This window comes from Spea bombifrons, chromosome 9 (assembly GCF_027358695.1).
Source record: "Spea bombifrons isolate aSpeBom1 chromosome 9, aSpeBom1.2.pri, whole genome shotgun sequence".
Classification (NCBI taxonomy): Eukaryota; Metazoa; Chordata; class Amphibia; order Anura; family Pelobatidae; genus Spea; species Spea bombifrons.
The window spans coordinates 10,234,901-10,305,966 of NC_071095.1; the positions used below are offsets into that span (position 1 = coordinate 10,234,901).

The 71,066-nt window shown below is 41.8% G+C and overlaps 3 protein-coding genes across 6 annotated transcripts; all 3 read left to right on the top strand.

The window, feature by feature from the left end:
* The first annotated feature begins 449 nt into the window (after positions 1-449).
* Positions 450-16,010, top strand: HIF1A (hypoxia inducible factor 1 subunit alpha). Its single transcript, XM_053474831.1, has 15 exons — positions 450-835; positions 9,610-9,800; positions 10,350-10,495; positions 10,585-10,669; positions 10,924-11,036; positions 11,261-11,463; positions 11,665-11,771; positions 12,203-12,350; positions 12,609-12,832; positions 12,937-13,205; positions 13,323-13,445; positions 13,732-14,120; positions 14,232-14,340; positions 14,854-14,986; positions 15,280-16,010. The coding sequence occupies exons 1-15, from the start codon at positions 804-806 to the stop codon at positions 15,423-15,425; spliced, it is 2,418 nt and encodes an 805-aa protein (XP_053330806.1). The 5' UTR covers positions 450-803; the 3' UTR covers positions 15,426-16,010.
* A 2,003-nt stretch (positions 16,011-18,013) lies between these two features.
* SNAPC1 (small nuclear RNA activating complex polypeptide 1) lies at positions 18,014-23,365 on the top strand. The gene is made up of 11 exons (XM_053474819.1): positions 18,014-18,134; positions 18,564-18,716; positions 19,427-19,586; positions 19,799-19,939; positions 20,177-20,281; positions 20,605-20,763; positions 21,758-21,811; positions 21,950-22,012; positions 22,393-22,534; positions 22,627-22,719; positions 23,186-23,365. Exons 2-11 carry the CDS (start codon positions 18,592-18,594, stop codon positions 23,218-23,220), a joined length of 1,077 nt encoding a protein of 358 aa, XP_053330794.1. The 5' UTR covers positions 18,014-18,134; positions 18,564-18,591; the 3' UTR covers positions 23,221-23,365.
* A 2,181-nt stretch (positions 23,366-25,546) lies between these two features.
* SYT16 (synaptotagmin 16) lies at positions 25,547-50,978 on the top strand. Of its 4 annotated transcripts, none has more exons than XM_053475325.1 (7): positions 25,547-25,838; positions 36,461-36,640; positions 43,115-43,327; positions 44,118-44,350; positions 46,032-46,469; positions 48,395-48,584; positions 49,486-50,978. In XM_053475325.1, the coding sequence occupies exons 1-7, from the start codon at positions 25,826-25,828 to the stop codon at positions 49,797-49,799; spliced, it is 1,581 nt and encodes a 526-aa protein (XP_053331300.1). In that variant the 5' UTR covers positions 25,547-25,825; the 3' UTR covers positions 49,800-50,978. The 4 variants fall into 4 exon arrangements, with proteins under 4 accessions (XP_053331300.1, XP_053331297.1, XP_053331299.1 ...); XM_053475322.1 differs by lacking the exon at positions 25,547-25,838 and adding an exon at positions 38,728-39,305 and having other exon boundaries at positions 36,501-36,640; XM_053475323.1 differs by lacking the exon at positions 25,547-25,838 and adding an exon at positions 38,786-39,305 and having other exon boundaries at positions 36,536-36,640.
* The last annotated feature ends 20,088 nt before the right edge of the window (positions 50,979-71,066 follow it).

Sequence of the window (71,066 nt, forward strand, 5' to 3'; positions counted from 1 at the left end):
ACCACTTTAATATTACTATTATTATTATACTTTATTTATAAAGCACCAACAGATTCCACAGCGCTGTACAAGGTAAAAATTTTACAAATAAGGACAAGTACAAAATGACAAGCAATTGAGGAATGGAGGGCCCTGTTCTCACAGGAATTTACATTCTAGGTGGATATGAGGTGAGAAACATGAGGTGAGGACTGTTTGTTGAGAAGCTGTTCGGCTTATCTACCACCCTCTCAGTAAAGTATTGGCTGCATGCAACAAAAAAAACCCACCAAAAATCTGTTTTAAAAACCCGAAATCCCCTTAAATCACACAGCCCTTTCCAGCACAGGACCCGCCACACATGTGCAGCGGCCTCTTTGGCAAATTGGCAGCGGTAGGGTTAACCGCTCCCCGCCCCTTCACCAGCTCCCACCCTGCCCCTCGGCAGGATCAGCTGACTTGCTGGTAGGGGCGGGGTTATTCCAGTGTGGGCTCGGCCAGCGCGCCTTGTGATTGGCCGCTAGTGTTGTCGTCAGCTCCGACTCGCGCACCCGGTGACGCACGCTCGCTCCCGACGTTTTGTTTGCAGAGATAGAGGAATAATTAAAAAAAAAAAAACCACCACAGCTCGGCTCGTGCGCCCGGGACCGGATAGCTTCGCCACACCCCCTGTCACCGGTATCTGAGAGAATTACAACAATCCGTATTACCGGCACCAGGCCGCTCGCCTCACACCGTGTGGATTATACCCGGCTAGGCCTCAGTGTCCGCTTCTTCCCGAACTCGCTTGACAGGGCCCCGGAGCAGTCCCTCCCCCGGCGGGTATGGAGGGATTACAAGTTAACGACAAGAAGAGGTAAGTGCATGCCCCGAGTGCCTTTAATGCCAGCGTGTTACCCTGCGAGGGTATCGGAGCCGTGATTATCGTGCCATAGACTTTGCCCCCACATGACCCTGCACCCCCAAAAGGGGAGCTGACAGCGGGGCAGTTATTATCCATGTAGGACAAGATCAGCGCCCCTTTGCCCAGACTAGTCAGAGTAGGGCATGTAGTAGCTGCCCTCCTGTACCCCCTACCGGAGCGCCAATAGAACTGGCTTTGGGGTGAAGGCCTCACCCCTGCCCTCAATGCCCCACATTAGGGGTTATTATTGCATCTTGGATGCTTCACAATTAACTTTTACCCGAGTTACTGAAAGGGGTGAACCCCAAAAATCAGCACACCCCAAAAATCAGCCCCTTGCCCAGTCCTTTGGTATACCCCCCCTTGGTATATGAACATATATGTCAGCATCTGGGGAGGCTTTAAATTGCCCCAGTGTTACCCCAGCTTATTATGTTTTGCCTCTTTAACCTTCCTGGCCTTACCACGTCGCCATTGTGTGGGGGTTGGGACGGTGGGGAGATGTCTGATTCGGCTCTCCTGTACTTAAGGAGGGGGGGGGGGTGTTAAATGCCAGGGGCAAAGTGGCAGTTTTTGTGGGCAAAGACTCCAGAACATGATGGGCTATTATAATGGTACTAAACTCACATGAACCTGTCAAATATATGCTTGATCCAGATGCTTGCCCCAAGAGCTTGCAGTCTAGTGGTGCGGAAACCAGCATTCAATTGTAAATAAATATTTGCACTTCATATAAATGATAGTGTGTGTGTATATATATATATATATATATATTTATATATATACTGTAATGTATATATGTGTGTTTATATATAATATATATTTTTATGATTGTTTTTTTCTTGGCATGGCACTGGTGCCCAGGTAGAGCTGGTATTGTTTTTCCCCCCGTATTGTGTAATATGTGGTAATCTGCAGTTTCCGTTGTTTCCTGGATTTTGAGAAATAGTAGTTCTGATCATTTTTATTATGCAATCTATAAGCAACAGTCAGCGGGGAGTTTTCTGCCGTTCTCCGGATCAAGGTCAACGATGAGTGTGTTTTTGTCCTTCTGGGTCAGTGTTGTGATACAGCTGTGCGTCTGCGAGCGCGTATTGTGCAAAGTCTATGGCGTGTCAGGAATCGCACCTTAAACGTCTAGGTGCCCTTAACTGTACGTCAACCCAGCCTTTGTTTAGAATAGAATGCGTAATATGAAAAGGTCACCAGAGTTCTTTGGAGGATCGGAAGTTATTTTGTTGTTAAACTGGGTACTTTTGAAAAGTTCTAAACATTTGATGTATATTATATGCATATTTATGCCCACGTAGTGTAGCAGCGCACCCACCACCAATATGCTAACCGGGCTTACTTTAGAATTGGTGTGACTGCATGAACACAGGCATTGGATTTTTTTATTTTTTTTTTTAAAGCTGCTGAATTTTTGGGGCTCACCATAGTCAGACTTTGTTGTTGGCGGATTGGGATCCCTGTACCCTAGTTTATGGCCAGTTGTTGTCCGATGATACATTGTCACACACACACACACACACACACACACTCACTTTCCTATAGTTTATTGCTTTCCCTTTTTCGTTATGATTCACATTTTGCTTTTTTTTTATCCATCTCTTGTTTCTGCAGCAAAAAGTTGCGTCTGATGAATTAGTTTCTGTGAAAGTGATACTTTGTAATGTTTGCGTCTTCATATGCACTTGAATGGCTGCTTGTGACCGGTACATTTATTTTGTGTGTAAGTGCCCAGAGGGGTTCCGTTTGATCCCTTTTGTATATTTGCCCCACTCCCAAGCTATTTGCATTTCGCGGATGTCCTGCTCAGCAGCCCACGTGTTCCAGGGGGTCCTTACGAGCACCTATGCACATAAAGTGCTCCTACATACTTATACATCTGAACAAGAGACCTCTGAGTCCCCAAAGCTTATGTAGCTTTACATGTTTGAGGCTCCCCTGTTGTTTCTGTAATTGATATTGTTTTATACTACTTATTTTGTCCTGTCTACCTATTGTACAGCGCTACGGAATTTCATGGTTAATGTATGGAATCTCTTCATGGGCCTACAGAGGCCCTTTATCATTCCCATCACTCCTGTGTTCCAATGGCCCTTTATCACTCCCATCACTCCTGTGTTCCAATGGCCCTTTATCACTCCCATTACTCCTGTGTCCCAATGGCCCTTTATCACTCCCATCACTCCTGTGTTCCAATGGCCCTTTATCACTCCCATCACTCCTGTGTTCCAATGGCCCTTTATCACTCCCATCACTCCTGTGTTCCAATGGCCCTTTATCACTCCCATCACTCCTGGGTTCCAATGGCCCTTTATCACTCCCATCACTCCTGTGCTCCAATGGCCCTTTATCACTCCCATCACTCCTGTGTTCAAATGGCCCTTTATCACTCCCATCACTCCTGTGTTCCAATGGTTAGAAACCCATTTTGCAATTATGTTAGTCAGAAATGCCCTTGGTTTCCATGGAAACAGCTCAATGACCCCAAACTTTTGAACAGTAGTGTGTGTGTGTGTGTGTATATTAAAAAAAACAAAAAAACATTCCTTTGCATGTGCTGCTGGCTGTGACATTTTCTTCTATGGTTTTTATTTAAGTATAATTATTGTAATTGTTGACCAATTTACTCTCTAACCCCTCGCTAATTTGGGATAATGTGCTGACTATGGCTAAAGTCAACTTTTTTTGTGTTTTTTGTGTTTTTTCTCGACGCCCTATATTTTCCCAAGTTTAGGGAAAGACAAAAGTTACAGTGTTTGAAAGCAGACAAGACGAAGCAGCTGCTTGGCTCTCTGCAGGGGGGGGGGATCGGGACGCTCTTTCTATGTCAAGAAAATAACTTGTTTGTAAAATAACAAAAAAGTGACTTCATATTGTATGTAAAATAATTAAAAAAAATGTTCCAGAAAGAGAATTTATTAAGGTGAAACACAGTTGAATCTGGTGAACGGTTTGCTTGTTTAAAGAATTCCATGGCAACCGTCTTCCAGTATTGTGGCAAAATGTTACCGTGATCCTACAAACGCCTTGGTCTTAGAAGCCAAGTATGTGGCGAACGGGGGTCGCTTTTGGGAAGGGTACGGGGGTCGCTTTTGGGAAGGGAACGGGGGTCGCTTTTGGGAAGGGGGCGGCACTTCTGGTCATTAGGCAATTAGCGGTGGTCTGTGAGAATGAGGTGACAGGTGTCACTGTGTCTTCTGCCGCAGCTCCAGGTGAATGAATGAATAATTAACCCTCATTATTCCGTATATAATACTCAGTTCTCTAACCAGTTATATGTAGAATCTAGAATGTATCTAGAATACAAGCTTCATTTTGGAATCAAATACAGATTTTCGGTAGCGGACATCGTGTCATCAATGAGCTTTCCCACAATAGTGGGGCTGGTGCTCTAGGGGCTCTCGCTGCCCCCCGGAATATACGATTCGGTTGCGGGGCCGCGGGTGGTATTTTATTATGGTTATGAGAATTTTTTTCGTGGTTGGTTTTATGGCTTCTCTTCAGGGTTCGATTTAATATTTGAAAAAGTTTCACTCTTGGTCCACAATCTGAGATCCGCAGGGGCCGAATCTAGAAACGTTCTAATAAATGTTGCAATACAGGCCAGCGTTTCCCAGCCGCTCACAAAACATCTGGCGCCGGGTAGCTGGGATTTCCGCCCCGCGTTCAGCGGCGCCGCTGTGTGCTACCGAGCTCGGTATCGTAGAGTTTGAGCTAATAGCTCGGCACGCTCAATGAGCCGCTTCAATACCGAGTGCTATTTGCTTGAGTTTAGGATTGAGTAGTCATTGAAAGACTATCACGTGGCTGTCATGTAGTTGCCACCGGAGTCTGCTCTCCATCTGACCGACGCTCCCCACCGAGTAAGGTGGCTTTTACGTGGAAGAAAGCTCTACCTAAACATGCGCCGGTTAGCGTGTGTGAGTGCGTTTTGTGCAGCTGCTCCTGCTTTTAGACAGAATGCCTTTTCGTTTACTTGTTTGTGTCGCGGAGGTCACAGTGCGCTTGTCCGGGGACATAAATATTTCTGGGAAATCTTGGAAACCAGTCCACACCAGTCCTTATTTTCTTTTTTTTTTTTTCTTCTCCCATCATGCATTCCTCATATTGCTTCGAGTGTCCCTTGCAGTGATGTTATGACAGCGCTGTCAGCCTTATCTCCTTCCCTACAGCGATCACACCTTCGTATACTTCATGTTTTTTTACTTTTAACCTAGATTTGCACATCCAGCTTTCTCAGCTTTAATGAGCGAGCGACGCCGGGTGCCGTGAACTCCGATGCGTGTTGGAGAGCGGCCAGCGGGGTATAGAAGATACCAAAGGGAGAGAAAAAAAACTTAGAACGCTTACAGAAAAAAAACAAATAAATATAATTTGCCGTTTGCGTGCAGTTCCTCCGACACGTGAAACATTTATGTAAGCTCTGCTCTGATTGGATACTTTGTATAACCTCTCGCTGGACGCATTACAGGAAGACGGCTTCAGCACGGCAAACATTTACTGTACTTTTTTATTTTTGTTGGAATAAATGTGTTATAAACGACCTTTCGGCGCTTGACGCATCTACATTAAAAACATAAAAACTTTATTTTTAGAATTTCTATTTGTTTTTTGTTCATACTATTCAAAGAGTAGAGTTCACAGAAATGTAGAATTTGATGGCAGGCTGTAAAAATTCTCTTCCAAGCCTTAACATGTTTTGCTGTCAACATATAACTCCTACCTCCCATGTGTCCCTTTTTAAGGAGGGTAGGTCCCTGATGCCCCTCTCTCCTCCCCTGATGCCCCTCTCTCCTCCCCCGATGCCCCTTTTTTCTAGGAGTCCAGAATGGTTTTTTCTGGGTATGAGGGTATCGCAGGGTTCTACGGCTCTTCCTTGAGAGTTTCACATTCTGCCCCCCTAGTGGCGGGAAAAACAATTCTGATTTAAACAGAGAGACCTTAAACCGTAATATTCAAATACCCACAATGCTCCTCTTTTCAAACCCCGACATGGTGCTGATATGTGATAATTTAAGCATATAACATGGCAGGTTCTGTCGGATATAGCTTGCTTGTTCCCGTACACTTTTGTTCTTGACTTTTTCTTTTTAAACTCCGAGCTGGCATTTAATAAAAACAACAAATTATTTTAGTTAAGTATCGTTATGCTGCGTAGTCTGAAGTAGCGGAAGGATTTTGGCCAAACGCCCATACCTCGGAGGAAATAAACATCCGTTAATTATTTTCCACCAGTCTGCCTACCGTTTCCCGCGTGGCTTTTATGTTGTCATGTCGAGGGGCACCCAGGGGAGAAACCACAACAGGTACGCTACGCCTTGAAGGAGCAGCCTAGTCCTACTTTAATCTTAAGGGAGCGTATTGGAGTCCGTTTTGCCTGAATCCTAATAAATGCAAGCATTCTTTATTGGTTATTGGAGTTCTTCCATCTCATTTAACTCCTCCCCCGTCTGCTGCCGCTGAAAGCTGGCGGTGTACTTTAGTACGCTTCTCGCACATGCTCAGTAGAAAGCGTATGCTGCTCACTGAACGCTGAGCTCCGATTATTACTATATATATATATATATATACACGCACGCAATTTATAGCAGATTAAAACTACAGGGAGAGGCCACCTTCTGTGACAGCTTCTTGCCTATCGACGAGTAATAGAAACGCATTCAAAGCGTCCAGACTTTCAGGGGCCGTGGCTCTTTAATCCGAGTTCCTTCCGTCATCGGTATACAGGTCGTAAACACTTTTTTTTTTTGCGCGGAAATATACGCCAAACCCTTAATATAACGTTATCGAGTTTTCATTAAGCCAAAACACTTCATTGTCAAGTGTATTTACCAGCCGTTTAGGACGGTGCTGTACAGAGGCTGTAAAGCCGTGCGCTAGTAGTAGCATCGTTCCTTCTAGTACAAAATGAGCTGAAATTATCCCTAAAAGAAAAATGTACCGTTCAAAAAAAATATCTAAACACGTATTAGAAGGCATGATGCGCATGTCACGTTAATCGCTCGTAATTATGTTTCCAGGCTCCGTTTTGAGAACTTGTTTCTAAATCGCTTGTCTTTGTTTGTTTGTTTGTTTGTTTGTTTCTTTTCTGAGCCCGTCGTATTCCCTGTTTAATTCATCGACATTCTGGAGCGATGTCTCTTGGGCTCTTTGCTGTGAGAACATCAACCGGTCTGCGACAGATTTCCTACTCGGTGTCACGCAATCCTGACTGTTATTTCTAAACGACAACAACAGTCGTTTTAAACTTTGGACAAAGGGACAGACTTCCCAGCCCAGTAATGAAGAAAGTTAGGAAAGGGAACTATTATTTTATCTAATGTCTTGGGGGCACTTAGTGCTTTCATGGAGAATAAGGAAAGTTGTGGCTGTAACGTCATTACAAAAGGGTTTCTAACCATCAGTTAGCCTTTTAAACTTAAACTTGGATCAGCGAACACAACGTGCCATTGGAACACAGGAGTGATGGGAGTGATAAAGGGCCATTGGAACACAGGAGTGATGGGAGTGATAAAGGGCCATTGGAACACAGGAGTGATGGGAGTGATAAAGGGCCATTGGAACACAGGAGTGATGGGAGTGATAAAGGGCCATTGGAACGCAGGAGTGATGGGAGTGATAAAGGGCCATTGGAACACAGGAGTGATGGGAGTGATAAAGGGCCATTGGAACCCAGGAGTGATGGGAGTGATAAAGGGCCATTGGAACACAGGAGTGATGGGAGTGATAAAGGGCCATTGGAACACAGGAGTGATGGGAGTGATAAAGGGCCGTTGGAACACAGGAGTGATGGGAGTGATAAAGGGCCATTGGAACACAGGAGTGATGGGAGTGATAAAGGGCCATTGGAACACAGGAGTGATGGGAGTGATAAAGGGCCATTGGAACCCAGGAGTGATGGGAGTGATAAAGGGCCATTGGAACACAGGAGTGATGGGAGTGATAAAGGGCCATTGGAACACAGGAGTGATGGGAGTGATAAAGGGCCGTTGGAACACAGGAGTGATGGGAGTGATAAAGGGCCATTGGAACACAGGAGTGATGGGAGTGATAAAGGGCCATTGGAACACAGGAGTGATGGGAGTGATAAAGGGCCATTGGGACACAGGAGTGATGGGAGTGATAAAGGGCCATTGGAACACAGGAGTGATGGGGAACACAATTAAGGGGAGTAATGAGTTAAAACAAAAAGGTTGCCACATTATTTTTTCCATGTGAAGAAAATGCCAGGAAATGCTATTCATGTCTGAACAATGTGATTTTATTTTTTTTGCCTGCCCTTTCCTTTCTTTCAGGGATGTTACATCAGCCGGCGCTGTTTGTAAAAGCGGTGAACATGTTGGGGTTCACAATCTAGACCTGTTTTATTTTAATAAACGTCAGTTTGAAGTCATGTTTAAATGTGTTATTATTATTATTATTATTATTAGTATTATCTATTTTTATTTATGTTTATGAGACGTAAAAGAATATAAATATCAAAATGTTTCCTTTGGTTCAAAACATAATCCTATAAATGATGGAAAATGATTCTTACGTTTATGTGAATTAGTTTCAGACTTTTAATGACGATGCAAATAATGGGGTTAACAATCCAGTTTTATCTTTATTTGTAATCAAGGAACTCATTAAATGGGACCGGCTCCCTAAGAGGATCCGAGGCTTAGAAGGAGGGGGATTTTATTTTGCTGAGAGGGTGGTGGATAAGTGGAGCAGCCACCCAGCAGAAGTGGTAGAGGCTAGACAGGGCCGGATGGGCCGATCTTCTTATGCGCGATTGGGATGCCTGTGCTTTCCTGGCGTGCGTGCCGCTGAATGTGGGGCGTTTGAAGCGGAGAAAGCGTATATATAGAGCCCCACTCCCAAAATGTTTCCGGATGCGGAGGCTTATCTTTAGCGCGGCTTTACGTGTTTCCGCGGCGTGTTTATTACGACGTGCCGGAAAAATACCAAACCAGATGATTCAGAATCAAAACCGTATATTTTTAATTTGGGTTCTAGTGCCATTTTTGGATAGAATGGTTCTGTTGCCTTGACGACTTCTGTTTGCATCATCAGGCGAGCGCTTTTAGTCCGCAGCACAGAAAGCGAGTGACGCGGCCGGTAATAGAAAGTAATGAAGTTACGGTGTTTACTGTATTCGGGTTTTCGTTCGGGAAATCCCCGAGAGGAAAGAGTTAAAGAGTTTCTCTGCTTTCAGAGTCTTTTAAAAGAAAATCCCAAGCTCGGCATTAACAGGGAAGAAGAAGAAGAGCTATTTAGGGAAAGGGGCGAAGGTCGGTTAATGGTGCGCTTTTCCTGTTGAAGGACAGCGAGTTGTTTCTATAGGTGCTGCGGCAGTATAGGATCCCATACAAATGACCCCCCCCCCCCCCGCGCAGGCGGCATTACCTAAAACGTGGAACTGCTTTCTCTCGTAATCTGTCGCGCTCGCTCGGTTCGCCTCCAACACTCCGGGACACGTAATCAGTGAGAGGTCGTTTAATGGCATTACGCAGATGGCCGCTGCTGAAACGAAAGGGTTAACGTGACTTTAACGCACTCCCGAGGCTTTTCAGAGCGGCGTGATACCAAAACACCCTATAACGTTACGTTTTATAGGAAACGGGTGAATCCATTATAATGCCCCCCCCCCCCGGTGTAGGGTAAATGGCCTTTGGCCCCCGCTGTGTTTGATACGAAGCCCTGTATGCTTATAGTGTCCGATTTTATTTCAGGATCAGCTCGGAGCGGCGGAAGGAGAAATCCCGAGATGCCGCGAGATGTCGGAGGGGTAAAGAGTCCGAGGTTTTTTACGAGCTTTCTCACCAGCTGCCTCTGCCGCACAATGTCAGCTCCCACCTGGACAAGGCGTCCATCATGAGGCTCACCATCAGCTACCTGCGCGTCCGGAGGCTGCTCGAAGCGGGTAAGTCATGCCCGGGGTTGGCGTCGATTGGCAAGACTTCCGATCTGGGGACAAAAACTATAACCGGAGCGAACCCGCGCCTCGTACCAATCGTACGAAGCCAGCAACAGGTCCGTGCTCCGGTGCCAACCATTCCGGGGTTCTGTTTAATGCTTCGCTTAATGACATAATGAACAAAAAAATAGGTTCTAAATAAATGAAAATGACATTTGTATGGTTGATAAATTGCATCGATGATTACTAGAGGCCAAAAAGTGCAAAAGGACATATTAAGCTATTATCAGGATGGGCTGTTTTGGGGGCTTCGGACATCTCCGCGCATGCTCAGACGTGCCTCGCTCTGCAGGTCTGGGGGGACCCACCTGGTTCTTCTCCATCTGAAACTACAAGCCCCATCGTGTGTGATGAAGCATGCAGTTCGAGCGCTGCCCGTCGGCGCCCCCTGCTGTACAGAAATCATTCTTACAGATCCTTGTTCAGTCCTGAGCCATCCCTGTACGGCGTGATTTATTGCCCGTCCTATAAACCTGCGATGGTTCTTTCTCCTAGGAGACCCGGACGGCGAGTCTGACATGGAGAAACAGCTCAATTGTTTCTATCTGAAGGCGTTGGAAGGGTTCGTCTTGGTGCTCACGGAGGAAGGGGATATGATTTACCTGTCCGAAAACGTCAACAAGTGCATGGGGCTGACACAGGTGAGGCAACTCGCCCCCAACTGATCGTAGCCACCGGCGTTACGTGACGGCCGCGCGTGTGTGACGTCTCCGCTTCTCTTTCATTACAGTTTGAGCTGACCGGACACAGCGTGTTTGACTTCACTCACCCCTGCGATCACGAAGAGCTGCGGGAGATGCTCACCCACAGGAACGGTGAGTGGCGTCTGTATTTTTGGGGCTTTTAACTCTGTGATTCCTGTTGAATTGTGCGACACGGGGAAACCAAACCCCGGCACCATCAGATGTGACCTTGGGTGCATTTTTTTTATTTTTTTTTAAATAATTTGCGCCACCTCCAATGTTATTCATCTCCTAATGAGTGTAGCTCGCCTCTCACCACGCACGGTTTTCTTTTTTCGTAGGGGTAAAAAGATTAATATTGATACTTATGTTTCCCTCCTTTAAAGGAGCTACAAAGAAAGGCAAAGAACAAATCACAGAGCGGAGCTTCTTCCTTCGTATGAAGTGCACGCTCACCAGCCGAGGAAGGACAGTGAATATAAAGTCTGCAACTTGGAAGGTAATGTAAGACCCCTGCAGCGGCTCTGCCATTGACTGCGTTCCAAATGGTCCGAGGCTTTGAACAGCGGTTACTAACGATCGTGTCGGTTACTAGAGGATTGTGCTGGGTTTTATTGTGTTTTAATCTTGTTGTTCATGGAAATACCCGCGCATGCATGCATTGGGCTGCTTGGTCCGGTTGAATCACGAAACCATTAAGCAGTCTGAATGTTTCTCGTGTAGGTTCTCCATTGCAGTGGGCACATGCGCGTATACGAGGCTCGCCACAGCCAGACCCATTGCGGCTACAAAAAACCCCCAATGACTTGCATGGTGCTTATCTGCGAACCGATCCCTCACCCGGCCAACATCGAGTTTCCGCTGGACAGCAAGACCTTCCTGAGTCGGCACAGCCTTGATATGAAGTTTTCTTACTGCGATGAAAGGTAGGTTTGGGGGAAATGGTGCAGAAATACTCCTTTTTATAACTTTTTTTTTTTTATTCTTTTAATTTTAGTTAATTCTATGTCCTCTGCTTATTTCGGTCTTGATTTATTCATCAAAAATGAATCAGTCCGGGTAGAGCCTCTTCTGTTGTTTAACTGCAGCTTTCCCCGCGCCCCACTTATTCCTGCTTTCCGTTCCAGGATAACGGAGTTGATGGGATACGAACCGGATGAGCTGATGGGCCGTTCAGTCTACGAGTATTATCACGCCCTGGACTCCGATCACCTGACCAAAGCTCACCATGACAGTAAGTGACGAGGACGCGGAGCGCGTGCAGCGTGCGGATGAAAACACGTTACAGCCAGAAATGTGTGTGTTATATGATCAATGCGTAGCTTGTTATCCTTCAGCCCGTACGATCCATTTCCTCAGGTGTGAAACGCGATTGTGTATTTTAATCAATAAATTACATTCATAAAGCTAGGATAACATTAATATGATGCATTTACGGTGTAAACTAACTCTAAGGAGCCCCTGTTAGGGCATACGGTTCTTTATACGTTTCTCAGTGTGTGTATGTATGTATGTATGTGTGTATGTATGTGTGTGTATCTATCTATCTATATATATAGATATATATATAGATATATATATAGATAGATAGATAGATACATATATAGATAGATACACACATATATATAATTAGTAATGAATGCCTTTCTTCCCCTCCATCACCAGTGTTCGCAAAGGGCCAAGTGACGACCGGCCAGTACAGAATGCTGGCGAAGAAAGGAGGTTACGTCTGGGTCGAGACGCAAGCGACGGTCATCTACAACACAAAGAACTCCCAGCCGCAGTGCGTTGTCTGCGTTAACTACGTCCTCAGGTAAGATCTGATCCGTGATCGGTTTGTATGTTAAAGGTTATATCCGCAGTTTAAAAAAATAAATAAAAAAAAGTAATAAATCCTGATAGATTTCCCCTGACTGCTCAGATGAGCCGACTTTGGGATGATCCATGATATTTAAAGGGATTTTTCATGTAAAAATAAATTAAAATGTTTTACCAAGTAAAGGACACTGTTTTGGTAAATAATTGCAAGAAATATAACTTCTTTTTTTTTTTTTTTTTTTTTTTTTTTTAGTGGCATTGTAGAGAAGGACTTGATCTTGTCCCTGGGCCAGACAGAGAAGACCCCGGCACCACCGGAGTCTGCGGAGATCAAGATGCCTGCGATCTTCACAGAACTAGTCGACGAGACCGATGCCGGCAGCTTATACGAGCAGCTGAAGAAGGAGCCGGAATCCCTGACGTTCCTCGCGCCGGACGCCGGGGATGAAATCATCTCCCTGGATTTTAATTCCTGCGGTACGTGTCTGAAGTGCAGATCGTATCCCGCGGTCGCTCCTTGTCGCTTGCGATGTGCCGCGGCGTGTCCTCGAGTCTCATTATTTTTCTTTCTTCCTTTCTAGATTCTGAGCAGCCCTTTGATGACATTCCCTTGTATAAAGACGTCATGCTGCACTCGCCTAGCAAGCAGCTGGAGAGCATGCCGGTGTCTCCTCTTACAGAGCCCGAAAAACCAAAGCCCCTGCGCACCAACGTGGACCCTGCGTTAAACAGGGAGGTCGTCATAAAAATGGAGCCCACTCCCGAGCGACTGGACCTGTCCTTCGCCATTCCTCAGCTGTCCAAGCCGGCCAGCCCCTCGGACCTGAGCAGCAGTCAGAGCTCCACAGAGGTAGGTGCTGGTCGGGGCCGCCGACCGTTAGGGACTTATTCGCTAAACTCGTTGTCGTCTGGATATGTCGTAGCATTAACCTAACGGTCTCTTTTATCTTCTTCTCTTTCCCTTTAGCCGGGAACCCCCGCGGAGTATTGCTTTGACGTCAACAGCGAGATTGACAAAGAGTTCAAGATGGATTTGGTTGAGAAGCTTTTTGCTATAGATACAGAAGCCAAGACAACGTTTTCCACCCAGGTTTGCGCGTCCCTATTACATTATTTACACGGCTTTCGTTTACAACTCTTGGGTAGAAATGTCCGCCGACTTATCCAGGTTTTTTTTTTGACATAGGGGCATTTATTTGCGTCGGTATCTTTAACAAGGCAGCGGCGATGATGCTTTCTCCTCGAGGGGTTGTGATTTGTGTAAATAGTACATATTTGCCCAAGCTGCTTTGGTTCTGGGTGATCCTGTAAAGCTACCTTCTTGCTTCTGAGAGACCACCGTTAAAGCCCGTGCCATCTCTCCGTTTGTCTTCTAGGAGACAGACTATGACCTCGAAATGTTAGCGCCTTACATCCCGATGGATGACGACTTCCAGCTGCGGACCTTTGATCAGCTCCCTTCTCTGGAAAGCGACATGATCCACGTGCAGCCCATGGGAAGCTTGACCAACCTGTTCCAGCATTCTCAGACGCCACACGTCGGCGATTTCAAGCCACTGACCGCGGAATCGATGAATGATATGAGGTCTATCCTCGTCCAGTCGCCTTCCCCGCTAATGAAGGACTCCGCCAGTGCCCCTGGATCCCCGTATAACGCAAACCGGAGCCGCACCAGCTCTCCGGTGAGAGCAGACAAGTCAAACGCAGACAAGGCAGAGCGGTCTCGTCCGGGGACCCCCACCCTACCGACTCTCTTACACAAAAGGTACGCACCCTCCGATAAACTATACGATGAGAGTCCCTAAGTCGCTGGCTAAATGGCTGCAAAATGTGACGCTCGTTGGACGACCTCAAAAAGTAATGTTTTTGTTTGTAGGCATGGGCTTTTAGATGAAGAATTGAGCCCAAAAATGATCGCTTTACACAACGTCCAGAGAAAACGTAAAATGGAGAACGACGGCTCTCTGTTTCAGGCGGTGGGAATTGTAAGTTAAAGAAACGAACCGTTTCCTTCAGCAACGCACAAATAATTAGAGGGATGGAGCCCAGAGGCATCGCTCTGGGATCTGGGTACCCCTTATCCAAAATGCTTTGGACCTCAAGTATGTCGGATAAGGGATCGGTCTCCTCGCCTCTGTCCGCTCCGTTGTTTAGGCCTCTCCTCGCTGTCCCGGAATCGCTTCTGGGACAGCGAGGAAGAGGGGGCATTAGAGACAATCCTAATCTAGATAACACACCTCTGTCAAAGCTTACTGAGAAAAGCACATGATTTAAATATTAACTGCTCTTTATTTATGTATTTTTACAAGATCTGTTTAAAAGGAATGAAGCTAATTACGAAAAAAGTTTAAAAAAAGTTTTATAATCTGTTTCTAGGGTAAAAAGCAAAAAAAAATCTTTGTTTCACCCGTAATCCCGTTTTTCAGTCGGAAGATATTTCTCGGCACGTTTTCCAGCAGAAGTGAAGGTTTATTTATTTATTTTTTATCTGTATTTAGGGATCGTTATTCCAGAGCAGCGTGGATCCTGCGCAGAGTTCTCCACTCCTGTGGAAGCGAGTAAAAGGTTCTGATTCCGGCTCGGAGAGACCAAGTGGAGCAGAGCAGAGAACCCTCCTTTTATTGTCAACAGGTAAGCGACGCCGACACTGTATCAAACAAGCTCTTCTGGGATATCCTCGGAACCTCAGAAGCTGAAGCCCTGCTGCAGCAGCTGCCCTCCTCTTGCATGAGATTTAGCTGAGGGGGGGGGTAGGGAGTTTCTGCAGAATCCTCCCCATGCATAAAATGTAAACGGGCCACGCGTCTATCGTATGCATCAAAGTGCGCTGATTAGAATGTCCCTTTTTAAATACGTTTTTTTAGTAATTTCAAAGAAAACTTTGTAGCGTTTCTGATTTTCCTTCTCTCCTCTGGACTCCGCAGATATGGGGTTACTCGGCCGATCCGTAGGGGGCACCCGGCTTCCGCAGCTCACCGGCTACGACTGCGAAGTGAACGCCCCTATCCAAGGAAACCGGAACCTTCTACAGGGCGAGGAGTTACTAAAAGCCCTGGATCAAGCCAACTGATCCCCTGCGTTTGATCTCCTCCGTTTGGACTCTGCTGAATCTCCATCACCCAAAGCAGCATATTTATATATTTTTTTTTCACCCCAATATTCAAAGCCAGTCTGCAATCCCGCGATCCTTCAGTTGGCGCCATCGCAAACTCGTCCTTCCTTTCCTGCATCTCTTTGTCCTGTTTTTTTTTGTTACAAATCAAAAAAAAAAAAAAAGAAAATGTTGCGACTTCATATATTCAAATACTTAATATCAATAAGTTAACAAACACAGATTGAAAACGTGCACCTTCTGGGTTTTTTATTATTATTATTATTTTATTTTTCTTTTTAAACTCTTCTTTCTTCACCAAAAACTCCCTTTTTCCCGCCATAAAAAATGTAGCCAATAGAAACGCTCGTAGCTCATGATTACGTTGTACTTTTTATGCACAATAAAACCGCGATGCTTTCCCGGCGGGGCGGCGTTGTAGTCACAATCATACGATATATATTTTCTTAATAAAACAAACAAAAAAAAATACCAGCAGTTATCCATGCAATATATTATGCATTTTTAAAACTAGTTTCTAATAATTTTTTGTTTTGCAGGGAGGGGGGATTTAGGGGGGGGTCTTTTTAATTGTATTTCAAATCGTGTAAGGCCTGGATTGTGTTGTCGGCCGTATTGCGACATTAACCTGTTAGTGGCTGCAGCAGAGATTTTTTATTATTATTATTAACACCTTAGCATTATGATATATATATAAAAATATATATTTTTTGTTTTTAAGGTGGATATGGACTGGAATGATAGCAGACTCGTTTAGCGAGACAATCCCTCTTAGGAAGGGAGACCGTTTAACGTTCGTGGACCGCGTAACAGCTGATAAAATCCCTGCTCGTAGTCGTAAGCGACGGCGCTAATGGTGTAAGCGTGTAAATGCGTACGTTCCGCTGAGCGGCGTGTTAGAAAGCCGCCAATCGCATAGCACATCAACTTTGCTTGGTGTTTGATCTCATGCACTTTTTTTCCCCGCTGTTAAACTTTTTATTATTTCCCCCCCCCATATAAACTTCAATTCCTATGATGTATTTTTTATTTTTAGAAGTAGCTGTAATTCCAGCGTCTGCTCAGCGTGATCGTACATTACCGATTCGTGCAAAATGTTTTTCCGTCTCTTCTTCTTTTTTTATTTTTTTTTTCCTGCTGTTTGTGGTTGGATCTAACACTAACTGTATTGTTTTTATTACATCAATAAACATTATACGTGGACCAGGCCACATATTCAAATAACCCCTCTCATTATCTTGTGTACTTTTATAATAAAAATGATTCAAAATAAATAAAAACAAGGGGACGGTGTACGATCAGAATAAGACCCCCCCCGACTCGTTGCATGCCACGCTAGAAATGTAGAATGGTGTTTTAAGAACTGTTTATATATGGAAATAAAAAAATATCATTTTCTAGAATGCTGCGAAGAGATGTTTTTTGCCATTGGGAACATTTTCAGAATTTTCACGGCTTCTTCTGGATTTAGTGTGAAGCATCAGACCTCGATCTGGCGTTCTGGAGCAGGTTAAGTTGTTCTATCTGCAGCCGAAAGGTTTCCTGAATGCACCCAATACAACGGTATTGGGGTGTCTTCACTGGCGCTGATTCGTGTTTTTGTGATTTATAAATAAAGTTTTCAATCGTTATGGGTTTTAAATCAGAAATATAAGTAACCTCGACGCTCCCTCCTGCGGTCCCGGATTAAGAAATACATTAGTGATCCATCTTTAAAGACACACGGCGGGCTCCGCGCTGTCGGCTGAGGTTCCCCGATGGTCGGCGACTATTTTTGTGGCCCTTGTAACACAACTCGTCTCCGGTCCCCGTTTCCCACGGCTACGACCCTAATCGTCCAGGTAGATCCTCGCTAGTGATGGACGGCGGCTCCTAGAAGGGACATAGGATTCAGTTGGATGCCTTAAAGAGGGATGGCGAGCCTCCCATCATGATGGCACATGCCAAGCGGAAGGGGGACCCTATCCGGTGCTGCCATAAAAGTTAATGCCCCGTCACGGGATGGAGACACCAAGGCGCGAGCGGAACACCTTTAATACATCTAACAGCCGCTTTCACAAAATCATAATGAATTCGTCATAATGGCCACGCAGGGCCACCCCGGACACCCCACCAAAGAGCCGTAAAAGTGTAAAAATTGGAAAAAAGGTGACGTCATTTCAGAATTACAGTTTGAAAACGCAATTCTATGAAAGTTTTGATAACTGGGGTTCTACAGAACAGGCAACGCTTCAGCTCCTGTGACTGGCAACTCCCACCGTGGCTGGCTGAGAATGATGAGAGTCTTAGAGGCAACAATGAGCTGAATTCAACTTGTGGTCATCCTTGACCTTTTATTCTGCAACTTTACCTAAAAAAATGTAATTCAGGGAGGTATTAACCCTTTAAACACGGAGTACATGCACGCAATCTAGACACAACATCCATTACGCTGCTGTGCCGCGTTGCGCCTGCGCAGAGGCGCCTACGCTCTAAGTTGTAAACGCTAGAGTGCCGGCGCGCCCTCACTTCCGCCGGAGGGATTGTACACTTCCTTTATTTCATCCGAGAAAATGTCTGCCGCCTCGGACTGCTCGCTGCTGAAGACTCTTCTGTGCCCCGTGACTACTCGCTAAACGCGTCTCCTGGGTGACGTTACCACGCCGGTTGTTGGCTCTTGTAATGGTGGTGAGTATAACTCTTTTCTTGGGGAGGAATAATATTTACTAATGGACTGGGTGGGATACTCACAGTGAATATGTTTTAAGGCAACGAGTGGGATGCACTGGGTAATAATTATGTGTGGATCATTTGCATGACTGGGATACTATGGGTAATAAAGATGGGATAATCAGGTTTACAATTATGCATATTAAGAGGGGGAGGGTGCTAGTGGGTTATAATAATGTACATTGAAGTGTGTGGGATCGCATGGGTTAATAGCAATAATAACAATAATAACACTTTACTGAGAGGGTGGTAGATGGAATAGTCTCCCAGCAGAAGTGGTAGAGGCTAACACAGTGAGAAGTGTGAGCTATTAATCAGTGTATATTATATATATATATATATATATATATATATATATATATTATATGTCTGTTAATGCCCCCCCAGGGATTACTCCAGTAAATCGTCAGCCGTCATGAACTTCCCCGGCCTGAAGGAAGACTGCGAGACCCTCCTTAGCCGCTTCCAGGCGACCGACAGCGTGCGCTACGAGGAGTTTCTGGCCATATGGAAGGATATGCAATTCTCCAAGATATTTGTGTGAGTTACAGACTGTGATGACCCCGCTGCAGATCGTTACAATCATTCAAGGGTTAACTGGTGGCAGCGATGGGATTTGGTTAAATTGTGCAACAAAATGTCCGGCTTCCAAACAACCGAGACCTAAACCCCTGACGCCCCTCTGTCCCATTGGAACACAGGAGTAATGGGAGTGATAAAGGGCCATTGGAACACAGGAGTGATGGGAGTGATAAAGGGCCATTGGAACACAGGAGTGATGGGAGTGATAAAGGGCCATTGGAACACAGGAGTGATGGGAGTGATAAAGGGCCATTGGAACCCAGGAGTGATGGGAGAGATAAAGGGTCATTGGAACACAGGAGTGATGGGAGTGATAAAGGGCCATTGGAACCCAGGAGTGATGGGAGTGATAAAGGGTCATTGGGACACAGGAGTGATGGGAGTGATAAAGGGCCATTGGAACACAGGAGTGATGGGAGTGATAAAGGCCTCTGTACGTCTATGAAGAGATTCCATTAAAAATCAGCCGTTTCCAGCTACAATAGTCATTTATAGCATTAACCCCGTCAGCGCTGGTTTTCTGATCCATTTCATGTTATTTTAATGGACAAAATGTACTTTTCTTTCAAAAATAAGAACGTTTCTAAGCGACCCCAAACTTTTAAACCGTAGTGGATATTTTTTTTGTACTGTTGTAAATACATTTACCTTTTCTAAATCTGTCCTAGAGGTGGAATGAGGACTCTAGAACGGAATGCGTTTACCGGGGAAGCGTTCTCTATCGCCTGCTTGTATTTCCTGCCGCCTTACACCTTCCAGATCCGCGTCGGCGCTCTCTACCTGCTCTATGGCCTCTACAGCACGCAGCTTTGTGAACCAAAACGGCAGGTATAGACTTAGTCAGAGAGTCCGGCTGGGTGATTAAGACTGAGCCATTCTATTGTTTCCCATAGGCAGTATGATAAGGAGTCGGGGTGTTTGTCTAGTAGATCGGGGCTCAGATAACAGTGTTATTCTGTATCGTTATGCCTGGAAACCTGTCTGTCTGTGTGTTACGGCTGAGGCTATACATCCAGCCGCTGTCCGCATTTGTCTTATAGATTCGGATATCGCTAAAAGACTGGAGTGAAGTTCAAAGTTTCCACCAGGATCTGATCAGCGCGAACCATTTGGATGCGGCTTACGTCTTCCTGCAGATGCGTTTAAAGCGCGCCTTCCACTTCACGGCGATGCCAAAATTTGTACGTGAGGGGGGTAAATATATTGAGCGTGTTTGTCTTGAAATGTGTGCTTGAGGGCAGCCCCCCCCCCTTATACAAAAGCGTTCTGCATTTCAAATGTTGGGAAGATTAAGAATTCCTTTAGGCCACAAAGAATAATGGGCGCGTTTTTAGTAAATATCTCGGTTTTCAGTAAACTCTTAAAATATGTTCTGTGCTCCTGCTGAATTCTTACAATTCAATCTCTTCTGTGTGCAGCTTACGTTCCAGATCCACAAAAATACCCCGAATAGCAGCGGCAGAGAGGAGTTTAAAGATGTTCAAGACAGAGTGTCAAATCTGGTGACATCGGACACCTTGGAGGTAATCCTATTATTTATTTCTTTTTTTTTTTTTTTTACTAATCTCCTGCAGAAATAAACCATTCGCGCAATTGACGGCGTTCTGATCAGATCTTTGAGCTGCGCACGTTTTTTTTGTTATATTTAAAACGTCTTAAAATAAATAAAAAAAAAATAAATGCAGGTGGAGAATGCCTGCCCATGTTATGTATAAAAAGGTATATGTGTTAGCGTTGCCATAGCAACCAGTGGAATGGTCCCACGTTACACCACTATCAAAAAATGCTTTTTAAGTTTTTAAGCCAGATTTTCTCGTCTTATCGTCACTTTTTTATTCTTTTGTAGGAAATACAGAATATTCACGAGCATTACCGGAAAACAAAATGCTTGATTTCTGCCGACAAATCCCAGCCGGACAAGTCTCTGAGTTTGGCGAAGGACGACTTCGTGGACGGCCTCAAAAACTTTGTGACGGAACATCAGCTGTGGAAACTGGAGAAGAGAGTACGTGGTTTTAGAACCTGATAGAAGTGATTATTCTATAATATATAATAGAATAATACTATGGAATAATATTATATAATATATTTTAGAATAATCACTTCTATAATATATTAATAGAATATATTATTCTATAATATGTAATAGAATATATTACAGAATAATATATAATAGAATAATCACTTCTATAATATATTAATAGAATATATTATTCTATAATATGTAATAGAATATATTACAGAACAATATATAATAGAATAATCACTTCTATAATATATTAATAGAATATATTATTCTATAATATGTAATAGAATATATTATAGAATAATATATAATAGAATAATCACTTCTATAATATATTAATAGAATATATTATTCTATAATATGTAATAGAATATATTACAGAACAATATATAATAGAATAATCACTTCTATAATATATTAATAGAATATATTATTCTATAATATGTAATAGAATATATTATAGAATAATATATAATAGAATAATCACTTCTATAATATAGAATAATATATTAAATGAATATAATATAGAATAATATTAATATATTTAGGATTTTCTGTCTTTTTTATTTTTTTAATACAGTTAAGAGACCTCCGTGCTATATAATAAATCTATATAGGTCACATGTTACCCCTGTGCAGACACAGATCCAAATATTATGTTCCCGGATTTACATTTAATTCTCAAGAAATTAAATACAAAAATTCTGGGATATAATTTGTATTTTTGACAAAGATTTGTGGTTTGCGGTGAGTTGGCCTAAAAGAAATCAAGAATTCGAGGAATGGGGGGGGGTGAATTTTAAACAGAATGCCCGTTATAACCAGCGGTTAAGATTAAGGCTTTCACAGCTTTTGCTAAATGAGGAACGACACACATGCAGAACACAGAATATTTTGTGCCGTGCGTTAACTTTTATCGTCTTGCGTATATCACAGTAATCACCGCTTTTATTATTTTTTTTTTTTTTTGTAGACGCCAAAGACTAAAAGCGATGAAGAAAAGGAAGCCACTTCTCAAGAGTCAGAAGTAAGATTCCTGTAATCATTCCCCGGAATAGATACAAATCCAGACTAGATGCAGCCGGAGTCGCTTGTCTTCTTCGCTCATCAGCCGGATGGTTATTCTGGGGTCGAGGAATAATTGCGATTTCGTTCTTTTCTTTAGGGTTCTGAGAGAGCACGAGCGCTGGCTAGAATTAAGGCCAAATCTTATAATTCCGTCACAGTGGTAAGAAAAAAAAGTCTGTAAAATGCTAATGTTTTTTTTTTCTTTATTTAGTTTTTAGATAAATTCTATTTTTTTTTTATAAATGATCCAGGAGGTGGCAGTAGAGAGGCAGGTTCAGGTGCGAGGGGCACCTTTTGTCTTGTTTTAAGGATCCTGACCCAATGGAGTTATTTAAAAGGATGCAATTCTCTTTTTGATCATCGAATAACCAAAGTCAGAGCTGATGAAGGATATTGAGAGTTATAGTCCCGTAGGATATGGCAGATCAGCCACCCTCTCTATAGAGGAGGAGTAGGACAGAATAACATGGCTGGGATATCTGGCAATAAGAACTTCTTGTTAATCTTTTTTTCCTTCTGATTGTAACTTATTGACTTCAGGCCCCGAAGTCCAGGCGGCATCGTCAGGTCCAGCTGGTTTCTGCAAACACCGACCCAACCGATTCACAAAAAAGAAAGCGGCCGAGGAGTAGAAAATCCAGACGGAAAACCTCAAAAGAGATGGAGGACTCCGATTCCGACGGTGAGTGTCGTTGGATTTATGATTGAGGGAATGCAGTCGGAGGCCTGGGTTTCTCACGCGCCATTAATGTACTTGTCGTGATTCTCCGGCAGACGATTACGAGGTAAGCAGCAAGAAATCTCAACATCCCAAAAGCTCAAGAATGCCTGTAATTTCCGAGGAGGAAATGTCATCCAGCGGAGAGGGTACGTTTGTGTTACCTTTATCTATACCAGGGGGGACACAGGGGGTCCGGGAGGTGGCCCTGATGATTCTCACAGTGTATGTAGTTTAAAAATAACTGATAACACTAATTATTAGCACATAAAGCTAATAGTTATTACGGCCTGTCTAGATTGAATTTATTTTCAAATGCTGGAACGCAGGGCAGCTGATGTGTTGGAATTTAAACTTAAATGTAAAGTCGGTTCATATCAAGGGGATCTGGACACATTTTTACTGCTAGTTTAGCTTCATTGAACCTCACTGTCCGGTTACTGCCCAGAGGTTTAGCTTTAATCTGTTGATTGTGATCAGTTGTATTCACAAAATGTGTACACAAGGTTAGTGATAAGCTGACTATTGAGTAACAATTCAATGTTCTTTTTTTTTCCATCAAATTAAATTCTTTACATTTATAGTAATTTTAGTAATTTTTTTTCTCTTTTTCAGAATTTTTAATCACAAAGCGGAAGAGGACCAAATAGCAGAAGAGTTCACTAAACGTCACCCCCCCCATCTCAGTGTTTCTGTAAATAAATGTAAATTTACGTTGCTTTCTTTACCGCCTCGCTTCGGTCTTTTGCTTTTGTGGAGCCGCCTAGATTCTCAGAGCATATAATAAATTCTTGTTTCATCCTTGTGTTTATGTACGCCGGAACCCCTTTCCATCGTATGGAGAGAGTTTACCCCTCAAAAGATTTAATTTTCTCTTGAAACATACTTTTCTATGAAAATCCAGTTTTTTATGTATTTAAGTAACGGTGATGTTCAGGTCTCCGGAGCAAAATATTTTTTCCTGTACTCTTCGTTAACAGGTATCATGAACGTGTTTAGACCGATGATAAGTCACGCTAAATGTTTTGAGCCGTTGCTGTATTTTGATTGGGGGCTTCATTAGTCCTGCCCCAGCTGCCCCCTCTTTTATTACGCCTTCCTAGAACAAAATATGCAACCTTACATAAGCTTTCCAGAGCTCAGACACCTCTCTTCCATTTGAAAGAGAGACCTCTGAGTTGTGAGAGCTAATGTAATGTTGGATCTATTTCTATTAAGCACATTTATAGGGATCCTGTGCACGGTCTGCCATGTTTAACTGTACGGTTCAGCGACCGGTACATACCGTAGCTGGGTGAACGTTGTATGCCTAATGGCATGTGAGTGTAGGTTACAGTTACATCATATGAACCGGGTTATGCTACGGAGGTAACCGTAGCATAACCCGGTTCATATGATGTAACTGTAACCTACACTCACAACTTTTACTGGAACCCAACATGATGTAAGTATAAGGACAGCCTCTAATTCATGGTGTAAGGGCTTTAATCCTTTATTCTAACCTGCATGCGTATTCATGATATAATGAAATACGGTTTGGTACGGCATGTACGTTCAGAGTGTACCCCCCCCCCGTATTTTCCCGTCAGGGATGTCCTGCTGATAATACATTGAAACGGATACTTTTCTAGAAAAGAACTATTGATTTCGCACAGTGGGTTTCTCGTGTTAATTGAGTCTGTTTGATCCTCCTCTGGATAAATAATATCATTAAATCTGACTCATGGTGAGGAAACCCTTCCTTTGCTGGGCTAAGCCACTGAATATAGCCATACCTCTGGTATGCAGATCCCTTGATGCCCCTCTCTCTTTCCCCTGATGCCCCTCTTTTCTAGGAGGTCAGAATGTTTGCTGGGTATGAGGGGATCGCAGGGTTCTACAGCCCTAAAAGCCTCGATAATGTGTATAGAAACAGCAGGAAACGCTTTATAAATTAAACGGGTTAAATAAACCCCATTATTCTTCTTCTTAATGTCCCACTGAGTTACACAAATACCCCTCAATAGGGCACAAAGTCACATAAAAAGCATAGGTAAAGCCTATCCTGAGCCACACCTCTAACCACGCCCCTAAAACAAAAATGGCCTTATTTGGGAATGTTGAGTGGTGGGTGTAGCTGGATGAGCTGCTTTGGAGTCAGGGCTGGGCCCCGATACATGGTTCGGCCTGCTTGTTGGGCGGTGAGGGTACGAACTGGAGCCAAACTGGTTAAATCGCCACCTTGTGTTCTGTGTTTGTGTCTTTTTACCCATCCAGTATGCGGCAGGTGAGTCTGGCCCAGCTCATGCGCAGCTCACATGAGACCTAAATCACCCACTAGGTGAACCCACAATGGGCAATCGTCTCTAGGACTGCAGTATGACGGACCGACAAAAAAACATGAACCGGGGGTGTAAAATCTGGAAACACGAGAAATAGATGTTTTTTTTAATTTTTTTAACTTAAGCTCCGTAAATAAAATAACTTAGATACATTTTTTAAAAATAAAATTGAAACACCAGAGCGGGTAACTTTCCATAAAATCCTACAGGGAGCCCAGCGTCATGTTTTGGCCACTGAGGGCCGGTCCTGGCCTGAGCCGGTGTCAGATGCGCCGTATGTGCAGAGTGTTAACAAAGGCGATTTTTTACTATTTTCGTGGCGCTGCGTGGCTTACGGAAGGACGCTTGATGCCATCTGTAGCAAAAATATTTACGTGAACACGTTGTCTATGACCCGGTGGGTTCCGTGTTCCGCGCTCCAACGGGCTTCCAGGTCACAAGAACCAGCACCATGAATAGCAGAGCATCATGGGTAGACTGAAATAAAAGAGAAATATACTATTAATGAGGCCTTTGTGATAAATATGACATATCCTCCTTACACAGCATAGGACAATAGCTGTAGTAAGGGGTGGGGGGGTCTCTGTTAGCAGCTCTCTCTTCAGTGCGGGAGATGAGGGGTTAATTCATCCTTCTACTGCCTGTGCTGCTCGGAGCGGGGCTGGTCGCCCGTGCTGTGCGTCTCGGCTGAGGTTAGTTGATGCTCCTGCACCGGTGCTGGGAGCTGGGGAGGTGGCAGGGGACGGCTCAGCGTCTGCCTCTCGCCTCTCGCAGCCCAGCTGCAGCAGTCGCATTGCCGGGACTCCCCCTGCACACACAGCCTGAAGCTGCAGCCCCTGCCCGCTCTGCTGCAGTATGAAGAAGCCACCCCGGACCCTGCGCCCTGCCAGCTGCGTCCTGCGAGGCTAGAGGAGCATCCCCTCTCGTCACCGACATGGCCACAGACAGTAAGTGCCGCCGGCAGGGAATACAACGTTGCGGTCGTTGTCTTTACAATGTATCAAAACCCCCTTCCCCGGCGGATCTGGGATGCGCTGCTGTGTCGGAAAGGGGGATGGGATTCCTTTTTTTTTTCTACCAAAAACAAAAAAAATCCCTATACATTTTTCCTACATTGCGTGCTTCGTTGGCCGGTATAATATTTCAGGTTAAATTATCACATCGTGCACGATATATAAGCAGGTAGGATTGATACCAGCAATTATTGGGGTTCATATATATATATAATATATAAATCTGCCTCTAACCAGGCGGTGAGCTCTGTACGACCCCCGGGAACCGGCAAGCAGGGGCTATTAAAATGTTATTGCTGGCACATTTTGCGTAATGTTATAGCTTTCCTTCCCGGTTGTCTCCTAAAAAATGTCCTCTGGCTGTGAAATTCTACAAATCTTTTCGCAACTGGAGTCCTAAGATGAGACGGACTCTGGCCAGTTTCTCCTTTCAGAGGAGCTGAGCGTCACAGTTACTAAATTAAGGCAAAACATTCCAATTTACTAAAACTCAAAACTCAAGTAAATCCAGATTTAGAGAGCTCGTTATATTGACCGTTTACCATCTTGGCTTTTTGAAGCGATAAAGAGTAGACTGATAGCAAGAGATCTCCGGGAAGCTCCGATCAGCACGGAAGGTCGGATCAGAAGCTTCATAAATTATGAAGGTGCCAACCCTTGGACGGCACTCCAATGAGGATGGTCGAGATGGTCCTACATAAGTCATAGTTGATCCAATGTGATGGAAATGTTTCTCAAGAACTTGATTATCCCAAGGAGACATTAATGTTGGCAGGAGTTCTGTTTAATAACAAGGACCAGGAATAAAATTGGCCCTGGAGCTTTAGGGCCAAAAGGGCCTAAAAGAATGATGTACATCTGGCCATTGGTTGGATAAAGATGGCTACACTCATACTCCTGCACCGTGTGGCTGGGACGGGATCTGCTGCATGAGGGCCAATTAAGGTTCACTGGAGGGGCCACTGGGCATTTGCCCCTTTTGCACCTCTCCGGGCATCTGTCCTCTGAGACTCACAGCAGACAGACCAACATGCAAAGAACATGGCCTCATCTCCAACGCTCCATACAAAATGAAAGCCCCATTTTCAGGGTTTTAAGTTATTTACACAAAAGTAACGTGACAGGTCGGTCAGGCGTCCACATTCTGTGGTCCCATTTTCAAGCCATTGATTGGTTGCTTAAAGCAGCCAATCAGTGGTAGGAAAGCCCTCCTATTGAAACCAATGCTTCCCATGCATTGTACTGCTCTGCGGAATATGATGGTGCTATATAAATCAATTAATATTTATAATAATAACAGTTAGATCCCGTAGAACCCCCCCCCCCCCCGAGCCGGCTGGAGTAACTGCGGGGTGCAGAGTATCGTTGTACCCTAGCGGTGGCCTGATACACCATGCTGACCCCCTCTGGGGATATCGGAGGGGTGAACAGCAAAGGGTTAAATCCAACCATCTTCATATACTTCAATATTCAGCTTCCTCGCTATGACGGGGCGGCCGCTGATCCCGAGTCAGCATTTAAGCTTCAAGATTCCGTCTGCTGATTGTTTACTTCAGATTGTTTCCCCGGGGAGGACAAGACAGGAAGAGCTCTGCGAGGTGCCGGGTGCCATGGTTGCGATGCACTTAGCAGAGACACATTGCATCATTCATCGCGAGCGGATGAGTGAATTAGATACAGTCGTATATTTAATTACCAGGGGTGTTGAACTCCTGGCCCCCGAGGGCCACAAACAAACCAGAATATCAATAATTCCTGACAAATACTAAGTTACAACCCTTTTGATGGAGCTGTCGGTGCTAAAAATCCTGGCCATGCCGTGGCCTTTGAGGCCGAACTCTGACCCCCCCCCCCCGGAGTAGAGGAACCTCCGAAATGATCAATTTTCAAAAATGACAGAAATTGACTCTCCCCCAGTTGAAATCACTTTTGAAATAATGTGACCCTACTTTCTTTTTCTTTATCTGATGATACCCCATAAAAACTGTGCATCTTCACCGGCTCGTCATGGGTTAATGGGGGACATTATTGTCATCACCATAATTTAGGTTCAATCTAAAACACCTTCAAAGTTACTGAGGATCATTCAGTTCTATCACTTTTTTTCAGGGGTAAAAAAGTTGCTTTGCAACGTTCAAAATTCCGACAAAATATCGATTTTCGGAATTCTGGTCGACAATGTTACAATGTAACAAAAAAGAAGAATTGTTTGTTTGTTTATTTATTCCACCCCATACAAAGGATGTATTTTTTTTTGTTGTTATTTGGAGTTCCGGTGCCCATTTCTGTAGAAATGAGATCCCAGCCTTAGATAAACAAAGCGTTGAATAGAGAGAGCAGGAAAGGAGTCTCCGGCTTCTTGTAAGGAAGCGAGACGCCCGTATTCTGGAAGTTGCGTTATTTTGTTGGTGTTGCTTTTAGCGAGGTAATGCTGCCGATCTATTATTCATTCCACGCACAGACACTTAAGTGTAGGATTCTCAGGGGAGCCCCGTGCACCGAGGTGACGACGTCCTTTAGAAGATCCATCAGAAGCGCTTGGTCATATGTAAGTTGCGAGCTCTCCAGGTTATTTATTATTATTGTTTTATATATAGCGCCATCATATTCCGTAGCGCTGTACAATGGGGAACTGCGTGTACTTGGTAAGGAACTTCCTTGAGGAATAAGGGACCTCAACTCATAAAAGCAAACGTCATTATTTTAAGGAAAACTAAGCTTCTTAATGCTTGTTAGAACTTCGCAGTTAAACCTTCTCCACGGCTTCCTTTCCTTTGTACATAAGAGGATATACTCATGCAGGAGTTAGTTGCCATTAGTAATTACCATAACGTACTGACCGAGTGTCACTGTTGAGTTCGCCAGTCCCTCTTAGGGTCCCCATTAAAATCCCTAATACACCTCTTTCCTCCCCTGATGCCCCTCTTTACTCCCCTGATGACCCTCTTTCCTCCCCTGATGCCCCTTTTTGCTCCCCTAATGCCCCTATTTTCTCCCCTGATGCCCCCTCTTTCCTCCCCTGATGCCCCTCTTTCCTCCCCTGATGCCCCTCTTTTCTCCCCTGATGCCCCTCTTTTCTAGGAGGTATGAGTGTAGAAGAAGCCGAGAAGAGGGTATAGCTGCAAAGCAACAGCAGAAAATAGTAGTGGAAACTATGACAACCCTATAATTGGGGGTACGTGGCCCTGGGGTCCCCAGAGTTCCACACTAATTTACCCCCTGATAATACCACTACTTATTTTATTATTATTTATTTATTAATTTATTTTTTTAAAGTGTGGTCTCTTTTTGCCTTAATGTCTTCATAGGGGGGGTCCAGTAAACGCAGCCTGAATTCAATGATGATGAAATCACTGAGATTTGATCATTTTAGCCCAGAATATATATTATATTTATTAGTTAAATTGCTACAGGTGCAGGAGGCCTGTCGCCCATACCCCCCCCCCGATCTCGACACCCATCACGCCTCGGGTATGCATCGTCTCGACGGTAATTTAATTGTCCCCAAATTGTTATTCTTCTATAAAATTCCTGCACCGTCTCCCTGGTAACCGCAGAGCCGCGCTTCCGAAATAGCATTGAAGCAGTTGGCAGCGGGGAGATGTTGAAGAAACAATTATAGGTGGTAAGAAAAGTGAATAATTATAGAGGTGGATCTTTGCCAAGACGATGACGGAGCTCGCAGGGAGGAGGTGAGCAGGTGGTGCTGTGCCGCTCTCTGTGCCTGCGCGACACGGTCCATGCCGGAGAGATGAGGTAGATGATACGTAACGGAGTCACTAGATGGAGCAGCTGCCGTGCAAACCCTACCCTGCATCTGTAACCCGGCTCGGCGTCTGTCTGTGCTACGCAGTCTAGTGTTGATTTACAGCGCTTCGTAAGTGGTGATGCTAAAGGGTTAATAGGTATCGGTTAAAGACACGTGGCCACGGGTCCCGCCAGCCACATAGGGCATGCCCGGGACATAGGATGCGTGTGGCCAATCCCACCCCCCCCCCCTGGACCTGCCACCCCGGCTTAACTACTGCCCCAGACCAGACTCCCCACCGGACCAGGTATTGGTTCAAGAACCCCATATTAAAGCGGAGCAAGTGGGCGTGGCTTAACAAAGCCCCGCACCTCCTTCCTGTGCACCGCATGTACTTCCTGTTTAGTCCCGCGCTTCTACTTCAATAGTTGAGGTTTTTTTTAACAACACAAAATTTAATTGTAAAATTTAATGTAATTATCCAGATTTTTAGACTTTTAGACCATTTATAATAATAAAATTACAGACGTGACATTGTTTTTTTTATTTTTTTTATTGCCTGGATTCCCCTCTCCTGCTGCTTAACCTTTAATGAGCGTAACTGCTTTATGGCGACGGGCTGCCGGCAATAAAAAAAATAAATAAAACAGTAAAAAAAAAAAAAATCTATGACGGGAGACGTTCGGCCGCCGCAAGCGCAGATTTCGTCAAGAACTTAGCAACAGAGGCAGCCGTGCCCTCCGACGTCACGTGCCGGGTTATGGCCAAGCCGTACCATTCAGCTATCTGGAATGATATGACGTTACCACGGTAACCGGCCACTCAGTCAGAATCAGGTTAAGGGATGTTTAATCTACTCGTTTGGCGGAGCAAAGGTCTCCTTCGGCTCTAAAGGAGAACAATAAAGCACTTTAACAGATGGGTAGGAAGTATCTCCGTGACCTTTCGGTCGTCGCAGGCACAGAAAGCAAATAAAGAAAGTTTAATCTTGTAAAAAATACGGTAAAAGCGATTTATTCACAGACGGCTGAACGGCTTTTATTGGGAGAGCGTAGAAACGCGGAATGCGCGGGTAGATAAGGGCTGATTGGACTAATTAGAGTGCGGTCTCTAAACTGCTAAATAAAACCCCCGAGTCTCGGTTTGGTCCTTTGCCTCCAGGATGAACCTTTTGTTTTTGTCTGTCTCCCGAACTTTTAATATTTTAATGCATTTTCCTTCAATTGTGCGGAAATTGTGTTGGTTGCCCGATGCCGCTTGGCGCAGGTTAGTAACGCACTCCGACTTGCATTAAAATCTTTTTTTTTGACTGAAAATGAGAATTTATCAAGTTTTTTTTTTATTTCTTATATTTTTTATATTTTTCTTTCACACGTACCTAGTTCTAAAGTTGCTTTTTCTACACCCCTCAATAGGTACAGAAACCACCCAGAGCCCTTGAACTCTACATACTACATAGTCTAGAGAAGGGGTTCTCAAATGCGACCATGGTGGCTGCATCTGGCCACCTTCCAAGTAGGGTTCTGGCCAATGTTCTAGAACCCTGACATGTGACATGTCTCGATGTCCACTTTAGCGGCACATACCTCCATTTGCAGCTCCGATGTGGCCTCCCTGTGACTCTCTGAAGCTGAGGGCCACAAGGAGGTTCCTTGGGTCAGGTGGACAAATATCCAACCCCAGCCAGTCCCATTCCTATGGATGTATGTGTGAAGGATATTGTATGTATAGGCATGTATGGGATAGGGTGTGTAAGTGTGGCCACTGGAACATGGCTTTAATTTGTCGTTGGCCATGGAAAAGACTTAAAAGATTTAAAAAGTCCCAGCTGGAGACGTGGAAAACCCTTTCAGATGGTTTTCAATGATGCAGCAAAAATATAATAATTATTAAATTAAATATAATATTAAATTTTATTTTTATTTTTTAACCAATTCTTGTATGATATACAGGTTCACCTCAAAACATCTCACATTGAAATGTATTCACAATGTGAACACATAAACCTATACACACACACGTTAAATCTGGAAACATTTTCCATAAAGTAGGATAGAACGCAGCGACGCAGACTGTATGTTTTCGGAAACTTCCTCTGCAAAGCAAGCCGAAGATCAAGCTCCTGGCCACTTGTAATCTAGAACGGAAAACTAGTCGGGGCAGTTTTTCACTTGTCGGCAAACATTCCTTTGCTCATTGTCATGTATTTCGTATGCAAATATTGTCACCGTTGGGTGGTTAAACCACCACTCCTCTCTTGTGGTTAGAAAGAGTTCAGAAATTTCTTCGCTTGGAGTTCAGAAATTTCTTGGCTCGGGGTTGAGGGACAGAATAGGATCCAGGTACTGGTGGTGACACGTATTGTAGTCGTGGACCATTATTATGGAGAAAGCCAAGCATGGAACTCAACACAATCCACAGAAACGTTCTTGTCTGACGTAGCTTTCTTTAAAGGTAAGGAGAGGATACATTGTAACGTTGGTAAGAGCTGAGGATAGATGAGCTTTAAGGGGACCATTGAGATGTGAGAAGACTCCTGTGTTAGTCTGGGAAGTCCAGCGGTCACCATGTTGACGGCACAAATGGACTTTAGCAATGTGGCTTCTCATTGTTTGACCTCCAGAAGCTTTCAGGATCTCCTCACATGACCCAAGCTGGATCATCCCCCAGACAAGTCTACCTGTGGTCATATAAAGAGATTGAGGTGTTGAGGCAGATGAAGGCTGAGAACATGGCTGTTATGGGTACCTCTATGGACCACAATTTTCTTTGCAATCAGATATTTCTTATTTTAAGTACTTTATATTGTACTAATTTTACTTAGAATTTTTTTACATTTTTATGTTCTCCCTTAAAAAAAGAATTATAAGTATTAAAACTTTTAGCTTACAGGGGTAACTTTTTTTCTGGACGGTGATCCAATCACCTGGTTTCAAATGTAAACTCCCAGTGAAAAAACCTTATTCCTCCCTTTCATTGTTTGTCCTTTAAGGATTTTTTATTACAATAAAATGCAGTTTCAAACCAGTCGATGACCTCACACTTTCATGCTTGACGGGAAACCCCTGATTTTCTTCTTGAGCCGGTTTACGAGACTTCTAGAAAGTCACAGAAGCCGGTAACATTGTGTTTAAGACCTCAGGGGCCCGGAGCATATTCATTCATCTTGTAAAATATTTCAGTTAAACAATTATAGAGCTGAATGTTTTCTGATTTTGTATATTTTCTGATATTCTTAAAAAAAGGGGGAAACAGCACCCTACATATGAATTAAACAAATAAATTATTTTTAAATTAAATTTTACAGTTTTAACACAACCGCATCTTCAAATTGATACAAAAAAAAGAAACTTGCCGATATATGATTTTGTTATAGTGGATAAAGAATAATAAATAATTCAAGGAAAGTAGGATGAATATAGAATAGAATGTAGGATAATATCAGTTCTTTAAAAAAAAAATTTGAAGAATGTCCCCTCCTCAAATTCTATTGTTTAAAGTCAACGAGGACACATTGTTCCAGAGAAGCCTGTAAAAAATGTGCTCTTTTGTAATTTATGACCTGGAGGTGTTGGACAATTAAAAAAAAAAATTATATAAAAGAAATCAAATATGCTCAAAATTATTGTTTTCAAAGAAAGCACACTTTAGAAATTTTATACATTTTTTTAATATTCATTTTTAATTTTCAAATTAGAAAAAGTTGTTTTGTGGGACCCACATTTAAATGTGTTTCAATACTTTCCTTTTATTACTGATTCTTGGGATATTGTAAGTGATTTATAGGTGAGCCGTGGATAATCCATGAGAAGAGGCCGTAGGAGGCGTAGCGCCACCAGCCACCCCCATCACAACCCGGTTCTTCACTTCTAAAGGACGCGTGACACCAGGCAGAAGTGTTAATGGGCCGGTTGGGTAGATCTTAAGTGGCCCAATAAGCCGTGACGCTGCAGGGAGCCTGATTGACCGATAGGCAGTTTGGTTCCATATTATGGGGTAGAAGGGGTCTACCAGCCCCCTGGACCTGCTGCTCTTGGCCAGAATACACCACTGATATGTGGCTATAGGGCTGGCCCCTTATGTTTATATGTTTATGCCGAAGTGAGTATAGGGCTTCTTAGAAGTTCGAGGGTGGAGGAAGTGTAGTAGACACCTGGAACAGTCTTCCAGTCACAATAAATAATTCAAGAGAGCTTGGGATGTGCATAAAGCTCTTCTCAAGGATTAATAAGTAAAAAGAGACTAAAAACGAGAAGGTACACAGACCAGCTTGTTGGTTTCTGCCGTCTCTATCGAGATATCTGATAATTACCAGACCTACTGCTTGCTACAGATGGACCATCATGCTTCACTGCTCGACCTGTCAGTTAAAGGAATGGATACAATGTAACGCTGTGTGTGTGGGTATGCGAGTGGGTGGAAAAGCTCTAACGAGCCACCGGGTGATCGCTTCCATTAATACCGAGCTGCGAGGTTCGGCTGCCTACGCACCAGAATCCTTCCGCGTCTTCATGGAAAAGAATTACTATCAGATAATAAGTGACTGCTAGAGAACCTAAGGGGGGGGAAATAAAGGCTTACGGTACAAATGCAATCAAGCGCCATTAATTAAGGTGACCGAGCACAATATTTTGTCACTTCAGACCAAACATTGACATTGAATGAAGAATAGACTCGGATTAGGCGTTATTTGTCCTCGGACTCGCAGATGGCCCGGTGACCCCACACCTTCCCAGACGCTCATCTTATCTGGAGCATCTGTTTGATGAGAGTTCTGTGCTCGGTGTTGGCAGGCTCACATGGAGGTGTGCTAAGGCCCTGCGAGGGTTTTGGCACCGGGTTGTTGTAAGAAAGCCTTGTTTTAACGCTTTCCATGCCTGTTTGGTTACTTTAGAGGTAATACTAGTAAGATAATGCAGAATAAGCCCTAAAAAGCGTCTGGATTAGCGACACGGTTGTTACTTCACTCTCAATGCCTTCCCCTCTCCACCCTTCCATTCCCTTTACTTTATTTTCCTTCATGTTTGCCTTCCCTTCTTTTATTTCTTCTCCTTTCCCTTTTGCTTCCCTACTCTTTTCTTCCCATTTCCCTTTCTGTCGCTTGACTTTTCCCAAATGTTTTCTCTTTTCCCTTCCCCTTTCCCGGTTCCTTCTCATCTCTTCTCTCTCTTTCCGTCCCCCTTTTGCTTAAATTCTCTTTTCTTTTTCCAGTTTTCCTTACCTTCTCAGCTTTTCTCTTTTCTCTTCCCTTTCATTCCTTTACCTTTTTTTTGTTTCTTTCCTTTCTACTCGCTTTTCTTTTCCTCTTTCCTTTCCCTTTCCTTTCTTTACCCTTCTCCTCTCGTAAGGTTACATATTGGAAGCAGAAATCAGTAGGATTCCACTGCAACCCTTCCAACGACCAAATCTTCTTTGATAGTCCTGTAATATAGAGTTTATCACCCATGTCCAGAAGATGGACCCAGAATGAGAGGTCTAGGACTTTCCCACCACATCCTATTCCTTAACATTTCTGAATATTGTGGGTTTTTGGATACTCCACGAAGCTCTATATCTTTGGTGCTCGATGCATTATTATTGGGGACTTTGCTGGGCTCGGCTCCAGTTTAGTTTAAAATCTGCCAGCACGAGGCACCGAAAGGATAAAAATAATGCACTCTACGTAAATTGTCATCCGACAGAGCGGTGTCTAAAAGTGTGCCTGCAAATTAACAGCTGCGCAGTCAGGTGCTAAGAATCCAGGAAAACAAATATTCCCGCGTGACTCCACTTCCATCCTCCGAGCGCGCGAGACGCTGACGCAAACTGTCCTGCTTATTGCACCGCGGGTTTCTTTCGTGACGGATCAAGCCTCAGGCACCAAATACACTTTGTTCTTTGTTTATTGCATTGAGTTCAGGTTTCAACCATTTTTGTGCGAAATATTTCACATTAAGCTAAACTCCAGCCCAGGGGCCACTGGCCATTTGGGGGCCACAGCCCTAATCGTGCTGACTACTCCTGCCCTTATTGCAAGCATGGCGATCCGCAATGTGTGCGTTAACACCTCCAGTGGGCATTTCCTCCCTTCTGATTGCAAGCTCTTTAGGCGAGAGATCTCACAGCAGCCTAATTTTTACCCCCGTAAGGCCTGTTTTATTTTATTAAGAAGTTTCAGTCTGTTTTGAATATATAGTCCTTTAGTATATTTAAAACAGACTCCCTGTGACACAGAATAGGGTTAGGTGGACCCTACGAGACCAACGACTGATTAAGGTTTGAGTCTTTACAGCAGGAGAAGCGGGCGACTAGACGGGGGCCGGATGGAGCCGATCTGCCGGCAGATTCTATGTTTCTAAGCGATAGACTTACAATATGTCGGCATTATTCCATTGCTTTAAAGGGTTAATTTCTTCTTCGGCTCTCCTTTAATCTCATTCAACCAGCACCGTATCTGTTCAATTTTAAGGAGAAATATTGTGTTTTAAAAATCTGGACATTTTTATAGTAGTTTTTTTTTTTTAATTAAAAAATCAAGTAGAGGAATCCTAAAACTATTTTGAAATGTTTGAAGCCCCTGCTAGGCTATAAGGGGTGCATTGGAGAGGACCAAGTTCTTTTGTGTTACAACTTTTATAACAAAATAGTGTTACCTCTTATGGAACAATATCCGAAGGGCGGATCTAATATTTAAATGCTGTATAAAGGGTTAAAAATTGTAGCCTGAACCCGAGACTGTAGTTGTGGTTTACATTAACCATGTGTTTGCTGAATAGACATTTGTGGATATACTGATTAATACAAAATATATGTTTTTTTCTGATTCTAGTAACCCCAGAGGCAATCGGCTTTCTCTCAGCATCCGGAGTCTTCGTTGTCCTCCTAGTGATCCTGTTCCTCTTCATCAATAAAAAGTTGTGTTTCGAAAGAGTCGGTGACCTTCCGTGTTTGGACCGACGAGGGAAAATTAAGCATCCTAAAGAAAAATCCGGAGTTCTCCAAGGCCTCGGTAAGTCCTTAAATTATAATCGATTTACGAGGATAAAAATAAAAAGTATTTGTTGTTCCAGAAGACAGCAACAACCCCCCAATGTCCACCCCCCCACCCCCCACATACATTTCGGGGTTAATATGTTTGTTGAGTGTAATAAATGACAATAAGAAAAGTAACAGAAAACCTTTTCTTTCCCATAGAATGTGTTTCCTAATTATATAGTCGTTTGACGGTATAGATTGGGTTCTATAGATTGCGGGCATCCAACGGCTGACTCTGTGGCTACCTTCTAAACATCTAATAGCTGAACTCTGGATCTTAGAAATATAACCTACATGGTGCAATACTTTTCATAAAGAAACCTTTTTTTTAAAAAATATTTTTTGCTGTATGTTTATTTTAAATATATCATCCAATGAGAGAGGGCGAGGTTACAGAATTAAATTTGCTATTTTTCTAGAGTAACCAAAATTTACAAAAGTAGAAAAACTTTTTAAAACCTTATAGGTAAAGAAACTTCTTTTCACCCTATTGTATTAAAATTTTAAAAATTCCAAACTGTGTACGTTCCCCTTTAATCTCCTATTTGTGAAAATGTTGTGTTTGCTGGGTGTTTCTTTTTGTTTGTGATAAACAAGTCAATCTCAAATGAAATAATATAACATTTCTAATGTGGATATATTTAGAAAATTACAATGTTTCCATTTTTAACTATAATTCTTTGCATAATTTCAGACGATATAAAGATATTATTATTAATAGAATAAATTAGTCATTATTGATTATTATTGGCCACGTTGGCAGTGCCAGCAAAGTTGGGTCTGATATGCATTTGGAAGACCACATGTTCCAGGGTTCTAAATTGGAACACCATGCAGCCAATGGGAGATAAGCATGATATAGACTTATTTCATATATAGAGATGTAAATTACACGTGATTAATCAAATTGTGTTATTTTTGTGAAATATTTCCACTATCAGAACATTTTAATGCAGGTCGGCCCATAAAACGTCTCTGTAATCGTCCCCAATTCGAGTAGGGGGTCTGATCATCCAAGTTATAGCACCGCTGAGTTTGTTTTCTTTTGCTCTTGTTAATGTTGCACCGATGTGCGTCACTTAAGACTTCCCCCATAATCTCCAATCACGGAATATAATCCTCTAATTACAGTTCTTATTTTAAGACCAGCATTGACTACTTATTTTAAGCGTACACGTTTAACGTTGCCTGTTACAGTAGGGGATATGTGCCGCCGTAGAGTTTAGGATGGTACTTAGTATCCCTGGAACATAGTCACATAATGAAAGGGTAGGTTAATACCAAGTGCCTGCAGTACATCCCAACCCACGCACCCTCCAACCTCATTAAGACAATAATGGCGTATAGAGCAAGGAGGATTACCCAGGAGACACATGGGGCAACCTAAGGCGTCATCTCTACATGACTACAACGGACAGTAAAAAGGGCAAAGGTCCTGTTAGCATTGGGGGTCTCTTGGATTGTAATTCTGTCCATGGTGGCGATGAAAGATGTATCTTGACTAAAGCCTATAGAGCAGTGTCATGGTTTCATTAAGACACCCGGCTTATCTCCCATGTAGCCCTGTTTAGTTGGACCTCTCCTGATGTCCCTCCTTACCTATCTAAGACAAGACCAACGACTGATTAAGGTTTGAGTTGTTACAGCTGGAGAAACGGGCGACTAGATGGGGGCCGAATGGGGCCGATCTGCTGTCAAATTTTATGTGTCTCTGTAACACTCGATGTTTGGCTTTTGTGAATCCCGCTCCTCCCTGGCTCTCCGCTCTTCTACGTCGTCTGTCTTCAGTCTTCTTCAAACGTATGATGGAGCTGTCAATGCCGTTAATATCTCCACGTGTGTCTCTTCCTGTCTTTGGCATGAACCTGTGTTTCAGATCTTCATCTATACGTCATAAGCTTATTCCGGGGAGCGCCCATGATAAACTCAACCCTAACCTAAAATAATAGATTACGGTGGGAAAAACCTGTTTACTAGTTGCGTAGGTTTTAGGTTATAGAAGAACCTATCATTCAATCTCAGATCGAAAACACTTTAATAATAATAATGCTTATTCTATAGCTCACGGACTAAAAGCTTTCTGTCACAACTGAAAACCTGCCGGGGGCTCCATCACCAGATTCTTCTGGTCATGGTGTTGGACATGGCCTCCCAGAACTTCTTCCAGCCCGTTTCATCGTGGATATCTCGTATGTGTGAAGCTGTCCACCTAGCAGGAGGCTCCATATCCGGTTCTATAACAAACTTAAATAAAACTTCCTCAAGCGGAGACAACGAGGAAGACTCAGAATACAGCGATGACTATGACAGCAACGATGAGGACAGCGTCGACGATTCTTCTGAAGAAGCCTTGTACGTGTCTGAAAGTCTTGACGCTTCCCGTGAAGACGAGGAGTTGCCTGAACTCGAAGAATCGAGTAAGGAGGTGTCTCAAGATGACACTAAATCAACCGAGTCCCGTGCAAGTATGCCTGAAAGAGCTGTTTTGTCGAAGCTAAGTGTTGGTGTGCACGAGGACAGCAGCCTCTTGGACAGCCTTTCTTCCATTCCAGAAGATGAAGCATACGTCAACAATCAGATAGACAGCCTTTTGAGAGAAATGGATAGCTCGACCCTTAGCATTACAGGGACTGCTAATGGTAAGAAACGTTGACCAGGTAGGTTGTATGTTGGTGTGGTGCGTCCCCAAATCCTTTCTTTCCATCTGTAACTTCTCTTGCAGTGCGTACAGAGCTGGACCAAGTCTTTTATTTACGGTCAAGACCACAGAAATCACAAAGTCATTATTCCCCACGACGTCTTTATGCTGCAGATTCAAAACACTTTAAAAAAGAGCAACATAATAATGCCCGTAAATACACAAACGCAATGTCCCGTTGATCTCACATAAGAGCAGACAAAGGGAAGATGGGGCCAAATAAATATGTCGACCAGTGGTCTTCAACTTCAGGCATCAAGGGCCACAAACAGGCATGGAGTTCTGTGTAACCTCCATGTAAACGTTAATTGAGATGCCTGTACCCACACTGGGGCAGCCAAAAATGGCCGCCTGTTTGCTTCCCTTGAAGACTGGAGTTGAACGTCAGTGACCCAGACCGTGTCAAAAGTATTCAGATCATCCTGTTGGTTCCTGCCAACATATAATAATTTGTCAACTCGTAAATAGTGCGAATATTGTGACTGGCATGGCTGACTATATCCCAGATTTATATAGACTACTGGGGTACCCAACTCCCAGAGAAACAGATAAAATAATATAAACTAGGGGTAACTGAGCATATTATGAAACACTAGAAGCCTACACCTTAAAAAACAAGAGGTGCCACGGCCAGGACTTAAATACTGGGAGCTGGGCCCTGAGTCTGAGGGGTTTTGCCCCAATCTCAGGGCCAAGGGGTAGATTCTCAGGGTCGCACAGTCTGGAGCCGACTCCTTCCTGTTCTACACCCAGGTGCTTTTGCTCCCAGTATATTATGGCCGAATAATGGCAAGTCAAGGTTTCCATGACGACTGGTATTAGAGCCATTTGGGTAACACATCTGGCGAGTAACTACATAGAATCTTCACCATGGGCTGTTAACGGGTTTATATTTAAATAGTCTCAGGGTCATTTAGAAAGTTCCCAGGTATGCCTATGGGCAATACACGATGACTGTGTTTATCAACACCACCTTCTAGCCTTGGAAGTCGTGGCCCTCCATTATGTGCATTCGTCGGAAACCCGCATTCAGGGTTCTTGGCGTTTCCCATTACTGTCGGGGTTCAAGATCTTTTGATATTAAACGTGATAGTTCTCTCAGATCTGTCGCTTCCTTTTCCGAAGTCATTTACTTGATTCCCCCGTTCTTAGATGGGTTTAACCCCTTAAGGACGATGGGCGGCCCCTGAACCCATTGAAAACAATGCATTTTGAGCCCGTACATGCTTTGTCATTAAGGGGTTAAAAGATAAGAATCCCGCGAGTCAGATTTCAGTGGGATTTCGGTGTCTGGAGTCCGTACGAGCCGTCGACTCACAACCCGTGGATTCATGGAGGAGCTGACACTTATTATTAATCTTCAATAATCATTGTTAGACACAATTAGCCTCATACATTGTTCTTCTTATCATAGGTCGTTTGCCTCTTTTGTGATAATAAATCCATTTTTTTCCCCCCCGATTCTCGCATCTTTTGAGAACATAATGACTAAATACCTACCCCGGCTTTTTTTTCTGTTCTAGTTTTCCTTTTATTTACAATTGTAGCTTATAAGATAAATTGGCACAAAGAGAGAGAGAGACATGCTGAATGCTTGCTGTTTCCATGGAAACAATTTTGGACACGGTTGCCAATGGTAATATAACGGGAGAAAATAGACACACCTCATTTAGTCTCCGGTGATTACAAGACAGATCTAAGCCCCTCGGGGGGGGGGACACACCTTTTTTCATACGTTTATTGATTTTGGGCAAAGATTCATTTATTAGGACAACCGTAGACGACGATAAAAAAACAACTTCTGCGAAGTCTTTAGTTTTTCCAGTTTCTAATGGTTTTGTTGGTGAAACTGGTTGGGTTGGGAGTCTTACTTCTTTCTTCTCGTTCTGAAATATTGAAAGTAATAGTTAAAAAAAGGTTACTTTCAGACTTTTTATGTGTATTTAAATAATTCCAGTGTCCTTGTGAAGGTCCATGGAACATCATTCAATTGTCCACCACAGAAGCCAGTAAATGTCCACCATGAGCAATGTTGGTGCCTATCCTTGTTGGCGAAACGGTTCTAGAACTCATTCCATGTTCTAGAACCTTGGCAATCCTTAGATTGCTCATCACAAGGAGGAAACATTTGTATCCTTAAGATAAATGCAAGGAGGCCATTCCTTATCGTACCCTCATTTTATGTTTAATTTGACCTACCGAAGGTTTCTTATCTTGAAGAACACCAATCCCAGAAGGTTCGGTAACTTTTTGAAGAGACCCTCGGGACAAAAAAGCGATCTAGAAGCCTGGAATTAAGCAGCAACAAAATAGAATTTGGAGTATTGTGTTTCTCGACGCGACATTTCGATTAAATTGTTTTTTTTATATATATTTGCGTCCACGTCTTCCATGTCTGCTAATTACGTGGCTTTTAGGAGGACTGTAGAGCGTGATTGCGCTGGTCAGACAGAAGTACTTCAGATATATTCTGTATTGTGCCATTTTTAGAGACGCTTTTTGTGAAGTGCCCTGTTTTCCTTCAAGGACATAAAATGCCTTTTTCTGAGGAGCGCCCTGTGTGTTTTAAGGGTTATTATGGAAGCAGCCTCTCGGAGGATGAAGAGCCTTGTATTCAGTCTGAAAACCGTCATTTGTAGAGAACATAATGGCCGGAATGGGAGAGGGGAGAACGCACAATGTATCTAATCACTCTTTTAGGTTTATTGAGAGGTTTTCTGCTGGAAAAGTGCATAATAGGATAATAAGGTACGCCGAAGGTCAGCTCTTGGGACAGTTCTGCGAGCATATGGGACTACAACTCCTATCATGAGTGAGCAACCATCCACATCATATTTATTTATTAAATAGTACATTCTAGGTCAGTTTGTGAGATTTATTGACTCCTCTTATATAAGATACACATTATACAGGGCCATCGCAGCCCATCTTTTCGGAGAATCTCACTGAAGGTTGGTGCTTTAAAAATAGATCATTATTACATTGTTTTACCCCCCCTCCCCCATAAGCGTTGAATTTAGTGAATGTCAAAATGTATTCAAGGAGAGAAGAAGAAGGTTTGGACAGAAAATTGCAGTATGGGTTAATTTTTTTTTAATGATGTAAAAGTTAAGGTCGGTGTGAAATACTAAACAAAATTAGGAATTGATGCCCGCTGTGCGTACGTGTAACCAGTGTCACATGACACGCGGAACAATATAAAAAGGAGACGCTGAAAGGTTAAATATTTGAAATACCCATTTAAAGGGAAAAGCCCCTGGGTAATTATCTGCAGACCTGGAGGCCACCATTCTCAGTCGTGTGATATTTTGGGGTGATTTTCCCTGCTGAAACACCACACTGAGCTGATGCTTTATGGCAATGCAAATGAAGTCCCTTCCTCCATAGGCTTTCATTAGTTATGGAGTCCGACTGTGTGATTAAGACTGAGCCATTCTATTGTTCCCCACAGGCAGTATGATAAGGAGTCGGGGTGTTTTCTTAGTAGATTGGGGGTCAGATAACAGAGCGAGAATCATACAAATGGCTGATATGCAGCTGCCTGAAAACATTAATATTACGGGGCAAAAACTACAACTGGTTTAAGAACGAAAATAAAGAAAAAAAAAGAAAAAATTATTTTTAATCTGTAATAAATTTAGTAATAAAAAATGGTAGGAGATTCCCGTTAAGCTTTCCCTGTATGGCGGTTATTATTATTATTATCGGGCCGGAGAGAATGTCAAGCTTCTGTATTGTATCTTTTCGTAGTGAACAGTTTTGGGGAGGATGAAGAGCTTACCTCATCTTCAGACAGTGATGAAGAAGTGTTTAAACAGTTTCAGATATCTGTGTCTCGCTCCCAGAGCTTCCGTTCTATGGTATCGGAAAAGGCCACGCAAGCCGGCTCAGAAAATAAGCAAAAATTCACCCGTTTGCTATCTAACCAAGAAGAGCTGAGCACAGAAGCCTCTGAATGCGAAGGTATTAAATAAATACATTAAAAAAAAAAATCCCACCGAGCATGTGAAGGCACGTGTCGCGAATCTGCAGCATTTGGATGTTTTTGAAGCATGAAAAATAGTAAAAGATTAATTATTATTATCATTTTTTTATTTATTTTTCCAATTTTCTTTTATTTTTTTGACCATTTTCACTCTCTCCATCTTGAATTATTCTTTCATTTCCAACCATCCGCTCTCGCTTTTGACTTTGTTTACCGCTGTTTACTGCACCTTCTGACCATTAATATTAATATATTAATGCCGATGTTTATAAGCAGGGGACTTCTTAGGGTTGGCTACCTGGAGTTTACATAGGGGTGGGGTTAAATGTATGTAGGGGAGGGACTAGTCCCAGAGAGTCTTTAATAGGAGGAAACTGGGCGGGGAGCAGGTGAAAGTGGGCAGGGAGTAGGCGGAACATGGGAGGAGTTAGTCTGGTTACACACCTCCACCCTAATGGGAAAAAGAAGAGAGTGACTCGGAGACCCAGGAAAGCCAAAGCTTCACCCGGAGACTCCCAGTCAAACCCAGAGAGTTCCCCGGGATATTATTTATTCATTTTATTCTTTGATACTAAATAAATAGAGCCGTATAGTTAAGTAAATAAAGAGCCAACAGCCACTCAAAATATGTCAACTTAATAATGTCCCTTAGGGCCGGTATAAATGTTGAATTACTGTATAGGATGTTGAAGGTTCCCCAGGTCTCAATATGTAGGACATCTTCCCATGTGGTTCCCCAAAATTAAATGTTTGGTTTACTGTATTTAGATTTGGATGTGCTCAGTTATCAGTCGTATAATGAAGATGGACACATTTCCCTCCACTCTGGACCAACATCGGAGGTTGGTGAAGCCCACAGTGGGTCGAAACAAGAAGCAGAGTCCTTCTGTAGCATTACCCACCGAGCCAACGATGGAAGCCAAGAAGCAGAGACGGCTTTCAGCAACCACGGTTTTGAAGACCGCGATGCTACGGACAGCTCCTCTGCATGGAGCCCCGAGGTGGGATATTATGGGGGTGTAATATTGTATATATATATGCACTTGTCTATCAGAATGTTCTACTTTGACAAAGCATCAATTGAACTATCTAACACGGTAGGAAAATAATCTTCAGGAGACCTGAAGGTTTACTCCCATAAAAACAACAAAATAAGCTTTTTGTTTCCATTTGGCTGCTTTACGTCATGTGACCCTAAAAAAAAAATGACGAGCCATGCACAATATCGCATGGGGGGGGTGTCGAAGCGGACCTTTAATGAATTTAATTTTTTTTTGTGAAAAATATCTTTTGCATTCATACTCTCCTCATACATAATTAAGATTTTTTTGTTTTGTTTTTTATTATCCTTTACTTCATTTAATTGAATCTATAAATAACACGATTCTTTTTATTTCTCGGAAAAGTTGATTTTCTCATTCAAATATCTTTTTTTTTTGTTTTGTTTTTTTTTTATTGCGCGAACCCTCCACCCCGTATCTGTTTACCGAACAACATGCCCTCCGATCGTTATAACATAATCCTATTTAGTCTAGTTTTTGTAAAGATAACCCGTCTCCGTGGAAACCATTGCATCAGCGATATATTCTCCCTAACAGAGCACATTTGGATAGATCCTCGCTTTGCAACAAGTGAGATGATCCCTTATCAGGTAATTAGTTTTAATCAAGAATGAATTGCCCTGTTCTCCCTTTTCTTAGAACTGATCACGCCGGTTACATCAAGAAACCCCCCCCAAAAAAACAAACAAAAACAAAACATTCAAACTTTCCTATGGTGAACATTGAATATATAATTGGTGCCTTGACTTAATCCAATCAGCGGAAGTCTTGAATAATCATATCGGGTAATAGGAAGACGCGTAGAGGTGTCAATATAAAATGTTGTGCGGTACGGAACCTTGCGTACGGTAGAACGTCCTTGATCTAGAACAGTTAATCCATTTAATCCCAGAATAGATATTTACGTAATTTACATAATGACGGGGTATGGAGACGTGAAATCAATTAACGTTGAAGAACGGGCCGATCTGCCAGCACAATTCTATGTTTCTATCAAATATGAATGATGAAAGTGATGATTTCCCAGCCTCCTAGATCCCGACAGAGGGTTTCCATGAGAAAAGCTCCGTAGATCACCTAAACTTGTAATTTATCGCTCGTTAAGCAACGTGGACACCAGAATATAACTTTTTGGAAACATCAACCTAAAAAAAGTTACTTTCGTTCTCCACTAGGGTTTAAACGGAGACACTTCCGGCTGATTCTTGATATGAAGCTATGTTATTTCACATGGACGTGGCCACCAAAAAGTCTTTTTTTTTTAAATAAAAATCAAATTTTTTGGGTCTTCTGCTCAGATCCGAATCCATCGGCAAAGATTTAGTACGATGGGGTTTGGCCATTAAATTCTAACTTTTAGCTTACATTCAAAGTGGAATTATTTTAGTTATTTAACCCCTTAAGGACAATGGGCGGTCCCTAAACCCATTGAAAACCATGCATTTTGAGCCCGTACATGTACGGGCTTTGTCATTAAGAGGTTAAAAAAAAATGTTGCCATAAACCCTGAGTTTAAAGACTTTAATTCATAGTAACCTACGTGAGATTAAGTGTCATCTAAAAGATTTTAGTTAATATCCACTAAAAATAAGTAAAATAATCTGTTTTCTCTCGTCCTTAGGACCAGGTGGACGCCAGCGTCCCGGCCCTCACCCCCCAAGTGCCGATTTCAAAGTGTGGCGATCTTGATGTCTCCCTTCAATATTCCTCCTCGACTCAAAAGCTGTCTGTAATCATCGCTGACGCGAAAGGAATTCCAGACAAAGACCGCAGCGGAGCGAACGCGTGGCAAGTCCATGTTGTGCTGCTTCCTAATAAGAAACAGAGGGGCAAGACGGCTATTCAGCGGGGGCCGGAACCGGTCTTTAACGAGGCCATTACATTCCATAGACTGGACGCCGAGGAGCTGACCGGTAACGCGCTTCGCTTCCGTTTGTACGCCGTGCGCAAGATGAACCGCGAGAGGATGATGGGAGAGAAATTGCTCTCCTTGAGTAACATGAAGCCGGACGAGGACATAAAGAAGACGCTGATCTTGGAGCCGAGAAGCAACCTCTGTGTAAGGATGAGAAATAAGCGGGAGTGACGTAAAAGTCTGCCATTTATCTTTAAATGGGATTGCCCAGTAATTTGTTTTGCACGAGTATCAGATAAAAAAATAGTTTTTCAAAAATATTCCGCCGTTTTCATTTTTTTTAAACAGTTGTAGTTTTTGCCCCATAATATAAAGTTTTCAGGCAGCTGCACATCAGCCGTTTGTATGATTCTCGCTCTGTTATCTGATCCCCGATCTACTAAACCCCCCGACTCCTTATCATACTGCCTGTGGGGAACAACAGAATGGCTCAGTCTTAATCACCCAGCCAGACTCTCTGACTAATGAAAGTCTATAGAGGAACAGATTTCATCAGCATTGCCATAAAGCATCAGTTCTTTACAGTGCTGGGGGTTATTACTGTATACAGCGCTGGGGGTTATATCACTGTATACAGCGCTGGGGGGTATATATTACTGTATACAGCGCTGGGGGGGTAATTACTGTATACAGCGCTGTGGGTTATATTACTGTATACAGCGCTGGGGGGGTTATATTACTGTATACAGCGCTGGGGGTTATATTACTGTATACAGCGCTGGGGGGATATATTACTGTATACAGCGCGGGGGGGTATATTACTGTATACAGCGCTGGGGGTTATATTACTGTATACAGCGCTGCGGGGTTATATTACTGTATACAGCGCTGGGGGGTTATATTACTGTATACAGCGCTGGGGGGTTATATTACTGTATACAGTGGTGGGGGTTATATTACTGTATACAGCCCTGGGGGGTAATTACTGTATACAGCGCTGGGGGGTTATATTACTGTATACAGCGCTGGGGGGTTATATTACTGTATACAGCGCTGGGGGTTATATTACTGTATACAGCTCTGGGGGTTATATTACTGTATACAGCACTGGGGGTTATATTACTGTATACAGCGCTGGGGGTTATATTACTGTATACTGCGCTGGGGGTTATATTACTGTATACAGCGCTGGGGGGTTATATTACTGTATACAGCGCTGGGGGGTTATATTACTGTATACAGCACTGGGGGTTATATTACTGTATACAGCGCTGGGGGGTTATATTACTGTATACAGTGCTGGGGGTTATATTACTGTATACAGCGCTGGGGGTTATATTACTGTATACAGCGCTGGGGGGTTATATTACTGTATACAGCGCGGGGGGGTTATATTACTGTATACAGCGCTGGGGGTTACATTACTGTATACAGTGCTGGGGGTTATATTACTGTATACAGCTCTGGGGGTTATATTACTGTATACAGCGCTGGGGGGGTTACATTACTGTATACAGCGCTGGGGGGTTATAGTTCTGTATACAGTGCTGGGGGTTATATTAGTGTATACAGCGCTTGGGGTTATATTACTGTATACAGCGCTGGGGGGTTATATTACTGTATACAGCGCGGGGGGTTATATTACTGTATACAGCGCTGGGGGTTACATTACTGTATACAGTGCTGGGGGTTATATTACTGTATACAGCTCTGGGGGTTATATTACTGTATACAGCGCTGGGGGTTACATTACTGTATACAGTGCTGGGGGTTATATTACTGTATACAGCGCTGGGGGGTTATATTACTGTATACAGCGCTGGGGGTTATATTACTGTATACAGTGCTGGGGGTTATATTACTGTATACAGCGCTGGGGGTTATATTACTGTATACAGCGCTGGGGGATTATATTACTGTATACAGTGCTGGGGGGTATATTACTGTATACAGCGCTGGGGGTTATATTACTGTATACAGCGCTGGAGGTTATATTACTGTATACAGCGCTGGGGGTTATATTACTGTATACAGCGCTGGAGGTTATATTACTGTATACAGCGCTGGGGGGTATCACTATGTATAGTATGAAATCTTATGGATCCGTTGTTTCTCCATCTTTCTTTCAGAGCGGGGATTCCCAGGCGAGTTTTTCTGGAATCTCTCACAGTGACAGCGCGTCGTCCTCCCAGTCGCTGTCTCACGGCGGGACGCCCGAGTTACTGGTGGGATTGTCATATAACGCCACGACGGGCAGACTCTCTGTGGAGATGATCAAAGGCAGCCACTTCCGGAACCTGGCCATCAACAGACCTCCCGGTGAGTAAACCCTCGGCTTCCATCAATGAAAAGAAACGAGAAGAAATGAAATGGGCCGCATATCTCCAGAACTACGTCTCGAACCGGTTGTCCACTCCAAGAGTACCTTCTGCTAGATTGACATTTAGACATATAGCTTGGGATTAGCTTTTAAGACCTCAGAGGTCTTTTTTTCACATAAATTCCATAAACAAATCTTATTTAAATGAAATATTTAACACACAGCGCGATTTCATTAAGTTGAATGAGATTTTTGCTAAAATTCTTCCAAATGACCTTGAGCCGAGAATCAACCTCCCAGCGTGAGCCGCTTACGAAGGTAAGTTCAGATCCCAGCGTCATCCCGAGATGGAAAGTGTTTTTTGACACCCCGGGTGCGACTTCACAAATCGTTCTCAGCAGACGAAGAAAAAAATGTGCAAACTGACACCCTGAAACCGAAATAGAAAGGGAAGATCAACTCAACGGCGCGCCTGTGAGGCGGTAGGAAGGATAGCTGATCCGCCGACCGGAAGATGCTTTATCTCTCCGCTGCTCTTTTCATTCATGGTTCCTCACCGCCCAAAGATAACCTCATCCTCCGAGTACCTCCTGTTCCTCCGAACGTCCAGGGCCAAATTATTTATAAACAGGGTCAATGTGACATAAACCAGAGCTTTGAAGAAAAGAAAATCTCATGATATTACTTATTTTATTGATGTTTATAGCGCCGTCATATTCCATGGCGCTGTACAACGGGCTCCGCTCAACAGAGCTTACAATCTAAATGAAGTAACAATGTAGCTATAAAATATAATAACAAAAAAAAAATGTGATTATATTCAATTATTATATTTCTTTTTTTGCCAAAACATTGGGATTCCGATGCTGAATTCATGGTTTTTTAACCCTTTTGTTACAGATACATATGGGAAGCTTTCTCTTTTGAGCCCCGTCGGCCAAGAAATATCGCGCTGTAAGACGTCGATCCGCCGGGGCCAGCCGAACCCCGTCTACAAAGAAACGTTCATATTCCAAGTGGCCCTCTTTCAGCTCACGGAAGTCACCCTGATGATTTCGATATACAATCGCCGGAGCATGAAGAGGAAGGAGATGATTGGCTGGATTTCATTGGGTCAAAACAGCAGCGGGGAAGAGGAGCAACACCATTGGCTGGAAATGAAAGAATCCAAGGGGCAGCAGGTGTGCAGGTGGCACACCTTGCTGGAAGCCTAAACAAACTTTTTGGCCCCTCTGAGGACCCGTCCTTTTTTTTTTTTTTTTGCACGTACCGGTGTATAATAACCAGAAAACCCAGCAGGGGATGACTGTCTATTGGGTGACGCAGAGCTGGATCTACGGCCTGTATGTTTCGAGGCCATCGGTGCCCAGAATTTAGACTTTAAAGCAATTATTCGGCGCTTGCCTCCCATTTGAGCACCGAACCTCCATGAGCATTTAGAACAATGTTTAACCCCTTAAGGACAATGGGTTGTCCTTAAACCCATTGGAAACCCGTTCGGGCGTTGTCATTAAGGGGTTAAAAAAAAGTCCGGCTCCGTTTCTCCGGCTCCGACGCCTGCTTGGGGTACGTTTCCCGACAGCGTGATGCGGGAAGGCAGATAACGGTGTGTATGTTTGAAGCGCAAGAGCCAAAGTTCAAGTGAACTAATAAATTCTGGACCTACGCAGAGGCCCATGAAGGGTTAAATATAGCTTTCTTTGTAATCCTGAATAAATACTGGTTATTAAACAGAGGGGTATATTTTCTGGGGTGGATTTGCCATCAGCACATACATTGTAGATATATCTCAGCGGGGCTGGTGAGTGGAGTGAGTGACGTTGAACCAGCAGAGGTGGTGCAGACTCTTCAAAAAGCCTAAATTTGCCTAAATTGGCACCCTTTAAAATGGTAGTCAGTATGCCTGCCCAAAGCGTCTTCTGGGAAGGACAATGTATTGTTAAATATTGTTTAACCCCTTAATGACAAAGCCCGTGCATGTACGGGCTCAAAATGCATTGTTTTCAATGGGTTTTGGGACCGCCCATTGTCCTTAAGGGGTTAAATATGTATGAGAGCCTTTCAAAACACGTTACTTACATGAGAACACGCAGAAGAGCATACAGCCTACTGCAAAAGGCCAAGCGCATCCCCTGCCATATGCTTTAGCATTTAGTTTAGGCATCACCCTCCTGTGTGCTCCGGTGCTCAGAGGGTTAACCCACCGATTGACAGCAGATATAAATATTATATATATTGTTATATATTGAGATTGTGGCACATATAGCCCCGCATGACACGGAAATGATCTCCCATGCCGTATTTTTCATTACGTTGAATGGATTTGATACTAATTTAGATCGAATTATATATTTTCCAAAAAGCATGGAAAGCAATAAAGAATTTTGCTGTAATTGTGTGATTTGTTTCAATTTTTTTTTTTTTGGGGGGGGTTACACCATATTTATTTAAAACACATAAGTGAATAAGTTGTCTCTATGGCAACGGCCTATCAGTGTCTTCTTCGCCGTCACATGACAATTAAGCAGTCCCGGCAAAAAATCGGAATGATGGGGACAGTTTTGGAGGGTTAAAGTGGTTTAATGGTTATTTTGTGGAGGGATTTAGGTATTTAACTCGCACATCAGTGTAGGGGGGGAATTTCTTCTCCAACGCAGTGGGGGGGGGTCTGAAATATTTAATTTTTTTATTTTATTTTATTATTCTTTGCACCCAGATCTCCTTCCATTGGCAGAGGTATAAACCCACAGAAAGGGCACTAAGCCACTAATACCCCCTCCCAATGTTCTACAAATGATGATTTTGGTCCAACGAAAATTGATGCCCCTGCTATAACATAGATTTTTTGTAACAAATATCTGCCCATTCTAAGCAATTTAACCCAAGATCTCCAGCCTCCCAGATAGCTCAGGTGGCAGCAAATGTTTGATGATACCCCCCCCCCCATTGTGTTGTGCTGCTGACAGGGTGTAAAAATAAATTATTACAATACTGTCTCCAGGGCTGGGACTCAATGAATCGCTTATTTTTGTAGCTAAGAGCCTTAAATACACGTCAGGGAGATCTGCCCCCGGAGGGGCTGCAGACCCGGGGATGTCTCCAGAAAGGAGGAGGAAACCGCCCCCCCGCCTTTCCGTTACCGCCCGAGGGTTATTTTCACGAACATCTGACAGCCCCTCACATGATGTCTGCGGCGGCTGCTGCTCCACTGAAGATGCTCTTGGGATGCAGGAAGCGTCACGGTTGCCTAGCGACGCTCCTTAGCAACGCAGTTCAGCAGCTTGGACCAAGCTGCGGACCAATCAGGAAGCGGCTGGGCGGGGGCAGCGCAGGCAGGTGGGGAGCTGGCGGGGGGAGGCAGACACGTGTCGGGCGGGGAGCTCCACTCAGCGGAGAGCCGGGGACAGCGATGACAGCTCGGGAGCAGCTACTGGCCGTGTCACCGGTCTGCCAGGTACCGGGGAGGGAAACAGGGTAACTGGACCTACAGACAGGGGCAATTGGAGCCAGGGACAGGGGCAACTGGAGCCAAGCGCAGGGGCAACTGGTGCCAGGGGCAGGGGTGACATCAGTCAGGAGGAAGGGGTAACTGCAACAAAGGATAGGGTAAATGCAAACAAACAAAGGGGTAACTGGAGCCAGGGACAGGATACGTGCAGCCAGGGTAGGGGTAACTGCAGCCAAGGTCAGGGGTAATTGGAACCTGGGGCAGGTGCAGTAGGAGCAAAAGACAGGACAAGTGCAGCCAGGATGGGGTAACTGTAGCCAGGGTCAGGAGTAGCCAAAGCCTTGGGCAGAGGCAACTGGAGTGAGGACCAGGATAAATACAGTCTGTGTGGGGGTAATTACAGCAAGAAAGGGGGCAACTGGACCCAGGGATAGGGAAAGTGCAGTCAGAAGGGGGTAACTTGAGCCAATGAGAGGGGTAACTACAACAAGGGATAGGGGTAAATGCACCCAGGATGAAGAGTAACTGGAAAAAATGACAGGGTATCTGTAGCCAGGGTGCCTGCAATCGGGGCTGGGGTAACCGCAGACAGGGTAAGGGGTAGTTAGATCACGTAACAGGGTAACTGGAACTATGGTAGGGAGGCTAGAGATGGGGTCTGGGTGACTACAGCCCGAGTGTGGGGTAACTGGCCAGGAAGAGGGGTAGCTGGAGCCAGGGAGGCAGCAAACTGGAGTCCAGATGAGGAGTTACATGGATGGGGGGGTCAGATCCAGAGTGAAGGGTAACTGGAGCCATGGTGAGGTGGTAGGGGGGTGTCAGGGGTAAATGAAACCAGGATCAGCGTAAGTGGGGCCAAAGTGGGCTTTATCAGGTCCAAGTTGAGGGGCATCTTCACCCAGAAATAATTACAAATGTAGATTGTATTCAAGGTTTGAAAAATATTGCACATCCCCTTTGCTCTTTTTGACCCAAAAGAAGACAAAACACCCCACACTGGTGCAATAATTTTTCTCTGAATGGGGGGGGGGATAAAAAATCATTTTTTGATACCAAATTTGATTTCTCAATGAAGCTGCCATATACTAGCTTTCTATTAATGTTTGCCAATACATGGAGCTGCATTGGGAGTCACCTGAATATCCCATTAATTACATTTTACCTGGATCCTCATGGGACGATGCGAGATGATGAGTATAAAATTAGGAGAAACAAGTCCTTCTTGCAACTATCATTCTTGTGTAAAATTCTATTAACTGGGAGCAGCTGGTGCCAAATTAATGCGCATGATAAAGAAAATAAGGTTACGCAGTTTAAAATTATATCGATTATATAGAATAGTATTCTTTACTTCTTTACATATGCAGTATATATATATAAATATATATATATATATATATATATATATATATATATACTTATATCTAACATTATAAAAGATGGAATATTGTGCAATTTCCATAAATTAATTTAGATCTGAAGTGTTCAGTGTTTAGGGTCTGGAAACAGAGTTACTTTTGTGTTATATAAAGCAAAAAAAAGGGCAGATTGGAATTACTGGGCAACTTGGACTGGCAGATACAGTTTCTTTGTTTAGAATACATGGGATAATAATCCACAGTGGGTATAAATAGGAAATAAATGGCTAATTAGGGCATTTCAGAGGCTTCCATACTGCTCCCAGCTAATTATTGTTTTGCGTTTGTCTGAACGGGTAGGTTGCATCATGTATTTTTCCATCACACCTTTAAAATAGACTTTCTGATCAGTTTGGGTCTTGTTTTTAGTATCTGATCTGTTAAAGAAATGCGAGCAGCGCTACCAGGAGGCTAAGAGAATCCTTGGATGATTTCCTTGCCAAGCCCCCTGCAGACTGAATTGTAAGTTATTGCAGAATTCCGGGTTTCTCTGATACATTGTATACATTTACCTGCATTCCGCCAGCGCTTTCATAACATTATTTAAGCATTTTAATAATATTGTTATCATATAATAATATTATTTATGGAACATTCTAATTTATTTTTCAAAACAACATTGTTAACTTATACACAGGTGTCTGTAGCATAGAAAATCATTAGAATACTAATCTTTAACAAATAGTGGGATAATGCAAAAATGAGGGGTTTTTTTCTGTGCATTAACCAGAAGGTGCCTTAGTGCCTTGGGCTCTACTAAATGTTAAGGAGGTTGGTACTTACTGTGGACTCATAATGAATAATGAAAGGCATTCCTTCAAGGATTGATAGCCCTATTTTGTCTTAATAAGCCTTTTTCCTGCCTCTAGATTTTTTATGTATTATTTTACTTTTTATATTATATATTTATTTTATTTTTATTTTATTTATTTTATTATTATAAATAAATGTATAAATAAATAAAATAAATAAATATATATATTTTTTTTTTTCATTTGTACTTATCTCTTTCTTAAATTATGTTATGCTTTACTTTTCTATCCATCCTACAGCGCCACAGAATGGGATGGTGCTATATGAATAATAATAACAATAAAAATAGCTTGCTCTATAATTATTTAAAACAATTAATGTATGTGTGTGTATATGTATGTGTGCATGTGTGTGTGTGTGTGTGTGTGTGTGTGTGTGTGTGTGTGTTGGGAGATGTTCATCATGCTCAAAGTGCAGGTGAAGAGGGACCTCTAGTGTTCAAAATAAAAACTGTGTACCCTGTTATAGATACACTATAATTCCCAATTTAATTACGACATACAAAATAGCTGAAAGATAAACTATTTAACATGAAACTCCTTTGCAGGTTTAACGTGATCAGTAATGTCTTTTGTTTGTGCAGCAGGTCCATCATTCGACTGACAATCCTATCAACAACGTCGAAAGTAGCTTATTTTAAGAGAAAATATGCAGAAGAAGAAAATTTACATCGGGATTGCCAGGGGTATTTTCCAAAAGTGAGATTGTGTTTGCAATATCCTTGATAATGCTCCGTATCACCTTTAATATTCACCCCCACCTTGTGTTCTTGGACCTGGAGCCGCCATTGTTGTCGGTCATGTGATATTTTGGGTGACTGTCATTGCTTTATGGCAATGCTAATGAAGTCCTTTCCTCCATAGACTTTCATTAGTCAGAGAGTCCGACTGGGTGATTAAGACTGAGGCATTCTGTTGTTCCCCACAGGCAGTATAATAAGTAGTCGGGGTGTTTTTCTAGTAGATCGGGGGTCAGATAACAGAGCGAGAACCTCATACAAATGGCTGATATGCAGCTGCCTGAAAACATATTATATTACGGGGTAACTGGGGTAAAAAAAGAAAAGAGCGCACTATTTTAGAAAATTCTTTTGAATCTGATACTAATTAAAAAAAGAAGGAGTTTCCCTTTGCGAATAATGTGTTTCTTCTGTTTAGCACCTGATATTACCCGAAGACAGAACCTGTATTCTTAAACTGTCTCTCGAGAAGCTAAGGTTCCTGGAAGACCCCGAAATCTACTTACGCCGATCGGTTCTGATCAATAACTTGCTCAGGAAGATTCACCTGGAGGTCGACAAAGAGAATTATGAACATTACAAAGAAACGCCCGGCAGCAAAACCACCTACGGCGATGCAAGAAAACGGCTGAGGGTCATGGTCAAGGGCTACTGCTCCCAGTCGCTGTACTACGAAGAAATGCACTCGTATCATATCGTGCCTTATGCTGCGGAAAACGTCATTTACAGGATGGGATACGCCAGTAGCCACACGGCACAGAACTCGCAGCTACTAATCTACAGGGTGAACGAGTGACTTAGAATGCAGATAGAAAGGAGGTCTCTTAGGGCACCGTTTGCAAATGCGAATTTTGGGGGTCAAAAGAAAAGATGGGGGTTTAGAAACTGCTAGAAAAACTTTGTTGAGCAACACCACAAACTTAAATGACGTAGCCCCTTCTCAAATGTAAAATAGACATCAAGCGCTATAGTTGTTACTGTTTCAAAAGCACATTATCAAAGCTTAACACGGTTTCGCTGAATATCGTATGGAAAACTTGTGGATCTTATACATTTTTTTTTTGATATATAGTGTTTATGTTTACCGCTAATTTACAGCAAAAAAGAGAAAAATCCGCTTTTTTTAAAAAAAAGAACGTAAGCTTTGTATCGTGATATGCCAGCCTAACTGCTATTCAGATGTCTGAAGTGAAGCCATTTATCCAAATACTATTAACCCCTTAAGGACAATGGGCAGTCCCAAAACCCATTGAAAACAATGCATTTTGAGCCCGTGCATGTACGGGCTTTGTCATTAAGGGGTTAACCATGTTAAGAGGGAACAGCCATGATTTCACGACAATTTTCTTTACGCTACAACAACAAAAAAAACAGCTATTTTTGTAAAACAAATATTTTTTAAAAAAAAGAAATATTTGAAGAATTTCAAATATTTTTTTTTACAAAAAAAAAAAATAATATTGTAAAATACAGATTTTAATATCGAGTCGAACCTCAGAAATGCTCAGAGTGCACTATACTAAATCGATATATATATATAGTTTGCTTTAGAATATAGATATATTTTTGATCTCCTTTTAAAGATTTGTATTGATCCAAAATCAGGAACGTATCATTTATTGCCAAAGGAGATGCATTCTCTACGCCAAAGACATGTATCGGGTTAAAATAGTCATTTAAATGAAGAATAAAAAGAAAGGCACAGCCATGAATTCACCCCAAAATCTTTGAAGTTATTTTTTTTTAATTTTAAATTATTATTATTTTTTTAAATTATTAATAATTTGAGTTGGCACAGCCAAGCCTCTTCAAAGCTATATCCACCCCACGTAGCGACGGAGGCATGTTCTAAAAATCCTTTGAGGGGCAAAAATATTAATATCTTAAATGGATCTTTCCTTCTTTAAAGGTGTAATAATCACTGAATGTTTGGTTAGTAAATTTGCACAAACTGCAAATAAAAACGGCAATTTTTGTGAACATTTCTTCTGCCCGTTTTTATTTGCGCTTTATATAAGCTGATGTCATTTACAAGCAGAGAATTAAAAAAAAAAAAGATTTTTTTTAACGAAGTTCTTTAGCTCGCTTACAAATTAATGCAAAATGTTATCAGAAATGCAAAAATTTACTTTATATAAGAAATAGCAGCCTAAACAGCACAAAATAAGATGCAAATTGTGTTTTATTGTGGGAGTTATTCTTGCCATTTTTTTATTATATATATATATATTTATATATATATATATAAAATATATATATATAATATATGTAATATATTTATAATATATATATATATATATATTTATAATATATATATATAATATATTATATATAATATATTATATATATAATATATAATATATATATATATATATATATATACACACACAGTACATATATATATATTAATTTTATATATATATATATATAAATATATATATATATGATATAAAAGTATATATATCTATATATATATATATATAGATATATATATATATAATATAAATTTATAAATATAAAAATATCAGATTTTCCCCCATTTAGTATATAAACCTCTATGTATGATCTAGAACATGTCTTTGTACATTGATCGTAGATACTGCCAAACCTGCTGAGCTGCAATTGTATAGTTGGTGAACTAGAAAAAAAAAACCGCACTATGTGTATGGATTTAATTTATATTGATTTTCATGTTGTAATGCTGAAAATATATTTTCATTTTCACTTTAATCAGTCTCAGGCATTTTAATTTATTTTATTACCGCAATGTATATATATATATATATATATATATATATATATATATATATATATATATATATATAATATAATATAACATCCTGCCAATCTAACAACAGGGGAGAGATAACTCAATGGGGAGGAATAAGCATGGAGATCCTGAGAACAGGAAGTTGGGGTGGTTTCTCGCATGGTAAATACACTAGGCGGCGCTCTAATACACATATATTTCTTACTTTATTCTGTATAAACTGGTTGTCATGGCTGGGTTATTCTGTTAAGTTCTGTTGCTGGGAAAAGCTCTGTGACTCCCCTCTGGTTTCTATACACATTATCGGGGCTTTTAGGGCTGTAGAACCCTGCGATCCCCTCATACCCAGCAAACATTCTGACCTCCTAGAAAAGAGGGGTATCGGGGGAGGAGAGAGGGACATCAGGGGAGGAAAGTGGGGCATCTGGGAGAGTAAGAAGGTTAGGGACGTAGGGGGAAAAGGGGCAGAAGGGGAAGGAAGAGGGGGACTGGACAAAATAAACAGGGACACATGAGGTTTCTATCAAGCATGTTTTTAACCCGGAAGAAGCCTTTCCATCAACATTAAACGTCACTACTGAGTAGACATCTTTAAAAAGAGGTAGTTTTTAAATCCTGTCTAATGACACATTCTCCCGACGATTACATCAACCTTGATGACATCACATTCTAAATACAGAATGTAACCATAAAGACATGGTTGGATGAGTTTGGGGTGGAAGAACCGGCTGCACAGAGCCCTGACCTCAACCCCATCGAAAACCTTTGGGATGAACTGGAACGGAGATCGCAAGCCGGGCGTCTCGTCCAACATCAGCGCCTGACCTCACAAACGCTCTACTGGATGAATAAGCTGAATTCCCACAGAATCTCCCCAAAATATTGTGGAAATCCTTCCCAGAAGAGTAGAAGCTGTTAAAGCTGCAAAGGGGGGACCAAGGCTATCAGACACACCGGGCAAACCCCCCAATAGAATAACACATTCAGCCTTTCCTTTTAAAGTATATTCAAGTAGTAACTTAATGAGCACTATAATAATATGAATTTATATCTGGTGAGGATGATTGGCGCTGTCTCTTTTGTGACAACCAAACACTGGAAAGGATACAAAGTATCACAGCTCCAAAATAAACAAACACTTCTAACAGGTGAAGGCACATTGTGGATACAACCATTCAGATACATTAAATAATGTGTATGAATGAATGTGGGAGGTGCTACAAGAATCATTTGTAATAGCAAAAAATAACATATGAATAAAAATACATTTTATTGGATAGTACATTTGGGAAGAAATTCTCCATTATTCGTGCTTTCGATCAATGACCTTCACACCTTTGCTTAACAATAAGTGACCCCCCCCCAAACAGATGTTTGTTGTCTTACATGTGCACCCTCCCAATTATTTTGGTAGCATTCAAAGGGATATACACAAAGAGCGTTTTGCTGCATTTAATTAGTTCTTGGTAATTCACACTAATTCACACATTGTTTTCGAAAAAGTACTAAAAAAAACCCGTTATTGTGGCATAAATTGGGGGTGTAGTGCCATCTTGTGGCCAAAAGCAGGTTGCCAAAAAACTTTTGTTTTTTTTGAAACCTGATTGAAAAAATGTCTGACCTGGAACAGAATGTAGACTTTCAAAGAATTCTGAAACACTTATGAAATACTGTGTATTGAATAATGATCAAAATTATTACTTTTGTAGTAAAAAAAATTCCACCTTTATTGTCTTAATAATGAACACATAGTACCAAACCAGCGTATGTCGTTATAATGACAATAGAGGAAGAAGTTTTGGTGATACAGAATGTTCCGAGATTGATGGAGAAAGCTCTTTGGCTACATCTGGTATTACACGCTTTTCTCTTGCCAGTAGCCAATGAGATCTGCTAGAACAACGTCTGGGATGAGCACCTTTCAAGTGAATGAATGAAAGGTAATGAATGAGTACTACCCGAGACCCGCCAGAGGAAGATATCAGCGTATTGAATCTATGCTCCCAAAATTTGTCTAAAGCAGATAGCATTGTTGAGTAAGGGCCTTGGTTTTGCTCCATTTTGATTTTTTTTCAACTATATTGGACTTGAACAGATTTAGCAATACTTTGACTTTAAAACTACATTTTCGGAAAGAAATTCCTCCCTCTGTTGGGGTTCCTCCATCAGGTGACCGTGTCTAAAACAGTAGTATTTCCCCCAAAATATTTTTAAAGACTTGCCCATGTTGACCTCGATACTGCTCCTGCTTCCAGTCCCCTCTACATAGAAAAACAGAGGGCACGTATACCTACAGTGCTACAGAATATGACGGTGCTATGTAAAACAATGAATTAATAATTACATTTATCCAGCGATAGCTAGAGGGCTGGGGGATGCTGGTACTTGATGGCTAAGCGGTATGAAAAGCTTCTTCTTGACACTTAAAGCTGCCACTAAATTGTATGAAATGATAAAGTATAAGGTAATACAGGAATATGGCGGAACTAATGCTTTTTGAGACTACGTGGGAGTCATAAACTTAGTAAGTGAGGCTGTAGCTGGCAGTAATGGCTATTATAGTGAATTCTCATTACTGCGGAAACTGCCTGCAGATGACCGAGCTATTTGTCTGATCGCCTCGTCGAAGTTCCTGAAGTTGCCATTAGGTGGCGCTGTGGATTTTAGTGTCCTTGAACTCGTAGAATCTCTCCTCAATTTATTTTACGTTATTATCCCATATTATGTGATGCTCTTCTGTACCTTTCCTTTCCCCGAAAGGGCCCTGTAGTGTGACTTAACACCATTTATTGGCTTAACAAGGAAAGTTATTCCCTCGGGAAAAGCAATAATATCGTCTATCCTCTGAGTGATGGATAATATTGTGCAGTAAATTACACCCAAATATTAACCAAGAGAAACACAGGATTTGTCTGCAGATCGGCCCCATCCGGCCCCCATCTAGTCGCCCGTTTCTCCTGCTGTAAAAACTCAAACCTTAGTCGTTGATCTTGTCTTAGATTCAGGAGCCGTATGTCTATCCGAGATGGGAATTTCCTTTTCAAATCATACTTGTATATGTATAGAAAGCATGTGATTTGGGGGGGTTGTTGGTAATGCGGAGCACGTCTTAAGTCTGTGGCCCAATTTAGGCACTTGTTGGACTATGTTTGGGTTGTCCACTTAAGTCCCATCCGGGATGTCCAACAATATGCCTTTCATACGATGGGAACACGAGAGAAGGGTCAGCGAGAGACAGAGGAGTGAGGGGAAAAGGGGTTAAAGAGAGAGATAGAAATAAAGCATGTAGTAATTTAGTTTCCTATAAAGGCATCCGAAGTGCAAACAAATTCACTACTCAATAAATAAGAACATTACTGTCAATGTCCCTTGTTGATGACATCACCACGAGGCAAATTAACTACCATCGAGGAGTACTGTTAATCTGCATATGGTGCCAGGTGGTGATGTCACAACTAAGGGGCAGATCGATCACGCATAATTACATTCAACACATTCTATTAAGTGTTTCATGTAAGATCACAGCGACAGACGTTCCATAGATGATACAATGTGTCGGCGCTAAATAAAATGTCACCGCATCAACTTCAAATACATTCGCTTCGAGTTAACTCTTTCAGAATCTGACCGGTCGCTCAATATAACAGCGAACAAAAAAACGGTATTAGCAAGATCAGCTTAAACCAGATTCTTATTCTTCGGTCTCATAGCTTGGAATAAGCAAACGTGGGACATCGGCAGCCAGATGCTCGCTTGCTTTGTGATGAGGTAGACTCTCTGATCCAAGATAATTTCACACCGGAAGAGTACGATGCAATATGTTAGACGAAGCAGTGGGATTTTTAGCTGTCAGAGCAAACCTTGCCGTAGCAGACCACCTGCTTGCGACCAGATGTTGCGTTGAGCTAAGATCGTGTGGCTACTTTCCTACGTCACGTGGTCCTTTGGCGACTTTTTTTTTAACCACTAGCTCACCAAGTCATTGCCCCCTCTATCCATCATCCGAGCAATTATCGTTATTCATTTTTGGACCGTTTAGCCCATCTAGGTCACAAGAGGCGCTTCAAGAGGTAATCAAGAGTCCATACTTTGAACTTTGAGTTGGAACTTCAACCCTACGGTAGCTTAGAGAGCTTCACTAGAACGCCCACTAAATTAGAGTAATTAGAATGTTTTGCTTTAGGTGGAACGTAGTTATATTTGCCTTGGAAAAAAAAAAAGCAATAAACAATATTTTTATGCTGTAAGAAACAAGAAAAATCCACAAAAAAAACTTAGTTATGACAAAATAAAGGGACTGACTTGATGCCGGAAGAAGCCGAGATTCCAAGGCAAGAAGCCAGCGCCTGAGATTAGTCGGTCAAGTGTTTGGATGTAAGAAATGTGAGAGGGTGGGAGATACGCGGAACAACCTTCCAACAGACATGGTAGAGGTTGGTCCAGTAAGAGAAGTAAAGCTGCATGAGATGTTGTAGGGTATCCTGAATATAAGAGAATGCCAAGGACCAAACAAAGTTAGAGGCTCTAGATGAATGGACCAACTCGATGGCCAATATCTGCTGATCTAAGTTTTGTCTTTCCGCCATGAACCAATGAACTCTCTCCTAGATAGAGGGGGGAAAATAGCTTTCTCAGTTGAGTGCATTAACCACCAACTGCCACAGCGGCCACTCGCTCATCTTCAGCTGTCGGAGTACGGTCAACCATCATCAGATGGAAACTTCCCAACGGAACATGATGCGCCATTTGCTATCCATTTCCTTAACTTTTTTTGGGGGGGCAAACATTACCAAGAATCAGAACTATGGCCCCAGGCCCACCATTTAAATGTGTTATATAGATGTGTGTTATATATATATATATATATATAATTAAACTTTGCCTTTTTGACACTTTCTTTAAAAAAAAAAATGGTAATAAAAAAAAATAATATTTTATATACATTATTAAAAACAGCTGGTACTGGTATCCATAGGGTTAACACCCGCATTTCCGAAGCTGGCTGCGCGTCTTTCTCCGTAACATCGGAGAATAACAAAGCGCAAGTGGCGCACGCTCTATCAGAATGTCAGGGAGTGGATTTGGTGGCCAAAAAAACAATGGGCTACTAATGGATGTTGGACGTTACCCACTTTTCCTGCTGTTTACTTAAAAGCTTAACAGGGGAACCCGGCGCTTGTACCTATCGGCAGGATAAAAAAAAACAACATTTATTTTACTGTATGTTTTAATTTCAGGTTTATTTAAAATTAATAAAAAATACTTAAAAATAAAAGCTATTTTTTTTTACGTTTTTTATTCTTTTGATGATTAAAGTTGGTAATAATAATAATAATAAATCAATAAATAATGGACTTTTTTGAAATTGGGGAACAAACAGCATGCATTATTGCATTTACTTCAAGTAATTTGGTCTGTTCTATAATCACAAAGAAACAGTCTCCTGGCTGCTAAATAACTGTCATCAAAAATGAGCCCCTTTCTGTGATTTTTGCCATTTTTGGCAAATACTGAATACAAGAACTCCAGCTTAGTAATAAATCATTTTTGTCAGGTTTGCTTTATAATGTGCTTTGCGGAAAAAAAAACAACAAAGTGTAGCGTTTTAAGTCGACAATTCAGAACACAAACCCAAAAAAGAACAACGTTGGGTTTTTGTTTTTTTTGTTTTAATTGCCTATGGACAAAAGTAGTTGTTTTTTGTAAAGATTAAGGAAAAGAAGAATATCTTTGTTATTAAGAAAATAAAAGTTTCTGTTATTTACATTTTTTTTTTAATAACGGCTTTTTTTCCTTCCTATTTTCTCAAACTGTAGTTTTTTTTTAAAGAGTTTATGAAATGTAACCAACAACAAAAGGAAAAGTATTTAATATTCTTCGAATACACAATCGTATCCCGCCGTTCCGATTAATGTGCGTGTCGAATAGAACATAACAGTAATTGTTTCCATGAGAAGACGTAGGCGCTAAGATGTTGTATGTTATAAAAGGTATTTAAATGGGGTTTTTTTGTGTTATTTTTTTAACATAGGTTGTTAACAAATACCCAAGCTTTGTTTAACAAGTAAATTATTATTTTTTTAGGAGTGTTTTTTGTTGGCCAAAAATTTTTAATTTTGAGACAAGAGTTGAATGAGTTTTACATTTCATGAAAAACTATTTTTCAGCATGTTTTGTATATATATATATATATATATTTATTTATTTATTTTTATTAATTTTTTATTAATTTTTTTTCATTTTTTTTATTTTTTTTTTATTTTTTTTAACTTTTTTTTAAAAATAAGGTTTAGTATAAAGTTTTGTATATCTGATAATGTTATTGTTTCTATTCACATCAGTGATGTCAGAGCGGATCTTACAGTCTGATGCACAGGTCATGGGGTGGCCCCAAGGAACTTGCGACGGCCATAAGTACAAGCAAAGAGGGAAAAGTTCCAAAAGAGACAAAAAAAAATTCCTAGCAGTCCAAACAAATCATCGCAAGAGCAGAAGTGCAATAGCAAGAAAAAAAAAAACAATCCTTAACTTGGAAATAATAAAATAAGATAGAGTGGTTCTAATATAACGTCAACGAGGGTCGTAGAGTTAGAATCCTTGGAAAACAAAACGTTCCATTCTTTAACCCCTTAATGACAAAGCCCGTACATGTACGGGCTCAAAATGCATTGTTTTCAATGGGTTTAGGGACCGCCATTGTCCTTAAGGGGTTAATTCTTATGGATAGGAGATACAATGTCTCAAAACCATCTTGGGAGAAGCATATAAACAGTTGTTTCTCAGATACATTCTGTATCTACTCTTAAAAGCTTGAGATCTATGGCTTGGTGCGGAACATCAGTCCTACTGATCTGACATCTCTGTCTTAAGGAAAGGAAGGGAGAAGGTGGATGATATGAAATCAGCGGTTCGGGGGCGATGGGGCCGCAGGGAGCGGTGTTAATGCAATAGCTCATGTGAAGTAATAGATAACAGTACCCCAGAGAAATGACATTTTTTATTCCCTATTTTTAGTTAGAAAAGCAATAAAAGAGCATTCTTATAGTTTTTTTAGAGTTTTTTTTTTCTTCAATAGAACCTATTTGATGTTTTGCCGTCTTGATGTATTCACTTTCAGCAAGAACATCATTTAAGCTTCGACACCGTGGGACGGGAAGAAACACAATTCAAAAATTAAAATGAACACCGGGTTATTGTACAGTCGCGAGTATTTTTATATCTTAAAGAAGAACACATTGTATTTTTTTACCCTAGTTTTTAAAAAAGGCGTCACTTTCTGTTCCAAAATGTACATAATACAATGTATCCGAGGGCTGTGCATTTGCCACTTGTATGTGTTTTATGTGTACTTTAACTCATCTTGTTAGAAAATGACCTTGACATAGGACACAAAACAGACATGTGAAGTAGAGTTTGTGAAATAAAGGTCAAAGCGTTGGATCATATGAACATTGGTTCTATTCACCAACCGCGAATTGATACATTTGAACAGGGCCCATTGTCAAAAAAAATATTTTGTACATTTACTTACTGTTGCAGGGGTTTATTAAGTGAAATGCGTGCGAGGACATGCAAGTTCAAATTGAAATCGTATACCCTCGCCTGTAACTTGCAAATGTAAAAGTTGCAGACACTCCCAAGCCCTCATAATCAGCTCACAGATTAGTGAATTTCTGATTAGTGCTAGAATGTGAGGGCATGCAACTGAAGTCTGGTCAGTCAAGGCCTGGGGCGACAGGTCCCTGGGGGCCACAGCTCCTCTGCCATAAAACAGGGCATAAGTCATACAGTTCCTTGCAGCTCAATGAGCAGGCTGGGAATAGTACCTTTATCTGGTGTTGTGATATGACATCATATTCTGGTACTCCGCAGAGAAGATTGTGGCCGTGAAGACAGTTGGCGAGGGGTTGCTAGGACATGAAGCACAAGCATTAAGTCCAGAAACGGAGGAGGGAAGCACCAATTTTCTACAGAAAGAATCTAAATAAATACTAGCTAATGTTGCCAAGAAAAGGGAGAAGCTGAGAGGACCAACGACTAACCTTTCGTTGCCAAAATAGTGCTATGGGGTGATGATGTCATCCCAGAAAAGGTTGTGATGTAAACCACGTGTATTGCTTTATATTTTTTTAGTAATTTGTGTGATTTGTCTTGTCCCAACGTAACATAATTATTAAGTTTCATCAGTTGGATATGTTCCTAGTTTTATTGCAATGCGTCATCCCAATCCTGGCAACTTAATTAGAGTCTCCCTTTGCCTTCCCTCTTTAATTTGATTTCATGTTGGAAGGTGTGAATCTCTTTGCCGCTAATAGTTTATACCATATGCTTAGCCTGCGATGGCAGCAGCATGGAACTGCTCATATTTCAAAGTGATGTGTGGGTTTGGAATGGAAGCTGAGAGTTGGGTAGATACCGACAAAGCTGTCTCCTATGGAAGAAAAAACTTCTCTTCTGCTGCCGTCCCTTAAGGAATGGCCTCAAAACATGACAACGTTTTCAAAACATACTCGTTTTCACTATTTTTTGGTATACGGATGTCCTACCATCGACTACAGGAATATTTCTACCGTTCCCAAATGTTACCATTTTATATGAGCTTTAGAAGACTGTCCAGAGTGCCCAAAACCTCACTATAGATGAGTTAAAACTTTAACAATTGCTAACATTGTATCAAATTTTTTTGGGTCCACTTAACTGCTTTTTGGAATATTTTTGGTTCATATGGCATCCTCCTTGTCTCTTGGTGACTTTATTGTTAACGAATCTCATTGTGTTGCCCTGGACATTGATTTACGTTGCAACGTCTTTCGCTCCTTTGTGTCTATGTAACCCACCTTCCAAGAGCACATTTTGACTCATTTTGGGTATTCTATTTGGACTTTGATTGTTTTGCTGTCTGTTCTGACCCTTTGGCCCAATTTTTGAGAGAAGACCTAGGGGGTCAGGGACAGGGTATCCAGGGGCTCAACCGAAGGAGAACATCGCTGGTATAAGAAAACCTTATCTCCCAGGTTATCCCTGATCATCTCCGACCACGCGTCCAACCTTAGACGTGTTACTGTTACACTCCACACCTTCAACACGTAATCCCCTTGAGTCCTTCGTTACTCCTTAATGAACGACCCAGGATGCGACAGAGGAGACATCCCATTGGACAGCGATTACGCCTCTCTTTTTAGATCTTGGATGAAAAAAGGGAAAATACATTCGTTTTAAGAAAAAAAAACTGCAGAAATTAACCAAAATACATTGAGTTTTTTATGGTCAGCGTAGCAGCTTTCCTAGAACATTTTTCCTAGCTGGGTGCTCGATTTGATAAACGCAGTGTATAATTATTCTTGACTACTGCTATTTTAGAACCCGCAGATCTTCCAATCTAATGGATCGCTTCATACAATGTTCAAAATGCGCTTTTTTTTTAACCCCTTAAGGACAATGGGCGGTCCCTAAACCCATTGAAAAACAATGCTTTTTGAGCCCGTACATGTACGGGCTTTGTCATTAAGGGGTTAAAACTAAAGAAACTCTTTATTTTCAGCACTGATACGCGTCCAGATGGCACCATTTAAAACTCAGTGACAGCTGTAAGGAAAATTCTGCGCTCAGCACGGGGTAAAGATTTGAGCTGACCGCTCAGACGAAAACTTTAATGCTCTACTTTATTTATTTATTTATTTATTTTTTTATATGTGAAACTGGCTAAAAGACTTTTTTTCGATATCTTTGGATTTATTGTAAAAAAAAAAAAAAAAAAAAATGAGATTACTTCGGATAGAGTGATCCAAAAAAATTTAGTGCATTATAGATTTTAAACCAGATTAAAAATTAAGAATTAAAAACATTTAAAATGATGTATTCAAGTATTTATTAAAGAAATAAAAAAACTATTAAGGGTGCAAGATTCAATAAATAATAAAAAAATATTGTATATATATATATATGTATAATTATATATATATATATATATATATTTATATACGGTATATATATATCTATCTATATATATATATCTATATATATCTATATATATCTCTATATATATATATATATATATACAGTATATATATATATATATAGAGATATATGGATAGATATATAGATATATTCATATATATATATATATATATATATTTATATATATATATATATATATATATATATATATATATATATATATAGCTATATTAGTGCAAAAGTAAAACTCTTCCCCTTCTTCTTGTTTTGCCTCCGACGGGGTCCCTAAAAAATAGTCACATGCCAACTGGAAATCCAAATCTGATTGGACGTACATTATAACCAAAAATATACTCAATATTTACTTTGGATTTTTTTTTTATTCAAGAGCAATATTGTTGACTATTCAACAGATATATTTAATATTATATTTATATTTATACGTTTAAGTATAAAAGAGGCTTTTTCTTTCTTAATTTTAGGAAGTCAAATGAGCTTCTCTCTGCAAAAGCCTATTCTTTTTCTCCTCCTTGACAGCAAAGAATGTACTGGAAAAAAAAAAAAAAAGTATGAATTGTTTATTAGGAAGCGCTAGTTCAACATAATTGGGAAAATGTTTCCATTTTTACAGCTTTTTTTTTTTTTTAGTTCATCAGATTCCCCGTCACTAACGAGTTTCCTTATTTCCACCTACGCAGAACAATGGCCTTCGTTCCGCCGTAACACACGTTTCGCATCGATTGCGGTGACAGGGGAGAGAGAGCCGGGATGGAATCAAAGAGTGCATATGGTGTTAGCGTGTGTGTGTGTGCGTGTGTGTGTGACGGCACTGGTTTATTTCCAACGCTTTGGGTGAAAATGACAGCAAAAAGCTTCCTTGTGAGGATAAAGAAGAGATTGTCTCTTTGGATTTAGCTCTTTTCTGGTTTTATTGACTCCGAACATGACACCTGAGTCCACACAATGAAAAATGTTTACTCTGCGGAGAGGGAATATTCCACAGAATTCTCGCGAGGGCCGTCCGAGAAGCTGGAAGCAGAGCTTGGCGTCTGAAGAACATGGAGTTTGGGCTGACAGTGAAGGATGGGGTTGCACGTCCTCGCATATGGCGGAAAACGGGCCCTTTTGCTGTTTTAAGCCAGGTTGGCGTCAAAGTCTCATTAATCTTTTTGCGCAGGTACCAATTCATTCCTAGAGTTCGTAAAACGCTATATAAAACGATAAATAATACCACGATGGACAAAAGTGAATTTTTACCCTTATAGGGCTTTTTTTTAGTGATTATCCGAAGCTTCTGCGGAAATCCAAATGAAATTATATTAAAGAAGATAATATTATGAATGTTTGGCGGCATTTGTGAGGCTGTTTCGTTGGCTTTGTATTTAGTTACCCATCCGAACAAACTAATTAAACTCAGAATAACTTTAGGAAACGTATTAATGTCAAGGGTGGAGGGTGTCTTCAAAATTAAATCTCTGAGTTTAAGTTCAACGTCCGAGAACGACTCAAGGGGGCCCAACTCACCGAGAAATTCATGGCACTCGAGTTATTAGGATAAGGCAGAATAATTAATAACGGGACATGGAGGGCAAATCAGAATTCATTGGGAATAATTAAGATTCTTTTCCACACGCCCTCGACATGGCCCACCGTAATGGACGGCCAGTACGAGATGCTGGACTAGGAGATAATAGACCCTATTGTTGGTGGCGATAGCGCTGGCAGCTGCTTGGCGCTGGCGGTGATGGGCAGAGGATCCGCTCTTAGTCTTCTTGTCTTTTTTCCTTCCAGGGACGCATCAGGATGTGCCAGACGACAGAAAGGTCACCGCGGACTCGGATTCCAGACAGCTGCCAGGTCAACGGTGAAAGGAAATAAAAGATACACCTCGTCCCAAATGTGTGCTATAGGAGAAGGTCAAAAAATATCAAAATAACAGAACAGAAGCGAATAGATTTTTGAAAATGTCTTCTATTATAAAAATGCTAATATAAACGTCATGGGGTGGGGGTGGGGATAAAAATGTGGTAGATACAAATGAAGAACATAAGGTAGGATATGGAGTGATTATTATACATCCAGAAATCTAAAAATGTTTTTTTTGTTTTGGGATTTAAAACGGGAAAGGTGAGGATAATGTGGGAAAATTATGTTTGGGGGGGTGAGGAGCAGAGAGAGGTTATGTGGATGGATATTTGACTGGGTTGAGTGTTAAAAGGTTAAGCTGGGATTAGTTGTGTCTGAGTGCAGTATGTCTTCAGCCCCCCCCAACCATAACTAAAACACATGCACATATTAACATGCAAACTCGCTCCCTCATTCACCCTAACACCATACAATTACATATACATACACACACTATATCACACCCTACTCTCTCTCTCTCGTACCATTAACCCCCTAACACCATATGCTTACATACAGATGCACGCTAACACTCATGCTCACACCTTACACTAACATAAACACACACTCTAACACCATCGCTAGCACACAATCACAAAAACACACGCTAACACCATAAACTCTCACACACACTAACACTCTCCACTAACACATGCACACTCTAATAGCATACACCAACAACGTACGCTCACGCACACTGACACAATACGCTAACACACACTCTACCATCATACAATAATAAACTCACTCTAAGACCACACACTTATACACACATTCTCACTCTCTCCCATCATCGCAGGAGTTCTCACAGCTCTCCCTTCCCGGTGACGGGGCTGTCAGAGAAGACATACGTGTGTGTAGTTAACCTCTTAGTGTTGGAGTACAAAACTTCTGTATGTGTAGTTAACCTGTTCAATGCTGGAGTCTTCAACCTTCTTCACCGTCTTGAAAGACAATACAGCAGCAAGTAAAACGACAGTCATTTATTTCAAGCAACATCTTTTAAAGTCAGACAGGCAAAGCCCTACATGCTAGCTTTCTGCTATTAATGGGTTTATCCTTCTTTTTATTATTATTGTTTGGTTTTTTTCCGTTTTATTGTATATAAACTACAAGATCTCCTATCTCTTCTTATTTTCTGTGGCTGGCTGTATCTTCCCTGACGCTGGTTCTACATATCGGTCTGTTTCTTTCGGGAAACCTTGATCATCCCCGGCACCTTTAAGATCTTTCGACCCCCCCACCATCAGTTTTGCCCCCAACCGAGCAACAGAGAAAACACTGGCCTCATTATAAAAAAAATAAAAACAACCAAAAAAAATCTATTTTAACCTTAAACACAGGACTGTCCAAGCCAGGCTGGGGATATATGTGTCAAAACTCGAATATTATATTATCCAAAGAGCCGTTAGCCACCTTTTCTTAACCGAA

Bases quoted from the DNA above. Each gene is read 5' to 3' on its own strand.
- HIF1A (XM_053474831.1), top strand. From the start codon at position 804: ATGGAGGGATTACAAGTTAACGACAAGAAGAG. The intron at 10,670-10,923 runs GTGAGTGGCGTC...CCTCCTTTAAAG, and splicing joins GATGCTCACCCACAGGAACG to GAGCTACAAAGAAAGGCAAA. The intron at 12,833-12,936 runs GTACGTGTCTGA...CTTCCTTTCTAG, and splicing joins CCTGGATTTTAATTCCTGCG to ATTCTGAGCAGCCCTTTGAT.
- SNAPC1 (XM_053474819.1), top strand. From the start codon at position 18,592: ATGAACTTCCCCGGCCTGAAGGAAGACTGCGAGACCCTCCTTAGCCGC. The intron at 20,764-21,757 runs GTACGTGGTTTT...TTTTTTTTGTAG, and splicing joins TGTGGAAACTGGAGAAGAGA to ACGCCAAAGACTAAAAGCGA. The intron at 22,535-22,626 runs GTGAGTGTCGTT...ATTCTCCGGCAG, and splicing joins GGAGGACTCCGATTCCGACG to ACGATTACGAGGTAAGCAGC.
- SYT16 (XM_053475322.1), top strand. From the start codon at position 38,798: ATGGTGTTGGACATGGCCTCCCAGAACTTCTTCCAGCCCGTTTCATCG. The intron at 43,328-44,117 runs GTATTAAATAAA...TACTGTATTTAG, and splicing joins AGAAGCCTCTGAATGCGAAG to ATTTGGATGTGCTCAGTTAT. The intron at 48,585-49,485 runs GTGAGTAAACCC...CTTTTGTTACAG, and splicing joins GGCCATCAACAGACCTCCCG to ATACATATGGGAAGCTTTCT.